Source organism: Ylistrum balloti, unplaced genomic scaffold (genome assembly GCF_031769215.1).
Source record: "Ylistrum balloti isolate Yb309-2 unplaced genomic scaffold, AGI_CSIRO_Ybal_v1 Utg370142, whole genome shotgun sequence".
Taxonomy (NCBI): domain Eukaryota; kingdom Metazoa; phylum Mollusca; class Bivalvia; order Pectinida; family Pectinidae; genus Ylistrum; species Ylistrum balloti.
Window position 1 is genome coordinate 570035 of NW_026782148.1, and position 54661 is coordinate 624695.

Below are 54661 nucleotides of genomic sequence, written 5' to 3' on the forward strand. Positions count from 1 at the left end.
ATTTTGACCAGACTTGATGACAGGTATAAATATATTTATCTATAGTTTTCAGTTTCATTAGCATACAGCATGTGTTACTGAAATTACCTCATTATGGTAAGTATTGCATGTTTTAAAAGTCTGTTTAGCACATGCATTTTCATGTAATATAGCTGGATTTTCAGGACAAAGTTCATTGTGAAATGTTTATAAAAAAAACCCTGAAATTCTACTGAAGTGCTGTGTAATCAACTACACAGAAAAAAGCAACAAATTCATCATAAAAAAATTGGTTTCGTAAATAAATTTTTCTTTGAAATGCTCACTCACTCAATTCTGTAAGGCACTGATTAGAATATACAAGTGTTTTGTTTTTGAGATGCAACATTAAAAAAAAATATTTAGAAAGCATTTTTTACAAGTAAAACAGCACTATTTTCTCCTGGGTTTCAATAAACCACTTTTCACAAATTCAAATTCACTTAGCCATCAGTACTCAGAAATACTGCGATTATTTTATCCGTTCTAGTAATTGATATTTGTATCAGAACTTTGGTATAATGGCCATTGTTATTTCAAGGTACTCTAATTTTTTTCATACCTTTCAATAGATATAATGCTTACTCCTTTTGAACACCATGATGATTCTAAAACATGATGAAAAGTATCAAGTTTTACTGTGGAATGTTCCTTTGTACCGATCACTTATAAATCTGGCTGAAATGAGTGTTATCTTAGGACGAATCTGAATAGAATTTTCACACCAGTTGTTTGATGAAGTCCTTCATATGTACTCTAGGTGTGACGTGTAAGATGCCAGACTGAGGCTGCCTGGGATGTACAGAGGATCATTGTTACTGTGGTTCATCATGTTTGTTAGGGTACCGCCTGGCATCCTCAGGTTCATAAAGTCCCATAGAACTCGGTAACAGAACCGATACTGGTCCTGAAAATAGAATGACATTATTAGATACAGTACAATGAACATTACAGCAATGTTACATTGGAGGCTTATTTCAAATCTTCCCTCACAGCACGGTTATGACTTTCAATCAACAATAAGCAAATAACCTTCACTCAAGAGCATGCCAATGACCTTCACTACAACATGCCCATGACTTTCACCTAACTAGACAGCATACCAATGACCTTCACTACAACATGCCAATGACTTTCACCTAACTCAACAGCATACCAATGACCTTCACTACAACATGCCAATGACTTTCACCTAACTCAACAGCATACCAATGACCTTCACTACAACATGCCAATGACTTTCACCTAACTCAACAGCATACCAATGACCTTCACTACAACATGCCAATGACTTTCACCTAACTCAACAGCATACCAATGACCTTCATCTAAAGCATGCCAATGAATTCATTCTCATGTATCCCTCAACAGCAAGGCCATGGTCTCTCATATGCATGGGAATGTTATTCACTTAAGGTTTTGATAATATAACAAGGAGATTACTGATTACTTATTTTCACCAGAATGTCCAGGGCACAAGATTATACACCATTTGACTCTCTAATAACCTTTATATACTAACTTGAAAATAACCTCAAATCATGATTTAGGAACCAATTACTTACCAACATATCAATAATTTGTTCCCTCCGTCTCTTCATGTGTTTGATGGTGTGGAAGACATCTACATCTCCATCATCCTGCATGGCTTGGCAGATGGCTACAACAGCACAAAACAATCCACTATGGGTGGCACCATCCTTACAGTGCACCAGGATAGGTGTTTGGTCTCCATTCTCCTCTTTCTGCCAATCTGTTACCATGTCAATGAGGTCTAGTAACATTGATTTAGACTTTGGAATAAAGTCTGGATCTTCCCAAGCATTGAACTGAAATTGTCGCACTTTGTGAGGTGGACTGCGAGGTTGTTGCATGCTTTTCACATTGAACTGACGTATCGTGACATTATCTTGCTGGAAGTCTTCAGTATTATCGATGAAGAAAGGTTCAAATTTTTTGGCTCGATGGTCCGGCCAATACTCTGCACAGGTGTCGTCTTCATGTTTATAAGATTCCATCATCACAATTGTATTGATATCAAAATCATACACAAGTTTCCAGAAGTCTGTAATTGTGGTGTGAAGTGGAGTCTGGGTAACTATGAAGTGGTTTCTCTTTCTGTGACTGTCGAGGAACAATGCATTAATGTAATCCGTTCTACCAAATGCAGCTGCCTCTAAAACAGGACGGAAGTCATCAGGAGGAACAACATCTGGGAAGCGATTTTTCACCACATTTAGTGGCAAGAGTGCAGTATGGCACTTCTTTGGTGCAACCTTCCTTGTATATCTTTGCAAACAAATGAACTGGTCTTTCAAAAAAGAATGTTTCGTTTTTGGATTTTTGCGTGTTAGTTCATGGTACCTTGACTTCAAGTCTGGTCCAACCCGTGTATTTCCTGCCAACCTTTCCTCAAATATAGCATCATATATGAACACATACTGTTTAAGTGTCCTCACCATAGCCACCCTGTCCTTGCGCAGTTTTCTTATAAAGGAGAAAACACTAATCCTGCCCTCTGCCTCGTATTGCTCCAGCAAGGCGTCTATGGCTATATAGCTACCGGTTCTACTGACTCCAGTCCCACAGTGAACAAGAAGTGGACTTCTATCATTCCCACGGTAATCCCTTACCTTGTTCCTCATATCCAGCAATGGAATAGGATCACTTGGTACACCGTGATCTGGCCAGGAGCAGAACTCAAACAGATAGATGAATCTATGAGATGAGCTGTGGCGTGTTGTAATTTTTATTGTCCTGATGACATAGTCTGCAAATTCTCGCGTTTCAATTATCTCGAGAACAAATGATCCATAATGTCCTTGTGTTGTATCTGGCCAGTATTGTGTACACTTAACAATGCTGTCTTCCACGGTGTTTGTTATCATAACTACAATTTTGATGTTCTTCTGATAGATCATCCTCCAGAAATCAAGCACCGTCTCATCACTGAATGGACTCTGTGCAGCGATATACTCCTCAGATTTCTTGTAACCATGCATGTAATTTGCATTGATAAAATCTCCATTTGAGTTTTCATCTGCATTCAATACAACCCTTGAGTGATCGTATGGAAGGAGATGTGGAAATCTATTTTTGTTTTCATTTTTCCTCATGATGGCTGCATTCCATGAAGACAACTGCCCATGTGGAAGGTCATGAAACTCCTGACTGAAGGAGACTGGAGGTCCGCCATTGGGACAAGCTGTTGTTTCATTAGACAAGATCTCATTTTCACCTGGAAGAAGTTCCAGTCCAGCTGTGATGTAGCGACTTTCTCGGTTGGAGTAGATAGTGTTCCAGTATGTCATGGGATCATAGTATTCTTGGTCAGGCATTGGAATAAAATCGTATGGTTCTTTTTCGTCATTTTGTTGGCGGTAAACATACCTACTCTGACGGCGCTTGTACCAGAATATCAAACCAACCACAATTGCAGCTATGAGTAGTAACAAGATGATGACAACAACTGCCACTATAACAGGTGTATTGCTTGTATTGGGTGTACTGACCACTGTGACAGGTTGGCTCACTTTTGTTTGAATGGGCTTTGCACTGTTAATACTGGTCTTTGTAACTTCATCTAAGGTGCTGACAATCTCCAGAGATATTACATACATGTGATCTTTAATCAATGGCTTGTTAGTCGCTGGTACTCCATCACCAACAACGAACACTCTTGGGGACGTGATTTCAGCTGCTGGAAAGCGGACCACCAAATAACCAGGGGCTTTAACTTTACTTGTGAGATCCTGCACATACAAACGGTACTCTGTGAGGGGCCCAGTGTTGATGACCACTTGGTTGAGAATGACGGTGATCTGGGTATTGGTAGTATTGACAACAAACGGAGCTGTAGGCAGGGGAGGCTGGCCAATCACAGTTGTCTCGAAGACAGAAGTAGAAATGCCAAATCCTGCAGCAGTTGCAGCAGAAACTTCCACCATGTAGGGTGTACCTGGATGAAGGTCACACAAAAGGTAGGAGGATACTGGAGCATTTAAAATCCTTTCAGGAGAAAAAGTATCATTCTTCTCCTCTCGGTACTTTACCTGAAAGTTGATGAATGGCATTCATTATCAGTATAACATGTATATAGATAAAGACTGTATACCCCCTGTCATCCCCTATGTAAGGGGTACAGGTGAACATCTTCCTCCAGGTACATGTCAGATATACATCTTATTCATGCTGTGGATTCTTCTATATCAATTCTTAATATGAAAAATATTCTAACAGTAAAAATACATTATTAAGCAATTATCAAACTTATTCAATTTTTAAGTTATAAAATCAATGATAATCTGAAAATCTTTCCCATTTGTGATGAAAATAATTGTCAAAAACAATTTGGTTCTTAAAGGACAGTTAAAAGCTAGTAAACATAATTTAGTATAATTCCTTTTCTCATTTTACTGTTTCTTAACAGACCAATTCATCATATCTATTGGAAATGAATATACTTATATGCACTCTTCACTTCATCCTTTCAATTACCACTTGAAACCTTTATACACACATATACTATTATCGCACCCATCAGAGTATTTATAACTTATCTTTTTATGATTAATGTTTCTATGTAGTGACATACCTACCTTCTATTTATTGGTTAACTCACCTTTAGGACTGATGTGTTTACTTTGTACTGATTTGTGTCTCCTTTAGGACTGTTGTGTTTGCTTTGTACTGATTTGTCTCACCTTTAGGACTGATGTGTTTACTTTGTACTGATTTGTCTCACCTTTAGGACTGATGTGTTTACTTTGATGGATTGTGTCTCACCTTTGATGTGTTTACTTTGTACTGATTTGATGTGATGTGTTTACTTTGTACTGATTTGTCTCACCTTTAGGACTGATGTGTTTACTTTGTACTGATTTGTCTCACCTTTAGGACTGATGTGTTTACTTTGTACTGATTTGTGTCACCTTTAGGACTGATGTGTTTACTTTGTACTGATTTGTGTCTCCTTTAGGAGTGATGTGTTTACTTTGTACTGATTTGTGTCTCCTTTAGGACTGATGTGTTTACTTTGTACTGATTTGTGTCTCCTTTAGGACTGATGTGTTTACTTTGTACTGATTTGTGTCACCTTTAGGACTGATGTGTTTACTTTGTACTGATTTGTCTCACCTTTAGGACTGATGTGTTTGCTTTGTACTGATTTGTCTCACCTTTAGGACTGATGTGTTTACTTTGTATGGATTTGTCTCACCTTTAGGACTGATGTGTTTACTTTGTACTGATTTGTGTATCCTTTAGGACTGATGTGTTTACTTTGTACTGATTTGTGTCACCTTTAGGAGTGATGTGTTTACTTTGTACTGATTTGTGTCACCTTTAGGACTGATGTGTTTACTTTGTACTGATTTGTGTCACCTTTAGGATTGATGTATTTGCTTTGTACTGATTTGTCTCTCCTTTAGGACTGTTGTGTTTACTTTGTACTGATTTGTGTCACCTTTAGGAGTGATGTGTTTACTTTGTACTGATTTGTCTCCTTTAGGACTGATGTGGTCTCACCTTTAGGACTGATGTGTGTCTCACCTTTATGTGTTTACTTTGACTGATTTGTGTTTACTTTGTACTGATTTGTGTCACCTTTAGGACTGATGTGTTTACTTTGTACTGATTTGTCTCACCTTTAGGACTGATGTGTTTACTTTGTACTGATTTGTGTCTCCTTTAGGACTGATGTGTTTACTTTGTACTGATTTGTGTATCCTTTAGGACTGATGTGTTTACTTTGTACTGATGTGATTTGTCACCTTTCTGATGTGTTTACCTTTAGGACTGATGTGTTTACTTTGTACTGATTTGTGTCTCCTTTAGGACTGATGTGTTTACTTTGTACTGATTTGTGTCACCTTTAGGACTGATGTGTTTACTTTGTACTGATTTGTGTCTCCTTTAGGACTGATGTGTTTACTTTGTACTGATTTGTGTCACCTTTAGGACTGATGTGTTTACTTTGTACTGATTTGTGTCTCCTTTAGGAGTGATGTGTTTACTTTGTACAGATCTGTGTCACCTTTAGGAGTGATGTGTTTACTTTGTACTGATTTGTGTCTCCTTTAGGACTGATGTGTTTACTTTGTACTGATTTGTGTCTCCTTTAGGACTGATGTGTTTACTTTGTACTGATTTGTCTCACCTTTAGGACTGATGTGTTTACTTTGTACTGATTTGTGTCTCCTTTAGGAGTGATGTGTTTACTTTGTACAGATTTGTGTCTCCTTTAGGACTGATGTGTTTACTTTGTACTGATTTGTCTCACCTTTAGGACTGATGTGTTTACTTTGTACTGATTTGTGTCACCTTTAGGAGTGATGTGTTTACTTTGTACTGATTTGTCTCACCTTTAGGACTGATGTGTTTACTTTGTACTGATTTGTCTCTCCTTTAGGACTGATGTGTTTACTTTGTACTGATTTGACTCACCTTTAGGACTGATGTGTTTACTTTTCACTGATTTGTCTCACCTTTAGGAGTGATGTGTTTACTTTGTACTGATTTGTCTCACCTTTAGGACTGATGTGTTTACTTTGTACTGATTTGTGTCTCACCTTTAGGACTGATGTGTTTATTTTGTACTGAGTTATCTCCATACTTGGGTTGAGGTTTTCACCTTGTACTGAGTTATCTCCCCACTAGGGCTGAGGTGTTCATAGTTTGCTGAGTTATCTCCCCACTAAGGTTGAGGTGTTCACCTTGTACTGAGTTATCTCCCCACTAGGGTTGAGGTGTTCAACTTGTACTGAGTTATCTCCCCACTAGGGTTGCGGTGTTCAACTTGTACTGAGTTATCACCCCACTAGGGTTGAGATGTTCAACTTGTACTGAGATATCTCCCCACTAGGGTTGAGGTGTTTACCTTGTACTGAGTTATCTCCCCACTAGGGTTGAGGTGTTCAACTTGTACTGAGATATCTCCCCACTAAGGTTGAGGTGTTCACCTTGTACTGAGTTATCTCCCCACTAGGGTTGAGGTGTTCACCTTGTACTGAGTTATCTCCCCATTGGAAGTGATGTATTTGTTTACCATATGTTGAGTTATCTCCTCATTATGAACAATTTGTTTACCTTGTACTGAGTTATCTTCCCATTGGGAGTATTTGGTGGACTCCAAGTCACCTCTAGACAGGAAACATTCTTATCATTGATTGCAAGATGACCCAAGGCTGAGGGTTTATCAGGAAGTGTGGTTTTATTGCGTATGGTGCTGTAGTCTCCCCAAAGATTGTCACTTGTTCGAGCCTGTACCTGTAATCAAGAGACATACATCTGGTGTATTTCCTGTAGCAAACAGTTGTATCAGCCAATAGTAATACATTTGGGCCATTGTACAATGCATAACTATTAGAGCAATAAAGCATCCTCAACCACAAGTTGTACATCTGTAGGTCAATTTGTGTCAATATTACTGTTTGTAAATAACTGATTAACATGGTATCCCACATTTGTAGGTCAATTTGTGTCAATATTACTGTTTGTAAATAACTGATTAACATGGTATCCCACATCTGTAGGTCAATTTGTGTCAATATTACTGTTTGTAAATAACTGATTAACATGGTATCCCACATCTGTAGGTCAATTTGTGTCAATATTACTGTTTGTAAATAACTGGTTAACATGGTATCCAACATTTGTAGGTCAATTTGTGTCAATATTACTGTTTGTAAATAACTGGTTAACATGGTATCCAACATCTGTAGGTCAATTTGTGTCAATATTACTGTTTGTAAATAACTGGTTAACATGGTATCCCACATTTGTAGGTCAATTTGTGTCAATATTACTGTTTGTAAATAACTGATTAACATGGTGTCCCACATCTGTAGGTCAATTTGTGTCAATATTACTGTTTGTAAATAACTGATTAACATGGTATCCCACATCTGTAGGTCAATTTGTGTCAATATTACTGTTTGTAAATAACTGATTAACATGGTATCCCACATCTGTAAGTCAATTTGTGTCAATGTTACTGTTTGTAAATAACTGGTTAATATGGTATCCCACATTTTAACTACATTGTTCTGATACAACTAGTCACTTTTCTTGCATAATTATGACAATTTATTACAGTATTGACATTGGTGAATAGTGTACATCATATTCTATTTGAAAAAAAATAGCAAATTGTTTTCCTAAAATGTTTAACCCCAATATCATGAAAATGAGTGAAACTGAAACTTCAGTCATAGGAACCATCAGTTTATTGTCTCTCTAATTCTCTCTAATCTGTCTGTAACTACCACCTGTCTACCACCTGTCTGTAACTACCACCTGTCTGTAACTACCAACTGTCTGTAACTACCACCTGTCTGTAACTACCAACTGTCTGTAACTACCATCTGTCTCTTACTACCATCTGACTGTAACTACCACCTGTCTGTAACAACCAACTGTCTGTAGCTACCACCTGTCTGTAACTACCATCTGTCTCTAAATACCATCTGATTGTAACTACCACCTGTCTGTAACTACCAACTGTCTGTAACTACCACCTGTCTGTAACTACCATCTATCTCTAACTACCATCTGATTGTAACTACCAACTGTCTGTAACTACAACTTGTTTGTAACTACCACCTGTCTGTAACTACCAACTGTCTGTAACTACCATCTGTCTCTAACTACTATCTGATTGTAACTACCAACTGTCTGTAACTACAACCTGTTTGTAACTACCACCTGTCTGTAACTACCACCTGTCTGTAACTACCATCTGTCTCTAACTACCATCTGACTGTAACTACCTACTGTCTATAACTACCACCTATATGTAACTACTTACTGTCTGTAACTACCATTTGTCTATAACTACAACCTGTTTGTAACTACCACCTGTCTATAACTACCAACTGTCTATACCACCACCTGTCTGTAACTGCTTTCTGTCTATAACTACCAAATGTTTATAACCACCATCTGTCTATAAATACCACCTGTCTGTAACTACCACCTGTCTGTAACTACCACCTGTCTATAACTACCAAATGTCTATAACCACCATCTGTCTATAAATACCACCTGTCTGTAACTACCACCTGTCTGTAACTACCACCTGTCTTTAACTACCAACTGTCTGTAACTACCACATGTCTGTAACTACCACCTGTCTGTAACTACCACCTGTCTGTAACTACCAACTGTCTGTAACTACCATCTGTCTCTAACTACCATCTGACTGTAACTACCACCGGTCTGTAACTACCACCTGTCTGTAACTACCAACTGTCTGTAACTATCACCTGTCTGTAACTACCAACTGTCTGTAACTACCACCTGTCTGTAACTACCACCTGTCTGTAACTACCACCTGTCTGTAACTACCAACTGTCTGTAACTACCACCTGTCTGTAACTACCACCTGTCTGTAACTACGAACTGTCTGTAACTACCACCTGTCTGTAACTACCACCTGTCTGTAACTTCCAACTGTCTGTAACTACCACCTGTCTGTAACTACCAACTGTCTGTAACTACCACCTGTCTGTAACTACCAACTGTCTGTAACTACCACCTGTCAGTAACTACCACCTGTCGGTAACTACCAACTGTCTGTAACTACCACCTGTCGGTAACTACCACCTGTCTGTAACTTCCATCTGTCTATAATTCCTGCCATGTCTATAGCTACCGCCAGTCTATACTGACCACCTGTAGCTACCATCTGTATATAATTACCACCACCTGTCTGCCACTACTATCTTTCTATATCAGTTTTGTTCCTTGGATGGTGAAACAGATATCAGTCTGAGCAGTACCTTGAAGTAGTAGGAGGTGGCAGGGTCCAGTCCAGTGATGTTGGTACTTGTAGCCTGCTGAGCAGACTCTCTTATCTTATCCTCAAATGTAGCACGTTTATCGTAGGACACCATATACTCCCTAATAACCCCATTTTTGGTCACCGGGGGGTCATAGGTCAAGATAATGTAGGATGTTCCAGAGGTCAAATTGGTGATTTCAGGTGCTGACGGGGCTATAAATCAATTTGTGATTTTAACAAAAAGTTGTGAAATAAGGTGATGTGAAGTAAAATTAAAACATAAAATGAATCTACAACACAAGAAATCATAGTTAAACCATCCTTTGTATTATCTTAATTTAAATTGCAGTGAGTGAATTTGTCCTGTAATAACATGCAATAAGTCTATTTACATGGAGTTAATCTGTTGAACTGAAAAGTAAAACTTATGATAACAGAACCACTAACACCTGAATTTTGAATGTTCAACTGAGTATTTGTGTCATTACTAGCCTGTCTAGATATGGACAGAAAATCTATTGATGTCACCGCTTAATAAAGAAGATTTTTCCCAACTTGCATAGTTTGTAAGTTGTAGAATCTGATCTGGTGTTGATGAGAGCAAACAATATTTTGCATGAATTTTAATCTTTCTATTTAAGAATACCCATGCATGTTTATAGAAACCTGCTTACTTACCGGCCTCTTGTGTAGTCAGAAATAGTGAGTCAAGTGGTCCCACACCTTCATCATTTACATAGTGGACACTGACATTATAAACAGTAAATGGGGACAAATTTAACAGGTCAAAATTTTCCAGCACAGTTGTATATGTTGTTGCAGTAGCTGCAGAAATGTTTAAATTCTTCACCAAAATTTCATAATTCTTGAATTCTCCATTCCTTTTCAAGCATTCTGGTTCACTCCAGGCTAAGGAACCTGAAGTAGCTGAGGATGAAGTCACACGCAAATCTATCACACGACCTGTTGGAGCTGAAATAAAAGACAGAAAATTATTCAAGTTAAAATAAAAATTTATACAACGTACAATGAAACTTTCTTCTGAATGCCTGGAAAATGTCATGTAATATCGCCCTCAAAATAAAAAGTGATGTTTATTCATACGCAACCTTCATGGAATTCCGTAAAGGCTGTAGTCAGTGAAAGTAAAGTAATTGAGAAATTATTGCTTTTTCCAGAAGAGGGTTTCTTTTTTCTTCTTTTTCTTCTTGGGGTGGGGTTGAAATTTTCATAGAAAATACAAAAAGCTCAAGTCATCAGGTCATGAGGATATTGTTTGTGTAAAGTCAAGCAAAAGGAAACAAACAATAGTTTTCTTTTTAATTTTTTCAGATATCTAACTTTTGTGGTATTTTTCAATCAGAAACAGATGGAATCTTCTGAAAATAACCTTAGCAGTACATATATGAAATGCTTACTTTTTCTTACATTGGACTTCAAAGGTACCATCATGAAAGCTACCCAAATTCCAGTTTATGTTTGTTAACACAGAATGAATTATATGTGATTAGTACATACCTGTAGCAGGTGTGTTGAATTCTCCTGCTTGTTCCATCCTTGAGTTTGACAAATTCCCATGGGAAATTGAAACAAAAACTTTATACTCATATTTTCTCCATGGCAACAGATCCGAAATTCTTAGGCCTGTATTGTTCAATAAGGAACTGAGGGGAAAAACAAAATACATATCAATGCAGAAATATTCTCGCAGAGATTTCAATGAATGGGGGCCAGAAGCCAGTTTATACAAAATAAATTCCTCTTCACCCTGGCCTTCAAATTACTGTGTCAGACAGAATCCAGACATTTCTACAGAAGATGAAGGAATTTAAAGAATTCCCCAATTCATTCCTATGGGAGGAGTAATTTTTAAACACTTTCCCCTTTTTGCCCCCCTCAGTCCTCTGCAGGCCAGGACCCTCCATTTATACCAAATTTGCTCTACTTCCCAAAGGATGCTTTTGACCATTTTTGGTCAAATCTGCTCAGTTTCACAGAATAATTGTAGAAAAAGTGGATTGATGGATGGATGTTGCCTTGATGACAGATGGACACCGCATTAAGCTGTAAGCTCACTTTTCCCTTTAGGTCAGGTGAGCTAAAAAACTATTTCAGCTAATTTGAAAACATTTGTGTAGAGCCATCAAGAAAGCTTACATTGCTTGAAAGTCTAAGTTAAGGTCATCTGCACCACAGCTGCGAACTCTGGACACACGATAAAGCAACGTAAGGTTGTCTAGGGATACACTCAGGTCGTCCTCTAGCGTCCAGTTGACATACAAGGACAGATCAGTTGTGTTTACCATCACACCAAAACTGTTGAGTATTTTCTCTATCAAAATGACAAACAAAATAGAAATGGAGACATGATGTCAATCCAATAAAAGACAAGCCAATCAAAGATAATGCTATCTTGTCTTGAATTGAGTAACAATTCCAAATTCAATTAATTTATGTACATTGAAAAATAATTTTATGTTTTTTTGAAAAGAAATAAATCTCTTGTTTATCAAAGAATATATAATACTGGTCAGGTGAAATCCTGAAAGGATAAAGTCATTATATTAGACATTTAAATGTTTCTCAGCTGCTTTTTCTCTTATAGATGGGAGGCACCTTGACAAATGTATTTGAGGAACAAATGCTGAACTTGGACAAAAATGATACCTTCCATAGATAATGTACTATATACCTGTATGTTAAAGTTAACATTGTTTTACTTCTGAATATCTCAAAAGTAGTACTATTTGATAAATATTTCATAAAAGGTTAGTGTTACATCATACATATTACTGGCCACCAGAGTTTATGTACACCTGTGTATGTAAAAACTATAGCGGTAATTATACCTGATATATATTGTACAGAAATATTTACCTGGTAAAGGTTCAATTGTTGTTATCATTGGTTTAACTGTGGTAGTTGTAAGAACTGAATAAAAAACACATTAATAAAAGCAATGAAGAAAATCAAAGCATTAATAGCTGTCAAATTAATAGTTAGTGGAGATTTTAGACAATCCTACACAATCACACAGCCCAAAAAAACCACTGTAGTTAGTGTATTTATCCAGCAATATCCAGGCCCATGACTGGTAATAAGCCCATCTATGTATTTATCCAGCAATATCCAGGCCCATAACTGGTAATAAGCCCATCAATGTATTTATCCAGCAATATCCAGGCCCATGCCTGGTAATAAGCCCATCTATGTATTTATCCAACAATATCCAGGCCCATGACTGGTAATAAGCCCATCAATGTATTTATCCAGCAATATCCAGGCTCATGACTGGTAATAAGCCCATCAATGTATTTATCCAGCAATATCCAGGCTCATGACTGGTAATAAGCCCATCAATGTATTTATCCAGCAATATCCAGGCCCATGCCTGGTAATAAGCCCATCAATGTATTTATCCAGCAATATCCAGGCCCATGACTGGTAATAAGCCCATCAATGTATTTATCCAGCAATATCCAGGCCCATGCCTGGTAATAAGCCCATCAATGTATTTATCCAGCAATATCCAGGCCCATGACTGGTAATAAGCCCATTAATGTATTTATCCAGCAGTATCCAGGCCCATGCCTTTTGATAAGCCCATCAATGTCTTATATTGTAGATTCAATACAAAATCCAGCAAATGTTATATAATTTTCCTGATTAACTGATAACAAATAACAAACCATAATGACATCCCCTTAATTATGTGACTAAAACTTCGGCAATCTGAACTCGGATTCCAATGAGTTTTCACTTAAACGACAAACTGACTAGAAGAGGCAAAAGTATTAAAAATGTCATGTGATTCAAATACATAAATCACATAAATACATGTACTATATAAATAATTTTGAGAAATAAAATAGATATGTTACTCTGAAGTCAAGACATTATTAACTACAATTTACAAAGTTAAGATCAGTGTGAATATTAGAATCTCTAGCAACAAAGGCTTTACTTACATAGATATACATGAAACTTGCCTATAAAAACCAGTCTAGGGAAAGGTAACCCTGTCTATAGTAACAAACCAAAGGAAAAGTAAATCTTTCTACAAACACCAGTCTAGGGAAGTCTAAACCTGTGAGCATAGACATGCCAATGGAAAAGAAAACATGTCTATAAAGACCAGTTTAGGGGAATGTTAACCTGTCTACAGAGACCACCAATGGGAAAGGTTATACTGTCAATAAAGACCAGATAAGGGGGATGTTAACCTTTCCATTAAGACCATCCAAGAGAAATGCCAAGTGTCTATGAAGACAACTAAAGGGAAAGATAAACATGTCTAAAAAGACAAGGGAAAGATAAGTCTGTTTATAAAGACCTTCAAAGGGAAAGTTAACCTGTCTAAAAAGACCAGTGTAGGGAAAGGTTAACCTGTCTTCTGAGACTACCCATGGGAAAGGTAATACTGTCAATAAAGACAATGGAAAGATAAGTTTGTTTATAAAGACCTCTCAAGGGAAAGTTAACTTGTCTATAAAGACCAGACATGCCAAATGTGAACTTGTCTATAAAGACCAGACCAGGGTGATGACTTAGAGTATCCCTAGGATGTGACATGGAAATCTATTATCTATAAAAGAGTAACACAGGCACTGGCTTGGTTTGTCGATACTCTCATTATACAAACATTTGTACAGGAGTATATTGACAGACAAGGCTAGTGCCCTGAAGTGTAATATAGATCCAGTTTCCAAGTTTCTTTACTGAAATCTGGCCGTGAGTTGAGCAGAAGTGTATAAACAGAATGACATTGAGAGATTATCAACAGTGAACCAGGCTTTTTGAAGAACAGAAATTTTTGTTTGAAGCATTTACATTAAATTAAGCATTGTTTTGACATTTGTAGTCATTGTAAATCACATAGCTTTGATGGCAAACATAATGATGTCTCATCATTATCACTGATATCTTGTGTAATCATACAAAGGCTTGATCATGTAAACATGTTTATCTTAGATCATCATATAATGAACAGGTAAACCAATATACACTTAGTGATTTGTTTACTTTGGTTTTAATTCAGAATTTGTTTACACGGAAAGTGGTATTTACCTTGTGATAATATAACACACACGATCAACTTCTGACATTTACATATTTCACACATCATATATTATAGGAACCACATGAGGTGCCAGTTGTAGATCACCACATGTTGGACCAGGTACCAGTTAATGAGACGCCATCACTAACACAACCGCCACCAACAAAGAACTCTCATTATACTTAGTATGAAATCAAATGTACAATGTACTTGTTATTTTTCATTTTCACTCCATATAAGGTAAATATTATGTAAATATAAAGATTAGAAATGTTTTGAATATATCTAGGATCTTAAATGAGTTTTCATTTCATGATGAGATTTCATGAAGCCTAAAAGTTTTTATCTTTGCAAGCCCTGGCAAGCACAAGTTAAAACTCTGAGTTTGATGAAATTTCATATGAAATGAAAGCAAGTTTAAGGCACTAGCTTTTTATCACATAATTCATTAAAGATACATTTTGATTGGTTAAATAGACAAAATGTGAGGTAAAATTCAAATGGAGGCAGCCATAATATGCACCGTTTTCAATTCACAATATAATGTCATTGTCTGTATTTTGACATCACCAACAATTTTTTACTAGTGCAACCAATGAAAAATGCTCAAGTTACAGTACACTAGTGACATATATTACATAGGCAAATTCATTAGATAGAAGATGGATTATGTGATAAAATGGAAGTAATGAGAGACCTCCATGATTAGCAGTTTATTATATCAAAAGCAACAGGATATTATTTAAAGATTTCCGTACTAAATAGACTTTTATATATCTTACCATTAGCTGGAGAGAATAAACAATGCAACACATTGAAAAACTTTCATTAATTCGATATGACTGTAGTTTAAATTATTTCATTTAAAACATTTACAGACTTTTCTGATAACCATGCACTAATTTATTCATTTGAAAAAATTCAATGATCATGCAATCATGAAGTAAGATTTTCTGTATATTATTTTTTAAGAAACAAAATCACACATAGCAAAATTTTGCTTCAATTCATCATAACATCAAATTCTGAGTTATTAAACACTTACCAATACATTTTACTGAAAAGTAAACAGTTTCAAATCCAGAGATTTTTTCATTAAGAGGTTTTGTCCCATCTTTAGGAATAACATCCACACGAAATTTGTACATGGAATTGGCGTCAAGTCCCGTGAAGTGTTGAACATAGGTGGTTGTGTCATCGTTGGGTATTTCCTGCATCTTGAACCACTCATTGTCCGACACATTGTCACTCTTGGCCCATACTCTAATTGATCATAGCATACAATAAACAGATTCAAAATGATTTAATTAGCTTAACACAAACTTGCTTAAGATTCTGGATTAAATATGAATTACGTCATGATTGCTACATAAACTACATTCAATCAGTTATTCTGCAAATTCTACATTTACACATTACCTCATGGAAAGGAAGAAACGGATAAATTAATTTAAATATTCTAAAGATATTTCAAGAAACAATGTTACAAGGAGTATATATATAAATAAGAATATTACTGCTTTCACAACAACAGAATTTTTTGTTTAATGAAGAACAACAATAAAATGACAAGGAAATGTCTGATTACTGGAAGATTACTCCATTTAATGAATGAACGACTAAATAAGGTATAAAAGACATTAACTTACTGATAGCTGTAGATGGGACCCTGTCCATTGTCCACCCTCCCATCCCATGCCTGCCATGTCACAGTAACATTACCACATTCATTCCCAGTGATGGCTGGAGGGAGCCGAAGTCGAGGCAACTCTGACAGATCATAGATAAAATTGAAATAAATACTCATTAAACTTTGTTAAATGTAATTTATGAATGTTCCAGAACGAGTTTGTGTCTTAATTTTTGTGTTTATTTTAATCAAAACATTAATTAATGAATGACCTAAAATGTTGGTTTACTCAAGCGGAACTTTATTGATGGGTTTTGTAATTCAACCATATCGTTCAGGATGGATGAACAGACGATATTGATGAAAGGTGATGATTGGGACAATAGATGCTTTAATTATTTGCCGTATATAACATGCTATATAAGAAAGTGTTTACTGGTCCAGAGGTCAGAGGCCTGCAGACACAATGGAGGTTATAAGGTCTGAACCATCTGTTCAAATTACAATAACTTTTCCAACATCTGCCTTGGAGGAGAATTTATTGGGGAGAGAGAATACTTCCCCAGAAGTATTTTACACACCTTAGGGTAAGTTATTTCAATGGGTGTATTTGTACCCCCATCTTACACTTGTCAACTGTTGTACAAAACAACATTTACACCGGTTAATAAAGACTTGTGTGGATTTACTGAAATGTGTTGTATATGTACATTTCCATGAGTACGCAGTTTAATAAAAACAGTCAATTTCCATTCATATGAAGATTTTGTTGTTTCCTGTTAAATTAACAAGTGTAACAAGCTTGTCAAGGTGATGATCCATACTTGAAATTATTTATAAATGAAATTTTCAATGCACTTGTGAATAAAACAGAAATAAAAATACTAGTATATGCACAATAGTACACATGACAATTCAATATTATATCCTTAAGGGTTTCTATTAAAACAGAAAATTGATTATACTGTAAATATGTACTCTCAGTCAAGTTCTATATGCATTTTGTTATATAATATTTTGTATTCAAATAAAGAAGAGCACAAATATTATTGTTGAAAATACATTATGGGCTCATTTGCTAATATTATAATGGATTGTCTCCCTTCCCATTGCTCATTTTAACATGACAGGTTTCCAAGTAATTTTCAGTTGCCAAAACTTTCAAATTTCCACTACAAACAGTTAAAAAGTATGTTCAACATAAGGGTTTAAATCCTTCCCCATATGTTGATGTTGTAATGACAAATGTCTATTTATAGACATATTTTTGTATTGTAAAGGTTCACACATACTTAGGTTTTATGTACATAATGTTTCAGTTTATATGTAAATGTATGTATGGTAATTAAGTCAAGTGATCACTGATTGGTCAGTATAATTGGCCCCTGTTGGACTTCAGTGATCCCCATTTGTCAGCCCTGGGGTCAGTTTGCCCCTGCGGGGCAATTGAAAACCTCACTTCAGCAGCATTTTTCAGATACCTCGACGCCATATTGATTTTTTAATTTTTTCTAGAAGTTTTCTTATTTGCAACGTAATTTTCTTATTCACCTGTTTTACAACATGTTTTGACAATTTTCTACTGCTGCGGTTGGATTCGCCTCCACTTGATTTGGAGTCGTTGGTGGCTTTGTAAGCCCGTTTGTTACACTTGCTAGTGGAGTAATGGCATCTCACTGAACTTAAAACATTCTGTACCAACTGCGTTAGTGTGTTTTGATCGCCCAATTGTGTGTTGTCTTGCTCATTTCGAGCTGTCATTCGCCTCTCGGGTAGCACCTGGCCTCCTTGGCCAGTATGACTTAGTTTCGCTCACTTTTGCTTCAAATATGTTATTATGAAATTTTTATATGTATATGTTAATTAAACTAGGTTGAAAATAAACAGCTTCCCTATTCTGAAAAAAGGTGTGTCAAGATTTTACAGCCAATTTGATTGTTTGGTATTCTTTTCTTGACATTTAGAGCAAACAGAGTTCAAGGTATAGATCATTTCTTTTATACTTTAGCAGGACAAAAATTACCTGTCTGACAGCCGGGGCCCGCATACCCCTCTTCACAAAGACCATCGGAACAGTGGCCATTTATCTTGCTACATTGTGCATTGGTTCGACAATGACAATCATATATACAGTTCTTTCCAAACTGATCCACACATTCTGTAAACAGAAACAAGCAGTGATTCAACATAAGTTAAATCTTATCTAATGCAAACCTCCTGTAAAGTACTTACATTTCTTGAATATTTAATTTCATGAACTTACCTCTTCAAATACATGTATATTTGTAAATACTTTATTTTGAAAAACATTTATCTAGAAATTATTTTAAATCTGCAAATGATGAGCTATTAGAGGCATAGACTCTTCGAGACCCAGTTATCAGTAACCAACTCATCATGGAGGCCATCGAGTTATTTTTGTACAAATAATTGCAACAGATTTGTATTCGTTATTGACTCTCCTCACATAGCAATGCAAAAATAAATCTAATTTGATTTATAAGTGATTTACAGCATTTCAGTTCAGTTTAATTTGATTCTTTTCATTCCTTAAGCATCAGCTCATTGGTACAAAATAACATATATGTACAATTGTACATTTAACACACATACTTCATAAGTGTCACGTGTCAGCTGGGCAGACATGTAGATGACCTTTACAATACACAGGTCCAGCACATAGCAATCAAAGCTTTGTGCATTTTCATCTTTTAGCAAACAATCATAGTGCAATGATAAATTTATGCATCCATAATCCATCGCACAACATACAGAAACCGTAATTAGTGTAATCATATTTCAGCCCAATACTTTCAGTACAAGAATCACTAAAATATGTACATTTACAATATATTGCTCAAACTGATTCACATCGTTTTGACAAAATTGTGTGCCACCATCTTCTTTCTCCATGAAACATTTCTGATCAAACTACAAAATATGATCATCAACCCTGCTTTCATCAATGACATTTATTTCGTAGGGAGATTTTTCATCATTGCTTAAAATCAAATCATTAAAGTAGTTATATCAGCAACATGACAGCATTCAGCTGTAAAGAATAGTTATAAGTGTTTGAAAAACTATGTAGCTTGATGAAGTGTTATTATTTACTTCCATATTTTATGTAATCAGTAAAAAAAAGCTGACCAAGCAATTTCTGTTTTTAAGATCTACAATTACTTAAATTTTTTTCCAGCTTTTGTTTTCACTTACCTGTTTGACAAAGTGGTGGGTCCTTGTATCCCCATTCACACTGAAAAGAACTGCAGGACCCATCTACATTGGAACAGCCCCCAGTGTTCGGAAGACAATGACAAACCCCAGTACAGTTTTCACCAAATGTTCCCTCATTACACTCTACAACAAAAAAAAACTTTATTCCATAATCAACTAATGAAAATAAAACAATGAGACCAGGATCATTATGGTCTTAAGATCAATTTTATTTTGAATGTTTTTCAATGAAGGTCACATATCTTTATAATTGGTTTGGTTTAGTCATGTATGCGAAAATATTTTTCAATTACTGATATCTTATCGTTTTTACATGAGTAAATTTAATTCATACGTCTGGATTCTTTACAACTATTTCAGAAAATCACGATTATCTCCTTTACCTAGACAGACCGTCCTAATAAGTAGGTAGCCTATCTCACATCTACTGCACTGGGTTACACCTGGTCCATCACAAGTTGTACAAGCTTTGTTACAATCTACAGAAAAAAAACATTGCTTTGTAATTTTATGTGACATCTAGTGACTGCACGAGTTTATAAATTGTTTAATAACATCCTTGCAATCAAAATCTTTCCCTTATGTAGACGATTACAGTATAAAATCACTGCTTTTATGTTTACTCATTATAAGCCCTTAAATGACAAATATGAAGAGCTTAAACATAAAAGATGATTTTTGACGTTTGGAAAAATCTTGGTTCTTGTTAACTTACTTTTTCATTTTATTTACCGTAAAAGCTCTTTACATCAATGACTGTATCCTGTGTACTGGAAAGTTCTTTGATTTTGTTTTGTTTGTTCCAATGCAGTTTAACATACTTTAATGTACTACTTGCACATATTTTAGCATAATTCAACATAGTCTAACTTTATAATTAACCTCCCAATTTGCCATAGTTACACCTAATTAACCATTTACTCTGTAATTAATGTCTTTCTACAGACTTATACAAGTAAATACTGTCATTATTTGCCCAAGTTTAACCTTCTTTAACTTACAAACTTTTAGTTACAAATTCCGTAGTTATTTCTAAGTAGGTTAAGATACGTTATTTAACACATGTGTGACCAAGGCTTTAACCGTCAGAACACAGTTATCTAACATTTGTGCTGAAGTGTTACATTTAAGTCCACATTTCTGAAAATTCAACAAAACACTATCCACAATCAATAATTATTTAACATGCATTTTTCCACTATATTGTAATGAAATATCCAATTAAATGATTAATCTGTTGAAAAAGCTCTTTGTTATTTACAATTAAATTCTGTTAAGCATTCAACTGAAATATATACATGACAGACTGTTTCTGAGCTTGTCCTACCAATTAAATTCCAACTGAAATATATACATGACAGACTGTTTCTGAGCTTGTCCTACCAATTATATTCCAACTGAAATATATACATGACAGACTGTTTCTGAGCTTGTCCTACCAATTATATTCCAACTGAAATATATACATGACAGACTGTTTCTGAGCTTGTCCTACCAATTATATTCCAACTGAAATATATACATGACAGGCTGTTTCTGAGCTTGTCCTACCAATTATATTCCAACTGAAATATATACATGACAGACTGTTTCTGAGCTTGTCCTACCAATTAAATTCCAACTGAAATATATACATGACAGACTGTTTCTGAGCTTGTCCTACCAATTATATTCCAACTGAAATAAATACATGACAGACTGTTTCTGAGCTTGTCCTACCAATTATATTCCAACTGAAATAAATACATGACAGACTGTTTCTGAGCTTGTCCTACCAATTATATTCAAATTGAAATAAATACATGACAGACTGTTTCTGAGCTTGTCCTACCAATTATATTCCAACTGAAATAAATACATGACAGACTGTTTCTGAGCTTGTCCTACAAATTATATTCCAACTGAAATAAATACATGACAGACTGTTTCTGAGCTTGTCCTACCAATTATATTCCAACTGAAATAAATACATGAGAGTCTATTTCTGAGCTTGTCCTACCAATTATATTCCAACTGAAATAAATACATGACAGACTGTTTCTGAGCTTGTCCTACCAATTATATTCAAACTGAAATAAATACATGAGAGTCTATTTCTGAGCTTGTCCTACCAATTATATTCAAACTGAAATAAATACATGAGAGTCTATTTCTGAGCTTGTCGTACCAGATATAATCATGGTATCAAATCACCAATACTTTAGCTAAGGAATTCATATAATGTATTTCATTACAATTGTACTTGTACATTCATATGTATAAAACTGTATGTAATATTTTTGACTGACTGGGAGATCAGCTGTGTGATTTCTCATAAGTAAGAGTCTGTTAATTAAAGAAATTTAGTGGAAAATCTTGTATAGCACTTATTTCTCTACGGTAGATCTCAAATGATGATTTCTGGATATGAACTGATAGAAATTTTTTTTGTTTTTGTTTTGTATTTTAGTTGTTTTTTTTAAATAATGGATTAATACCACAAAAAAATAGACGAGGTAGATTACATTATTGTTTTTTCACTATATTCATATGGTTTTTGAAATGACAATCTCAAATTTAGAAAACTTTTAACATTATAGATTAATTGTACCAGGTATGCAGTTTTCCTTAAAAGTAATACGTTCATGAAATGAGGATTTCTGGTGGTAACTGATTTACAAATCTGATCACGAAGTCATCAATATAATGTGTTTTGGTACTGTAACTCATTTGCGATGTACAAACTGTAACGTAAACTATTTAATTGGTCGATGAAATTGATTCAAGATATTATGATCATGTTTGACCATGAGTAAATTGCTCCTTTAAAATCATTATCAAGCACTATTATGATGATCATTAATGACATCCGTGACCAGATATGTCACGCAAATGACGCCAGGAACAACAGCCGAGTTGGACTTCATATTGATAATCTTTCACTTGTACATTTCCAAGTCTCACAATCAAGTACATTAAAATGGAAGTGTTGAACAATTAATAAAAGTATCAGTTCAGACACATGTAAATACAGTACCTCTGCATGTTCCTGAGTCGTTATAGTAACCAACTGTTTTACACTGGTCACATGACCCAGCTCCAGCAGCTGAACATCCCTGGGCACATGCATTGTCACAGTCTGAACAAACAAACAAATAAAAATAAAAATAACAGATAAAAAAAAAAACACTGCTGGCAAAATAACATTAAAATGTAACTGCATGTCATGCATATTTATGAAATCGTAAATCAACTATATTTTGTGAGGGATTTTATTTCTGCAAATAATTCATGAAAAGATTTTTTGTGAATAATCAAGTTCAAACTTTACAACTGAAATGTATTAATTTCTTTAATCGCTATTTATAATTAATGAATCAACGTAATCCTTTCAAGTACAAATTTGGGAATTAATCTATGTATTCAAATTTCCAGAATTGATAACTTGAAAAACAGCACTCACGAAACATATATGGTGATTTCTAATACAACACAAAATTCAAGTAAAATAGCTTGATGTTGTTTCAGCTCTCTAGATCTGGAGATGGTTTCACAATTAATTGTCTACAACTTACCTCTTAATTGATTTGTCATAAGCTGCCCTACATATTTTTTGGCAAGCCCATATATAAAATTCAAAATTTCTACTATTATCTAATACTATATTATACTAATATCTTGAATACAGTCTCATACTACCAACTTGAAGGAATTCTTGCAATTATGACTTAAAGCATATGACTAGATATAATTAATTTTAGTTATATCAGGACTGTACTGGAACACTACCAATATATCTGTGGCAGTTTCTTCAAACCAACAAGAAACATCTATGCCTGGTATATGTGATTCTACTCCATTCATATTCATCATTTCAGTAGAATGTACGATAGATATAGAACATGGCATGTGAAATTCCATTTGTTTAAACATATACCAGAGATATGATTTCTTTTTCATATTGTTTAAACAACAGATAAGAAAATCATGTAACTGACGTGACAGTAAGATTCGACTCAAAATGCTGCTATAAACTAAACATATAACAGCAAGACTACAGTGTTTCAGAGGCTACCTGATTTCAACAAGTAAATTTGCTAAATATCTAAATGGAAATACAAGACTGGTTATTCCCAAAGATTTTTTCTCAAACATAGACCAAATTTTTTATAGTATCGGGTAATGACAAAACATGGCAGATCCTCAATGTCTGTTCTTACCAGCACATACAGCTATAGTCTGTGGAGTACTACTGTCCCCTCCTGAGTAGAAAGTACAATACTGGCTGGCTGTGCAAGAGGGATTACATGTCTGGGCACCTGTCAATTAAATAACACATTTTAAATTAGCACATCAAAAACGATTTGTGGTATAAACCTACATGAAACTTTTGTTAAAAAATTAATATTATTGTTTTTTGAAAAAATATTGTGGTACCATACGTACTATATAACAGGATTTTCCATTCGTGAATTTTCACTATTTTTGCCATAAGATTGAATATTTCAACAGGACAATGTAATTTACGTTTTAGCTCTTCAATGAAATAATAGGACATGGCTAAAAGTTGATATCGTGGTTTTCACATGAAATGTTGAAATTAACAGTACATCACACTAGCTGTCGATAATTTTTATGGATGCACTCTGTTGTTGTCGTTTTGTGATGTCATTTAATTGTTTTAAAAACCTTATTAGAATTCAATCATAAAAAAAATTAAAACATTATACCTTTGTTCAGAAAATTTCATTCCTGTAGAAATTGACATTTGAACTGTGCAGCATTAGCAAGAGATACTGACAATACACCATAGTAAATATTCATACAACATACACATACATATCTATTGTAAATTGTATGACCAGGTATTATTGTAAATCAGTAAGGTATTTTATATATGTACATGCATGTACATTGATTACATCAGTTTCACCAGGTAAAAAGACTCAGAAAAAAAAACCAATCAATACCATTTTACTGCAGCACAGACAGGATGTTACATTCTCTACAGCAGTGATTGATGATTCCAGGACTGTATACTCAAGCACTATGGATGCTGTTTGTGATCTGTTCTATTTATTTTATTAGGATCTTTACTGTCAATTTTCCCCCTCTTCATGAGTTGACTAATAACTTCCTATTTATTCGATAAAAATTATGGTCTGTGTATAATTTTTTGTAATATTTTGTGGTCCACAGATAATTACAGACAGGTAGTAATAAGTAACAGAAAAGTGAACTATGTAGACAGAAGGTAGATATAGCCAGTCACAGAGGTGGTAGTCTATAGACAGGTGATAGATATAGCCAGTCACAGAGGTGGTAGTCTATAGACAGGTGATAGATATAGCCAGTCACAGAGGTGGTAGTCTATAGACAGGTGATAGATATAGCCAGTCACAGAGGTAGTAGTCTATAGACAGGTGATAGATATAGCCAGTCACAGAGGTGGTAGTCTATAGACAGGTGATAGATATAGCCAGTCACAGAGGTAGTAGTCTATAGACAGGTGATAGATATAGCCTGTCACAGAGGTGGTAGTTTATAGACAGGTGATAGATATAGCCAGTAACAAAGGTGGTAGTCTATAGACAGGTGATAGATATAGCCAGTCACAGAGGTAGTAGTCTATAGACAGGTGATAGATATAGCCAGTCACAGAGGTGGTAGTCTATAGACAGGTGATAGATATAGCCAGTCACAGAGGTGGTAGTTTATAGACAGGTGATAGATATAGCCAGTCACAGAGATGGTAGTTTATAGACAGGTGATAGATATAGCCTGTCACAGAGGTGGTAGTTTATAGACAGGTGATAGATATAGCCAGTAACAAAGGTGGTAGTTTATAGACAGGTGATAGATATAGCCAGTCACAGAGGTAGTAGTTTATAGACAGGTGATAGATATAGCCAGTCACAAAGGTGGTAGTTTATAGACAGGTAATATATATTGACTGTTATAGACAAGTGGCAGTTATAGGCAGTCACAAAGGTGGTAGTTTATAGACAGGTGATAGATATAGCCAGTCACAGAGGTGGTAGTCTATAGACAGGTGATAGATATAGCCAGTCACAGAGGTGGTAGTCTATAGACAGGTGATAGATATAGCCAGTCACAGAGGTGGTAGTCTATAGACAGGTGATAGATATAGCCAGTCACAGAGGTTGTAGTCTATAGACAGGTGATAGATATAGCCAGTCACAGAGGTGGTAGTCTATAGACAGGTGATAGATATAGCCAGTCACAGAGGTGGTAGTCTATAGACAGGTGATAGATATAGCCAGTCACAGAGGTGGTAGTTAATAGACAGGTGATAGATATAGCCAGTCACAGAGATGGTAGTTTATAGACAGGTGATAGATATAGCCTGTCACAGAGGTGGTAGTTTATAGACAGGTGATAGATATAGCCAGTAACAAAGGTGGTAGTTTATAGACAGGTGATAGATATAGCCAGTCACAGAGGTAGTAGTTTATAGACAGGTGATAGATATAGCCAGTCACAAAGGTGGTAGTTTATAGACAGGTAATATATATTGACTGTTATAGACAAGTGGCAGTTATAGGCAGTCACAAAGGTGGTAGTTTATAGACAGGTGATAGATATAGCCAGTCACAGAGGTGGTAGTCTATAGACAGGTGATAGATATAGCCAGTCACAGAGGTGGTAGTCTATAGACAGGTGATAGATATAGCCAGTCACAGAGGTAGTAGTCTATAGACAGGTGATAGATATAGCCAGTCACAGAGGTTGTAGTCTATAGACAGGTGATAGATATAGCCAGTCACAGAGGTGGTAGTCTATAGACAGGTGATAGATATAGCCAGTCACAGAGGTGGTAGTCTATAGACAGGTGATAGATATAGCCAGTCACAGAGGTGGTAGTCTATAGACAGGTGATAGATATAGCCAGTCACAGAGGTTGTAGTCTATAGACAGGTGATAGATATAGCCAGTCACAGAGGTGGTAGTTTATAGACAGGTGATAGATATAGCCAGTCACAGAGATGGTAGTTTATAGACAGGTGATAGATATAGCCTGTCACAGAGGTGGTAGTTTATAGACAGGTGATAGATATAGCCAGTAACAAAGGTGGTAGTTTATAGACAGGTGATAGATATAGCCAGTCACAGAGGTAGTAGTTTATAGACAGGTGATAGATATAGCCAGTCACAAAGGTGGTAGTTTATAGACAGGTAATATATATTGACTGTTATAGACAAGTGGCAGTTATAGGCAGTCACAAAGGTGGTAGTTTATAGACAGGTGATAGATATAGCCAGTCACAGAGGTGGTAGTTTATAAACAGGTGATAGATATTGACTGTTGTAGACAAGTGGCAGTTATAGGCAGTCACAAAGGTGGTAGTTTATAGACAGGTGATAGTTATAGCCAGTCACAAAGGTGGTAGTTTATAGACAGGTGATAGATATAGCCAGTCACAAAGGTGGTAGTTTATAGACAGGTGATAGTTATAGCCAGTTATAAACATGTGGCATTTATATATAACGATACAGGTGGTAAATATAGACAAGTGGAGTTATAGACAGATAAACACATCTGTTAAAACAGACAGGTGGTATTTTTAGACAGTCACACAAATGGTTAATATAGACAGGTGGAGTTATAGACAGATAAACAGGTAAATATAGGCAGGTGGTAGCTGAGGACAGCCACTGGAAGATATATACAGGAAGATATTTTCAATGTAGACAGGTGGTAGTTGTAGACATTTAAAGACATGTGGTAAATATATATATACAGGACTCATAGTTGCAGACAGTTAAAGATAGGTAATGGGCATAAGACATGTGGTTGTTATAGACAGGTGATAGACACAGAAAGGCAGTAATTATTGCAAGGTGGTAATATCATCCTTGTTGTTATAGACAGGTGGTAGACACAGACAGGAAGTAATTATTGCAAGGTGGTAATATCATCCTTGTTGTTATAGACAGGTGGTAGACACAGAAAGGCAGTAATTATTGTAAGGTGAAAATATCAGCCTGGTTGATATAGACAGGTGGTAGACACAGACAGGAAGTAAGTATTGTAAGGTGGTAATATCATCCTGGTAGTTATAGACAGGTGGTAGACACAGAAAGGCAGTAATTATTGCAAGGTGGTAATATCATCCTGGTAGTTATTGCCAGGTGGTAGACACAGACAGGAAGTGATTATTGTAAGGTGGTAATATCATCCTGGTAGTTATAGACAGGTGGTAGACACAGAGAGGAAGTGATTATTGCAAGGTGGTAATATCATCCTGGTAGTTATAGACAGGTGGTAGACAACTCCAAAATCTGTATAATTTACAACAAGATGATTTATGACATTTTCCATGAGAAAAACATGTCTTGGGGACATCATCTTTTCACTGTGTTAAATGATTACTTAATGTTATATTTTATGTACAGTTATCTCCAATATATTTGATGTCCTCATCAGAGCACTGAGTGAATATTAAAATCCTCATCAAGGCACTGGGAGAAACACTAACTGCTAGTGTTCACACCCAGTAGAACAAGGACCCCCAGTCAAGAGAAACACTTACTGCTTGTGTTCACACCCAGTAGAACCAGGATCCCCACAGCCAGGAACAGTAAAGGTTGCAGCAACATCCACCAAACTAAAAGTCTTCTCTATGGGATTTCAAGTCTGTCAAGAAAAAAATTAAAGTGTTCATATTGAAATATAGTTGGGTTAAGAAAACATATCAATATAAATGAACTTATTTGATTCTATGGATATGTTATATAGAATTTCTATGACTCACATTTGAAAGTAAATGAAACCCAAAGGTCTGTATTGCTCACCTGACTAGTTTAGCTATTCAGCCATTTAATTAAGAATTTCAAGTATGACAAACAGCTTCTGATATAATTTCCCTATTGGGTTCTGCAATTGTGGTCAAACACAGGTCATATTCACTATTCATAAGAATTTCATCAGATCAAACTTGAATAATACCTTTGAGTGGAAGAGGGACTTTTAAGAAATTACAATTTCCCAATTAGGCCCACCCCTTCTTGGGCTCACCCTTCCCCCAACCCTATTCCCCTTCAGCCTCAAACTTTGTTCCTCTTCACCTGAGAATACTTCTGACCAAATTTGGGCAATATCTACCGTAATCATTCCTAATGGAGAATTAGGATTTTAAAGAATTTGCTCTATTTCTCAAACAACAGATTATGTCCCTGTAAGTAATGGTAATATTGACAAAAGAGATAATTTCTCTTTAAAGGATTTTTTTAAAAAGTTGTTCCTTTAACGGATCAATTAAAACATAACTGATTATGTCCCTTTAACTTATGTTGATATTAACAAAAGATATCCCATAGAGAAAAGAAAAGATAGAAATATTTATTGATGATGTTCCTTTAATGCAAAATTAAGTGTGAATAGCATAATAACATCAACTACACCTGAGTGAGGTTGTGATCAGCTGAGGTATTGATTGAGCAGGCTTTTGTCTGTCAGGAGTCAATAACATGTATAGAATGACAGAGATATTTCATATTCAGATTCAACTACAGCTTTATGGTAACAAACTAATTAAAGACTATGAATGGGATGTTCTGTCAATGTGGTAAATTGAAGCAATGCAGGCAATATTACCATACTTGTTCTGCAATATAAGCTTTGGAGACCAACATACCAATTCTGACTCAAAGTCACAGGGGATATACTTATTGTATCCAGGACAACTAAAGTTACTTTTTCTGATTTCTGTTTGTAATTCTATTGAACAGAAATTATTATAGATATATGTGGGCTTATTACAAAGCAAAACATTATATACAATACATTGTATAAAAGTGACTTTAATATATATGATTTCCCATATTTTAATGTAACTGATATTGACTGGTGCCATATAATAAAATGCTAATGGGAATTTCAGGTGTAAAGCAGTCATGCAACACTGAATGCATGTATTGATTGTTGTCACACGTATACCGGGTATATTTGATAACCAAGTCATGATTATCATAGAAATCTTAAGTCTTTGTCTTAAATACAACATGTACATATGCCTGAACAGGAGAGTTCAAATTGTTACCTGAAAGATATTTCATCAATATCATTGTATTCTCAAATCAGTCAACCAAAACAGTTCAGAAAAATACAATTCAAAAGCTGAAAGATATGTCACAAATCCCTACAAGGCGCCTTACACTGTTAGTTTGATATTGGAATTGGAATTGGAAAGTCAGTTTCTCTTGTTTGAAAATTTTAAAAAATATGATATATTCTGATCTATTAGAACATTTGAAATCAGAAGTAACATTTTAAACACTATTCAAAAATGACCAAAGGAAAATTTCACAGGCTATCTCCCCTGACAGTGTAGAGGTTTTGGGCAAAATGTTTATTGGTATGTATAACAGTTAGCCTGGATATTTTACACATATTTACACAGTTCATCAGATTTTGACTTAACAAATATTTTATTAGGTGGTACAGTGAATTAAGAAATGTCTAAGGACGAGGAAGAATATTTCAGAATAGCATGTTTAAGATTTTTATATCAAATGTTTAAAGGCTATGAACCGACCAATTACAATTAACTTCTCATTGTACATATACCTTTATTGCATGAGATTATAATTTTGTTATTTCTTTCTTTATATGCTGATAGTATGTTAATTATTTGATTCTATTAACACTGCCAACTTAATTGTTTTTATCACTAGAATGATCAATGGATGGAGGCCAAATGATTTTATCTAAACAAAGACACAATACTGGATCAATAACATGATCCAGTTACTCAGTCAAGTTAATTAATCTAAACATGTAGCTCAGCTAGACTGCATGTGCACGTCTATTGCTTACAGTGTCCAGGAAATAACCAAAGTTGTTATTATGAGTTTCCAATTTCCCATTTAAAGGATACAGCTGATAAACCAGTGACAAATTTAAGTTTTATCATTGAGTCATCCCCTAAAAAGTTATCCAACTTAAAATTGAAAATTATGAGGGAAAAATCTGCATGCTGGAGTTTATCTTCTACTACTAGATTTCAGGAGGATAGTGATATGAAAGTATAAAAGAAAAAGAAAGAAAGAAAGAAAACTGTAAAAAGGACAATGGCTGCTTGTAAACTTAGATTCAGAAAGTAACACACCTCCTTTTTTTCTAAATTTTTGAGTATAAAACTTCAGGAATATTAAACATACAAAATGGTTTTCATTTTCTTTCCAGTGGAAATATAACTGGATCATTGAGAAAGATTGCACTTACAATAATTAACATTTACATAGCTACAAGATTTTTCATCTTTAATTCACATTAGACTTTTGAAAAATTGATTTTCATATCAACACCATTTGTACATACTTGTAAGGGATTTTGAGATTTCCTTATCTAAATGTGTATTTACCCTTTTCATGTCTGAGATTTCACTACTGAACAAAATGAGAAAAAAATATATCCTTTTAGTTACGAAGACATTAAAGCACAATCTCCTAACTATGTGTTGAATGGATATTCTTAAGAACTACCAATTATAATGCAATTCTACCCTACTAAACTCTGTAAGCCTAAAGTTAAATTTTGAATCCTTGATAATTATCTTATTAACTGGAAATAAGTACATAAATTACTGCATTCATATCCAAGAAGGAAAGATAATTTCTTCTCTCCAAAACTACTTATATCTGTAATACAATTAGCCCTGATGGAGTCATGCATATATTACCTCTGACTCAAATGAAATTAGGGGCTGTATTTATTACACAGAAATAAAATGCATGCCAACAGTTGGTAATTCTAAACTGGAAAATACTCAGGTAGGCTTAATGTTTCCCAGAACACAACCATTAAACTGTCAAATGAAATTGGCAAACACAGATTTAAAAAAATCAACATATCAGTTTTCATAAAGCTGTAATGCACTTTCCGAAAAACTTTATCTAGGATTTTTTTCTAAGACACATGACAAACCACCAAACTGACACCAATGTAATAACAAATGCCCACTCAGATGTGTATCTGAACATGAGGCACTCTGAAACATCCAGGCTTTTCAAAAACAAAGGTAAACATGCTTCCATTCAATATGTGCAAACAAACATATTTGTCAAGGGTGTAATGTTTCTTGAACTCAAGTGTCTAACCCCATGATTTATTAGACACATTGAAAGGTTTAACCATTATGTAACAGTGATCATATGTTACACTGGTAGAGGCACATAAAACACTCATGCAGAGATTCAAAATTTACATAGCCAATAAATTCATACAGAGGGACTGACGTGACAAATTATCTGATTTATGATGTATCTGTTTACAAGCATTTTATTACATTACTCGACGCCATATTTAAATTTACGGAATAATGATCAGGTTCCAGTTCCTCAAAAGTTAGTTCTAGATAACCAGAGGTTAGTGAAAAAAATTAATTGATGTCACTGAACAAAAAGGAATGATTAATTCAAAACCAACTTTCAAAATATATATCAATCTAACGTGTTTCAACAAATCTACAATGCGATAAAAAATTTTCCCACCTTGGTTTGATTCATATTTGAAATATTTCACCTACCACTGGTTATCTGTTACCAGGCGTTGAACAACTGGGGCCAGGACAACAAACAAAATCACAACAATAATAGCCGAGATACAATCAACAGATATTGGAGTTTTACCTCCAAGTTTATAAATGCTTTTCCTCATCAACTTGTAAGAAAATGCATCAGATATGTGCTGAGCTACAATTAATTTTGATTTTATTATGTAATTAAAAAAACAGCAACTGATGCTAGGGTCAGTCCACTAAAAAGATAATAACATACCCAGGTAAAATTACTTTATTACATAAAAAAAAATGATATCTATTTTCACTTTTAAATTTTTATAAGGAAATGACATAAAAAGACAGAAAAAAATTTTATCTTACATATCAATTGCACAAAACATTAATATCCCATGTGCATGTCACAAATGATTCATGCATGTGAAACTGACTGTTGACAGCTGGATAAAAATTGATTCCTAAACAGCTAAACGGTACACAGAGATCCCCTATTTAAATTTCAATTAAATATATTCAGATTGCTGACTTAAAATAACATTGAACTATTTAGTACTTGACATCACAGTGAGATCCTGTTGTGATGCTGAACCACACTACTTATTTGAATGCTGTGAATTGATTGTTACAACTGGAGGCTAGAAAAGTAATTAACATCTAGATCTACTCCTTCAAAGAGAAACTATTGTCAGAAAATCTAGTTACACAAATTAGCATTATAATTAACAAACTGAACATGTAACTAAAGTACTATTTTTAACGACTTTTCTTAAAAATTCTTACACCATGATATATAACTGTAATATAAATTTGAAATGCAATTTGTATTGCAAGTTAGTCAATGACTGATTCATGAATGGTAAGTACGTCTAAATACAGATCAGTCTTAATTAAAAACAATAAATATCCTAACAAATCAATCATCCATTGGTGCACTGGTTCTATTTATAGTTTTATTTCAAGTTCTGGTTGAAGTATTTAAAACTAAGATTTTAGATAAGATTGAGGTATATATGTTATTTAACAGAACACCAAACCATTCAGATTTGTAGTCTACAGGATAATATATGGAGATGTTTGATTAAAATTAGTGAGTCCACACATTATGTATACAAATGAAATGCAAAATGTTTTAAATACCTTTTAAGTTTATATAACTTAATGATCATAATGTACCATAATTCTACTCTTTGATATAGATACTCAAAATCAGTTTAGCAAAGAAATGATGGGACAATATAATCCTGAAAGTTTGTCTTTCTTTGACCCCCTCCAACCCATCATCCTATGCATCCCGACCCATCAATGCCATCTCCCACATCTCGCTAAAAAAAAAGGAAAATCATAATAGCAATAAAAGAAGAAAAAAAAACACATTTAGGTTTGGTAATTAGAGGGGAAACAAACAGAAAGTATTAAGGAATTTACAGGTTATAAGTAGCACAGCAGAAAATTTAAAAGTAACAGGGTGATTTTTTTTCATTTTTTCCTACTAAATTTTATTGTGTCATCACCTTAAATGCAAGACACAGGAAAATGTATGTAAATCAATACCAGCCCTTTTTCTAGTTCTTACACCATTACTTCTTACAAAAATCAAAATTTCATACAAGTATCGACTGATTTAATGGCATAATTCATCAAGGATACCTTTATATAAATGGACATTAAAGAAATCAAAGCTATGAGGATAGATATTCAATGTTCACTGTCAATGTATTCCTCAGTAGATTAAATAAACATATATCATATATCATACAAAAAAACATGTAAATGAAGCTCGTTATATACATGTTTGAATAGCAAACCATGTAGGAGGCCTTCTCAAGCATTTTATATGCCTCGTTGTGCAGCTTATGGTGTATATCATAAAAATCTGTACATGTATGACTTTATATTATAAATATCCCTGTCAATAATGTTCCGACTTTAACGGCAGGAGAGGGAGGAATGGGGATAGAATTTAAATCATTTTTTACAAATTCTACATATCTGCTTATTGATCTGATGATGGTCTTTTTGCCTTCCAGCAGATCAGCCAATATGTAAATACAATTTTATATGAATTGTACACATTAAAGGTTCAGGCAAACATGTGAAGGTGGTACTGAGCTAAATGATAATCATACATGTATCATAACAATACAGCTTAGAAGAGCCACAGTGATATGTGTCGGTGCCTGTACAACAATTTTACACAAAATGTCCATATAAACATATATAACAGATATCAGCACATTGTTCATAGTATAGTATCTCCTGGCTTCTATGGTTGTAATGTAGATCGCATAATGAGTTTAATTACTATCATCAAAACATATGAGATGAAATAACATGAGTACTTACTGTACTGTCAGTGTAAGATTATTATGAATATGATATCGCATTCCTGTTTTACCTCGTATAGCTCTAGTAAATAGAATAATGTAACGTTGATCAGGTCACTTATATGGTAAATGACTCTGCTCCATAGTAAACACACACATGTATACACAGTATATATAGCACGTTTACCTGCCGTAACAAGTCTTTCGTATCGGCGGAAATGATCGGTGAATAAACTTTCTAATCTGACGCCACGCCTGATTTGGACACATGTCATCAGTTCGTTATTGATACAAATTATTCAATATAACCAAAGAAATGGTATAATTTTATTCATAAGTCATACATTCTGAGTAACAGAGTCTTAACAAAATCATTAAAACAATCTAGATAATAGAAGAAAACATCGATAACATGCAAATTAATCGATCAACGTGACACATGGCTTTAGCGACTTCCACTTTCACGCCCATTTGTTTACCTACGTTGTCATAGAAACACTGCGCCGTTTTCAGCATCTGCTTCTCTATTTTGGAAATATTTTGTTTTCAGCCCATCTGTACATCTAACGCGAACGTCAGTTGCAACATATCTTGACACGGCAGCTCATTTTTTGCCGTACTTTCACAAATAAACAACCAACTCGCTATCACAGACTGATGGTGTATGACGGTTGACCAATTTGCGCATGTGCAAAATGAAAGTCGATCTGATCGTGTCACATTCATTCCGCTGAAAAATGTCACCAGGCGCTGTACCCCGAAATATCATCCTGTGTCTTGGAGTTCTGTCTTGTATACTTAGTAAGTACGCCGTACAGACGAATGATAGTGAAACCAGGTAACAGCCTGGCCATTTCATTACTCTCTAATCATGAAACACGAATGTATCTTGATTGATTTTTTTCAAGATTGTGATCAAAATTTTGACAAAGCTGATAAAAAAACATGACGAGAATACCTATGCCTATTATCATAAGGACAACCATGATTGGAAGATAGCATTATTTGGGTTGCATCAATTACATCAAAGCTTTCGACATCAATTATAAATGCTGCAAACCGTTTGACAGAGGGAAGGTAACGTTACATATATGATAAATGTAGGTCATTGTATATATTTTAATCTCTTTGATATAAAAAATTTGGCACCAGATCTAAAACTTTTTATTTTCATGTTTCAAACGTTTATTGACAAAGATGTATACAAATATGTCCTCAATTCAAAAAATCATAGCAAGCTTGATTTTAAGAATTCATGACACCTGACTAGAGGTTACAAAAAGATTTGGTCTATAATGGAGAATAATTCTTCATTTAACCAGATGCACTTAATGGGTGCAACATATGCCTATCATTGTATTTAATTATTTTAAGTAGTCAAAACCATATGTGCGGAAAATTAATATTGATATCAATATGGTTTGGAATTTGAACATTATAGGAAAAAAACAGGAAATAATAATAATAATAAAAAAAAAACAGTAAATCAACTTAACAGTTATGGTTCAAATATCATAAAGATAAAAAAGATATTTGACCAAAACCAATCTGGCTCATCCACCCGGTGAAGTATGATAAAGTTAAGCCCATGGTAAAGTGAACAGCAGTTCATTTTACTTATGGTGAAACCCCCCCCCCCCCGACCCTTTTTGACAGAGTTATGCTCCTTTCAACTTAGAAAATTTCCTGGGAATATTGTTTTCTTGGTTGGCAGTCTGTAACCCTTCTTGGCAGTGATATGTCCCTTTGAACTTGGAAAATTTCTCAGGAATATTGCTTTGCGCAGTTTTCCCTTTATGCTTCAAGTTATAGAAATGAAATTTGGTATTATAACTTTATGGTTGATCATGCACATCCAGTTCAATTTCTGGGTGACCGTGACACTTTATGCAGGCGACACATACAGTTCTGAAGAACTCTTGTTATTCACTGAATTTTTCATCAGTTTACTTAATTATGTTCCTCATTACAAAATAAAAACCAAAATAAAACAGGGTGGGGAAATTTAGGTTGGAGCAGGAGGGAGGGGGGATTCACTTCACCATTGCCATGGTAAAGTGAAGCATATCAACACAAAAATAACAAAAAATAGGTCTTGGGTGGGGAAATTTAGGGTGGGGCAGGGGGCAGGTGGGTTCACTTCACCATTATGGTATTTTAACCCCAGGTGTAGCATGGTATTGTGAAGCATGGGGAAATGAACTGGTGTCATGTCATATTTGTATCCCCCATCAGAAAAGGATCCGGATCACTTTTCCCTCATCAGAAAAGGACCCGGAGATCACTTTTCCCCCATAAGAAAAGGATCCCCCCTATAGTATTTTGATCCCCCTTGTGAATTTTATTTTAAACTTTATAGCTTTATAAAAATGAGATATGATAGGTAACTGTGTCTGGGACTTGGTCACTGATACCTGGGTTACCTGTACAGGTGTGATTACATAACACCTGTGGAGTCAAGGCTGAAGAGGTCAAGCTCCAGATTACCCTGTACAGGTAGTGATTGACAGGGACTGCATACATAATTCCGGGGTCAAAATACCATAATGGTGAATTGCTACACCAGCAATAGACATTTTGATGCAAAGATGTCAGATCATCTGCCTCAGTCCATCAAAATGTCTAACACCTGGTGTAGGAGTCTGAAGCCTTAGGTTAGGTGTTAACAAGGTGCTTGTTTATGGTACAGTACATGTACAGTATGAACTTTGGATATAGGGTCGGGAACAAATTTGTTCAAGTTAACAAGTGACCTTGATTCGCTTTCAAGGTTGCAGGGTTCAGTTGCATTTAAAACTCTAAACAACTTCTCAATTATCAAAATAGGTACAGGGTTATGATATTCAGCCTTTAGCATATCCAAGTGTTCAGCATTGATCAAGTTTCAAGGCCACAGGGGTCATATGTGTAAAATCTTAAAACAACATCTTCTAGGTATACCTAAAGTCACAAAGTAATGATATTTGACATATACAGTTGTGGAATGCTTGTTAAGGCACTAGATATGCCGTTCAATTTAATTACCTTGACATACTTTCAAGGTCATTAAGGTCACATATGTCAAAATCTTCAAACAACCACTTACAGATAATTATAACAAAGGGACAAACCCTGGTTTCATAATTTCATAAGCAAAATAGTGGCATTTTAAAGAATATGAGTATGATGTTTGAAATGAACATAAAAGTTATCAGAAAAAAACTCTTTCAATATTGCCTGCTCTTAATCTCCCTAATCGAAGATTGAAAGTGGATTTTGTAATGTCTCTCATTATCTTGACATTCTGTTGTCCAGCCACACAGTCTGTTCACAACACTATTTCTGGACAATAACTTGAGATCCTTTGGACCAAACAAAGTCAATCTTCACAAACTTCTTGCTTTTGAGGTCAAAAGGTCTACAAGTGTCCAGGTCACTGTTACTATAGAAAGTCAGTTCGTTCTGATCATCATTTCCAGATGATAACTTTAGTCTAGGAACTTTAGTTCCTCAGGACCAAAGAATCTCAACTTCACACAATGGTTTCTCATCAAGAATGCTTGCTTTATTTAGTTTTGGCTACCGTCTCCTCCTTTTCCCTGAATCAACCATCTCAAATTTCATGCACTGCTTTCTCGATGACAGTGCTTTCTTGGGATTGCTTTTAGGGTCAAAAGGTCAGACATCAAGGTCATTATTACTGTAACTACAAAACTGATTTTTCCTCAATAACTCAAGTTCCTTTGGATCAAATAATCTAAAACTTCACACATTGCTTCCTGACCAACACAGTTTGCTTCAGAGATCTTGTTGATATGATAGGTCAAAAGAAAAGGTCACTATTTACTATGAATTAAACATTTGTTGTTTCTACTCAATCTTTTGAATTTCCTCAGACTGATCAAACTCAATTCCACACACAATACCTTAGAGATACCTTGGTAAAAGCTACTTGAGAGCAGTAGAGCATTATACAGGTACATGGTACATTGTTTAAACTAAGACTTTATTGGGAACATTATATTTTTATGATCATGTCATGAATTAATTTCAGGTCCTGTTCAGCTGCAGCAGATTCGCCTTGTGGGTGGATCAACACAATACGAAGGTCGAGTTGAGATCTTCTTAAGGAATGAATGGGGAACAGTTTGCTTAGACAACTTTGAGGATATTGAAGCAGTGATCATTTGTCGACAACTCGGTTTTGGGTGAGGATTTTATGTGGTATTGATAACATATTAAATAGACTCATTGTAATGTTTTTGTGAAAAATTTGCCTTCTGATCTCCACCCAAGTTATAAATGACAATTACTTGATTTGAAGACTTAAATACAACCATGCAACCATTCTGGGCCAGGATTATAATGTTGTAACAATTGTACACAAATTTAAACCATATTTTTGCCCCTTAACATTCTTTTAAACCATAAAGCAATTGCGGATGCTGATTAAAGCTGCCAGACCTGTAAATTTTAGGAAACAAGACATATATCCTTAGAATGTCACCAAGGAATACAACTTTATGTGAGGGAAGCTGTTTTTCTCTTAGATACTTGCGTAGAGGTGCATAGCTCAAAGTTGGAAACATTTACAATTTATTCTTAGCCAACTTTGCTTAGATGCCCAGGTTAGTGATGAACAGGTCTTACACTACATGTATATGTATTTTATCAAAAAATTGTAACATTCTTTCCAAATATTTATAAAACAAGACATGATATTTAGCTAATGTAAACTCGATTTCTGAATATGAAATATTCTTTCGATTTAAAAAAGATGTTTTAATTGCATGATTAATCAATTACCAAGTATGCTAATTTCTTTAATTATAAATCAGTGACTGACTGAGGCATTCATGCAGCACACAGATTATGTGTGTGGTTTTTTTCAGCATATTTACACATGTTTCTAGATAATCAAAATGTAAGGATGAATTTGAATTATTTGTTCTATTACATCTACTACAAACAGTTTAGGGATAGCAGTGACTGATGGAAGGTTTGGGCCAGGATCTGGTCCGATTTGGTTGGACAATCTTGCATGTGATGGCACAGAACAATCTCTAGATGTGTGTGTAGCAAATAACATCGGAGTTCATAACTGTAACCATTCTGATGACGCTGGAGTGATTTGTGATAACCCTTCTGTAGTGACACAAACCCCAACTACAACTAGAGCCCCTGCCACGGCTCAGCCTTCCAATTGTAAGCAAACCATGATTATTGGGAGTTCTAGGATTTCATATTTTAAAATAAACTATGTATGCATGTTATGTTTCAAGAGAGGAGAGAGTTTAAGGCAATATCTAGGGAAAAATTCAGCAGATATTGAGGGACTTTTTCCATTTTAACTAATAACGAGGGGAAAAATATTGAACATGCTGATTCTTGTTCCATGGGAATTATTTAAAAAAAGGAAGAAATTTTTTAGTACTACGCCAGTGAATAACTGCTAGTACTCGGGGGTAAGATGTTACTATACCAATTATTGTATCAATTTCAGCTACAATTTTTAAACTTGTGAAAACCTATTAAATACATATTAGCATGCTCATACAAAATTTAACAATATCTACATGGGATATGGCATTTTTTAAAAATGTAACTTTTTAATAACCACTCATATTTCATTGTAGTGTCAGACAAGACATTAGCAGAAGTTTATCATTTTTGGCTCTGTTTGTCAATCAGTTAAGATATGCTCTTAACCTTTTAGAATGGTTTTATTTGTACATTAAAGACCATGATTAGATGTTATATAGCTTTTGTCTTTACAGGTTTCCTTTCTCTTTTTTTACCGACTCCTTCATTTTACAAAGCAATCTAATTTAATGGAAATAGACTTATTTTACAGAAATATATAAACCGAAAAAATGACATAAATTTGTGTCTGTTCTGATGGCTGAATCAGATTTAGAATTACCGGTACATGCACTGGCTCTTTAGAAAATTTACAGATCAGTAATGTGTTAATCAGGACCATAGATTTCAAAATGTCCCTCCTGACTATGGTTTTTAATTGTAAGGAAGAACTGGAAAGTACAATGTCTATTTTAATAAAAGTGTTATTGATTGTGAAAGGAACTTGACTAGAAATGCTTGTAGTTATTTTCCCTAACAGATCGTGAATTACCCTAATTCTTTTTCATCTTAAATAATTAAGGTTTTTCCCTTCATGAGATACCTGTATGTCTGTCAGATACAAAATTTGTATTGCTTCATTTATACAGGTACTGCTGATAACACCAGTCCAGCTTTAAGGATTATTGGTCCAAGTGACAAAATTGGGGTTGGCTTTGTGGAGGTCTTCTACAACGGTACGTGGGGGGCAGTTTGTGATGACCACTGGGACATACTGGACGCCAGAGTAGTGTGTGGAATTCTGTGCTTCAAGTAAGTCACAAAGAGGACCGTTATAACTGGAATGTAGTCAGTCATTTCAGCTGTGACAATTAGTTTGCCGAAATTCACTGACATTTGAATAGTTAAAAAAAGAAGAAAAAAAACTGCTGAAACCAAATTTAGTTTGTGACATGACATGTCGATTTAGTTAGTTTCTGGCATCATATTACAATTCACTGTTGGATGGCTGCATGGTGCAGTGTTGATGTATCAATCTTTTCTCCAATCAGACATAAGAAGTTATCCCCTTAACGACATTCTGAGTTTCCCTTAAAACTGCTCTGTGCACTTCCATCCAGACTCATAAGAGTGATCAGTATATATTTATCTAGCTTCTTTCATATTTGTTATAGTATAAATACAATTTACGTGTCCCAGGTAAGTATATATAGAGTTGTTTGGTTGGGTTTCAACTGACAAACAAACTTCTAAATTGTGATTTTTGGGTTAATAAGTACTTTGATTGATCAATGAATTTTCCATACATCATAATGACAAGGAGTTGAATTTTCCATACATCATAATGACAAGGAGTTGAATTTTCCATACATCATAATGACAAGGAGTTGAATTTTCCATACATCATAATGACAAGAAGTTGAATTTTCCATACATCATAATGACAAGGAGTTGAATTTTCCATACATCATAATGACAAGAAGTTGAATTTTCCATACATCATAATGACAAGAAGTTGAATTTTCCATACATCATAATGACAAGGAGTTGAATTTTCCATACATCATAATGACAAGAAGTTGAATTTTCCATACATCATAATGACAAGGAGTTGAATTTTCCATACATCATAATGACAAGGAGTTGAATTTTCCATACATCATAATGACAAGAAGTTGAATTTTCCATACATCATAATGACAAGAAAATGAATTTACCATACATCATAATGACAAGAAGTTGAATTTTCCATACATCATAATGACAAGAAGTTGAATTTTCCATACATCATAATGACAAGAAGTTGAATTTTCCATACATCATAATGACAAGGAGTTGAATTTTCCATACATCATAATGACAAGAAAATGAATTTTCCATACATCATAATGACAAGAAGTTGAATTTTCCATACATCATAATGACAAGAATTTGAATTTTCCATACATCATAATGACAAGAAGTTGAATTTTCCATACATCATAATGACAAGCAGTTGAATTTTCCATACATCATAATGACAAGAAGTTGAATTTTCCATACATCATAATGACAAGAAGTTGAATTTTCCATACATCATAATGACAAGAAGTTGAATTTTCCATACATCATAATGACAAGAAAATGAATTTACCATACATCATAATGACAAGAAGTTGAATTTTCCATACATCATAATGACAAGAAGTTGAATTTTCCATACATCATAATGACAAGAAGTTGAATTTTCCATACATCATAATGACAAGGAGTTGAATTTTCCATACATCATAATGACAAGAAAATGAATTTTCCATACATCATAATGACAAGAAGTTGAATTTTCCATACATCATAATGACAAGAAAATGAATTTTCCATACATCATAATGACAAGAAGTTGAATTTTCCATACATCATAATGACAAGAAGTTGAATTTTCCATACATTATAATGACAAGAAAATGAATTTTCCATACATCATAATGACAAGAAGTTGAATTTTCCATACATCATAATGACAAGAAGTTGAATTTTCCATACATCATAATGACAAGAAGTTGAATTTTCCATACATCATAATGACAAGGAGTTGAATTTTCCATACATCATAATGACAAGAAAATGAATTTTCCATACATCATAATGACAAGAAGTTGAATTTTCCATACATCATAATGACAAGGATTTGAATTTTCCATACATCATAATGACAAGAAGTTGAATTTTCCATACATCATAATGACAAGAAGTTGAATTTTCCATACATCATAATGACAAGGAGTTGAATTTTCCATACATCATAATGACAAGGAGTTGAATTTTCCATACATCATAATGACAAGGAGTTGAATTTTCCATACATCATAATGACAAGGAGTTGAATTTTCCATACATCATTAACAGATGATTTGTGATGACCTTTTGACCTTTCCATTGGAGTTTAAATTTTGGATGGTTAATGGGGTATTTTTTTTATATTTTCTAGTAAAAAAATTCAAATAAAATTTGCCTTTTATTGAAATATTTTAAACATTTAAACATCTATTATTTTGAAAACCTTTGTACTCAAGGTGTTCATGAAATCACTGTCTCCTTCATTTGCAGTCAGTCGCTGGCTTTAGCTGGTACATCTCAAGCAATTGACTACACAAAGAGCAATGTCAGCTCAACCTTTTTGTTGGACGATGTGAATTGTGATGGAAGTGAGACAAATCTTTTCTCCTGTAACCATAGAGGTGTGGGTGTACACAATTGTCTGAGTGGAGAGTACGCCAGTGTCACATGTGTGCCTATTAACCACACTGGGTCAGAAGGTATCTCATTTTTCTAATGTATACCGTTGTTGTTTCATTTTGTCAAATATTTCATTAATTTTACATTGAAATAGGTCTCTGAGGAAAAGGAGAATTTGTACTCCAATAGAGGCTGTTTCTGTTATAGGGTACATAACATAGTTTGTACTGAAAGAAAATATTCTTGTATATGGTATAGTGCAGAATGATATTGGTTCATAGAATTCAAAACATTGATTTTAAAATCCCTTTAGATGTGAAGATGTGGATTTTGACCAATTTAATAAATAATGAATATTAGGGGACTAAAATATTTGATACTTGTCTTTAATATCAGTGATCTTTTCATTTGGCTTCCTGCAATATTTGGATTATCTGTGTGGTTGAGGTTTTATTTTGAAAGGTTGATTTACTCAAGTACTCTGAGACTGTACTGATAGACATTTAACATTTTACAGCCATCAATTACGAAGTAAATTTGAAAACTACATGATTATAGGTGGAAGTATTTTTATATTTCAGCCCCTCAACCACTATTGAGCTGTATTGATGAGAAGTTTACAGCCAGTTTCAGCAGGGACTATGACCCATACCTGGGCTATCAACACCTGACCATTTACAACCCAAGTGACCCCTGTAATGTCCAGTATGAGAATAACACGGCATACATCATTATGAAGATACCCTTCACAGACTGTGGTTCAATTCTTACGGTATATTTACATCTATCTCTGTTTAATTGAACTTGATTTAATTTCCTTACATGTTCTTAATGGTTATTTAGAAATATTGGATAATTATTGTTAGATGAAGATAAAACTTACGATATTCAAGGAATAATGTAGCTCTGAAATTGCTAATGACTATTCTATACATGTAAACTTCCTTTTAGAATTCAGGATTCTTGTTTATTTTACAGAATAATGAGACTCACATATTCTACACCAACACAATTCACTACAACTTCACCACTAGACTTGGCTCCATTACCAGAAAAAACAGCTATTTAGTCGAAGTCCAATGTGAATTTCCACGAAACCAGTCAAATGGTAATGGAGGATATTCCCCTGTTACTCAGCTGGTTACCCAGAGTGCACCTGGCAGGTTTTCTGTAGGTATGGCAATGTATGGCGATGACAACTTCAACGAACCTTTAACAGTGAACCCAGAATTGACCCTGAATCAACCACTAAGCGTCTCCTTGATACTGAATACCACTCTATCGCGTCTAAAGCTTGTGATGAGAACCTGCTTTGCAACTCCCTCAGGTTCCTGGACTGACCAAATTAATCACTTTCTATTTGAGAATAGGTAAGTAAAAAAAATAATTGCAATGAAAAGATGAAATTTAGTCCTCTACTCCTGATTGAACTGTGCTGATTCCCGATATAATTATAGACTGATACCTACCTCATATCAACTTAATGAAATTATGCATAAACTGAAAACAATGTCGTTATATAAGTTAAAATTGGGTATTTCGTGATGTTTCTTCTAATAATTGAAAAACAATTTTAAATTTAGCTTTATCAAACTGCATACATTGGGGGCTAGACAATAGAATTAAAATAAGATGGAAAATATCTTAAACTTAGCAAAACAGATCACCTTAAATTTTCATCTTAAATTTTCAAACTTTATTTTATGACAATTGCAAAAAAAGTTAATCAAACTTAAATAAATCACTTTGGTTGGCCTGGATGGAAGCTGGCAAGGGGTCTTACTGTGGGAGGAGTACCCAGAGAAAACCACATGGTCAGGCAGGTGACGCCATACCTTTTCACCTGTGTTCTGGGAATTGAACCCTGGAAGTTTAGGCGAAAGGCAGACTATGACCACTGCACAACTGACCACCCGTCACCTGCCAATCTTCCTACTGACCATATCTGACCATTTTGAGACAATTATATCACAATATATATATATATATATTTAAGCAGATATGACTTTATACCTTTTGTATAAACAACGAAGACTTTTGAAATAAATTTGTCACTACAGGGTACTTTAAAAACAAATTTGTCACTACAGGGTACTTTAAAAACAAATTTGTCACTACAGGGTACTTTAAAAACAAATTTGTCACTACAGGGTACTTTAAAAACAAATTTGTCACAATAGGGTACTTTAAAAACATATTGTCACTACAGGGTACTTTATAAACAGATCAGAGTTGGTCACTTTAGGATCTTGTATCTTCTCACTACTCTTTGTCATGGTACAGAAACTGAAAAATTTCCCCCTAGTTAATCCATGGATGTGAATTGTAATTTGTTTTCCAACTTTGGATTTGTTGTAGTTGTTCAAATGACACAACAGTTGCTTTTGTTCCTTGGAATGATACAGCAGCGGGTTTCCGGTTCCGTGTGTTCCGATTTATTGGCTTTGAAAACGTTTACCTTCACTGTACCAGTACAGTGTGTGAAAGAGATGAGAAGAATGATGTCTGTGATGGGAGTTGTGGGAGCACAACACCAACACCTGCCACTGGTCGTCGGCGACGATCGGCCTGGCAAGGTGAACGAAGTAAGAGAAGCATTGAGGACCCGACCATGATATATGTTACCAGTGGAAAGATGCATGTGAAGAATGTGGAGAAAGATTCAGTCATTGAGAGATTAACACAAGAAGGTAAGTGACATTCAACCATACTTGATATTTTTATTAGCATTCACTTCATTTGAAGGCTTTTTATGCTACTTTTGATCAACATCTAAATAAAACTTTTGTCCATGAATGGTCTTGCAGGACATTTGTGATTTATCTTGTTCACAAAGAATATAGTGAATATTTGCTGTTGTTTCATCTCTTTGTGATAGGGGTAATCTGTTTGCAGGTAAACATGTTTAATTGAAACTCAAAAGTAACAGAGTGTCAGATGGGTTTTACTAGGGTGAGATATCCTTGTTATATAAAAGGTTAGACAGGATGGTGATTTAATGCCCACTCAGGATAATAGAATGACATCAGAGCATCAAACATATCATGTTGACAATCCAACAATGCCAAACAGTGATATAATAACAATATTACACGTATTGAACAAGGTTATCAAGTTGGCAATCACTTGGCAAGTCTTACCTTTATCATCTTAAGAATCTTTCCCAGTGTGTAAGTTTAACCTATCTCACCATCAAGTGATGAAAAATTCTATTAGTCAGAAATTTGAAAGCTAATTTTTCTATTTCTAACTAAAAAACCTATATGTGATTAACTTGTTTCCATATAGTGCCTTCCACTACAGCGAAAATTTACACTACACCCAAACCCACCAGAGTGACTCCAGTCCCAACCACTAACCCCATTACTCAGCAGCCTAGTTCCTCAGTGAAGGTTTGGATCACCTCTGACCTTCCGACAACCACTCAAGGTCAAGTCAAGGTTACACCCACAAAGGCACCCACCACAAAGAGTTCAAGTGACGGAGACCAGGGAGAGCAGAAGCATCTTTCAAAATCGGAGGAGGCTTTACTCTCGGATCAAGGAATATCACAGGAGTTACAGGACATGGTACCTTCATCAGCTTCCCAAATGGTGTATTCTGTGGTACTTGCTGTGGTCACAGCAGCACTAATGACCAGAAATTGGTTTGTGTGAAGACACTTTTAACAATGATTGAAAGAAAAGTTTTTTAGGGGGGTTTTGAATACTATTTTTTAAGTGTAGTACATACACTTAATGATTCCGTCCAAGTATAAAACATTGACAGAGAGTGTAAGATAATGAATTATGTGAGGTAGATGTAAGTCCCAAATTTCAGTGTTAGCTGATTTTACAGTAATTTTATCTTGTACTTACATGATGTGAGTATTCATGTGTACATGTATATAGTAATTTTATCTTGTACTTACATGATGTGAGTAATCATGTGTACATGTTTATAGTATATACTTTGTGTTTAACAGCATGTCCACACTTTGCTGTGTATATACATTGTGTTTAACAGCATGTCCACACTTTGCTGTGTATTTACTTTGTGTTTTATATACAACAAGAACGCACAAGAACAGTTAAATGTTTATTACACTAAAGAAAATAGACAAGCTACGGTTTGGCGTAACAGGGGCTACTCACTCTATTCATAATCACTATTAACTACTAGAAAATTATAACTTAAAACAAGACTCTGAGCTGTTTCGGAGCTAGATTAAGAGTCCCTACAGAGAAGTTAATTTTACCAGAGAATAGACTCTGCAAGTGGCCCTAGAAAAACAGCATTATAAATAGAATATTCACCACCAGCTAGACCCTCAACGATATGAGAGAAGCTGAAAATGTTAGCTAGACCCTCAACGATATGAGAGAAGCTGAAACAAATTGGGAATATATATTGGGGGTAAAATTTCAACGATATGAGAGAAGCTGAAAATGTTAGCTAGACCCTCAACGATATGAGAGAAGCTGAAACAAATTGGGAATATTCTATTATTATGCATTGGGGTTAAAATTCCCCCAAGAATTCAGTGCCAAAATGAACGCATGTTTAACAGAGTGATAACACCCAGGTAAAAACAAATATTAATAAGAAACTGATAAATGCAGAAGATCCTTAAGTTACTAAGAGTAGCCCATACATAAAAATATGTTATCTTATAACTGTTGCACATGAAACAAAAACAAAAAATACATGAGTATAAAATAAAACCAATGGTGTAGCCACACACAAATTTCACAAACAAATGCCTCCACCAAAAACTCAAACTATATGCTGCGGGGTATAATAGGGCATCCTGTGTGGTCAATTAACAGCATCAACCAGAACTCATCAGCATACATAAATAAACAAAATTATAATGCCTGCAGGGCAAGGAAAATCACTAACACTAATACATAATGAAAATCTTGTGAAAATTGCTATGTCAGCTAGCAAGGAGAACTTATTGTATATAAACTATAATTTAATAACAATATTAAATTATCATTTAACAGCATGTCCACACTTTGCTGTGTGGTATATACATTGACAACAGATACTGACTTCAATTGAAAAGTCTTCTTTGTGATTTTTAAGTTATCTTACCGTCATGAACTAAACAAATGCATGTGATCCACAAAATACAAAATGAGTTCATGAGTTATGCCCCCTGTTACATAATATTCGTTGTTTAAAGCATGTTTGTTAATTTATTAGGATACCTTGTTGTATTCATTTCATTTGGAGGATGATTTGTGTTTTCTTTTCAGTTTTTTTTGAAGACATGAAATTATATAGCTATCAAACATTACCTTTTTAAGGATATATATTTGTTATGTAATGTCCTTGTTTTTCAACCATTTGAGGAAAAGTCTTAATTGAAATGATATTTTTGGCAAAAGTCTGTGTTATATGTATGCTGTATACATCAGATAGTTTTTATAAAGAATTGTGTAAAAAAAAAAGAAACGTATATACAACTTTTATTAATGTGATTTCCTGCTGGAGCTGGAGCCTGCAGCCTTGCCTGACACTTAGTGGAATACACAAAATTACCATTGTCATATTTATAGCTCATTCAGGGAATTTAGACACATTTTTTTACCTAATTAGTGTTGTTATATTAGATGTATTTTAGTGTTTTAGATTGTGAATCCACTGAGAAACTCTGTGTGTGAATATATTTGTATCTTACCAGAAGTGCCTGGAATTATTTAAGTCTTAATTCATCAAGTGATTGACAGACTTCCATCTTGATGAGGACATGAAAACAAACAATAAAGCATGGAGTTATGTAAATAGTGGACAATATTAGGAAAATTCTGGATATCTAGAAATTTATCCCAATGTAACACGCGGAACAAACATCTGTGAAGGAAAAAAACTAGAGACTGTTCTATCATCCGAAGGATGAAAAAGTAACACTGTCAGACACTACAATTTTCAATGGGGTTAAAAACTGAAAATTTGAGCCAGTAAATGTCTTACTTGATTACACATGGAAAGGCTAATTTATTTGATTGTATGATTAGTGATCACAGCTGCTGCAACACTCTGTGACAATTTCTTTTTTTTACCATAAAGTAGCATAGGCAACAGACTCGCATATTAACATACTGGTATTTGAGTGATTTTTACACTTGCCTTCATTTTCTGGGATTAAATGAAAACTGATATAAAACTTCATATACAGAACATCCTGAAAATAAACTACAAGTTTTTTGACATAGAAACTGAATAATGTTTACACTGACACACATAGAGAGCTCAGCATTATATGATGTCCATAACATATAGCCTTACGTGCTAGTTTTTATTCTTTATTTCAGAATTTTATAGACTTTGTTTTAATGGTGCTTCTTCTTCTGTGATAAGTCGGTATAGATTGATACAAATTTTTTTATTGTCAATTCCTATTAGATGTTTGTTATGCGTTGACATATATATCTTTTACATATACATGGATGTATACAATGAATGATGTTATTGTGTTAAATCTTACAGTTAGCATTGGATTTATTATTGTGTAGTCAGCCTCTATATAATTGTTTAATCTATTGATTTTATTCATATTTTAATCATCGCCTTGATTATTTATTTGCTGTTCAGTTCTCTATCTTAAGTATGAAATATGTTTTAAATTACATGTTGGTTTCAAATATGAAATAATGTATTAGCAAATTATTCTGGAGTTATCTGAATCCGACCCGATTTGGACACTTTTAATCCTTCACATCAGGATGTTTATTCACTTTTCATCAGAGGATTCAGTTTTGCAATTTTTCAAATTTTGTCCCATTATTCTAGAGCTATTTTGGTATGTTCTTAATTCTTAAACACCTGTTTACCAGATGTGCTTTTTAATTTTTCATAGATTTGAAAAAAATCCCTGATAATCCTTAAAGTTTTCAGTGGCAGGTGGCTTTAATTATCAGATCATGTAAGTATTAGTCAGTTATTGTTAAGGTATCAGAATGTGTTCTTAATTCCTATTTATCAGTCTAGTGTTATGTCATTAGGTCACCTGAGTTTTGCTCATAGTGACCTCATGCAATTTTGTTTAGTTTGTCATTATGTGTTGTGCATCGTGCATTAACTTTTCACATTTTTGACATCTGAAGAACTGCTTGGCCAGTTCCAGCCAAGCTGGGTCACGTGCATCAGTACCTGAAGGGGAATCAAATTTTCAATATTTGTGGTTCCCATCCCTTGACATGTGCTGGGTGTGAGGCAAAAACCTTGGAAAAAAAATTTTTTTCATGAAAACTTCTCTTCTAGGGTACCTTATTGAAACAAATCCTTAATATTGCTGTAATGTGATAGAGGTCCTCTACCAAAATTGCAAAATCTTTTGCCCCTGGAAATATTGTTTATCCTCCTGGAGTGGGGCAAATGTTGAGTGTCTCCATAATTAAAAAAAAAAAAAGCAATAGAGTGAAAATTTGTTTGGAAACTGTTTTTGTATAGGTGTATGCTTTGAAAGTTGAAGGGATTAATATTAAGATTACTCTTACAAAGTTTCAAGGTCACAAATGTAAGGTCATTGGCACTTAGAATTATAAATATGTCCAATTTCTCCGAAACTTTCAGTTTTTGTATAGACATATGCATTTGAAATATAAAGGTACTACTCTGAAAATTATTTTTGGCAAAGTTTCAAGGTCACTTTGTCTTCAGATTGGTCCTTAAACTAGCCCCTTCCCCTAATGTTCTTTATTTAAGTTTTGAGAAGACTTATTTGGGAAACACTTGTAGCTTACTATTTTAGAAATAATGATTCTTTTAAATATGAAGAAGGGAGTTTATTTGTGGATAAAAATGGTAAGTGGAGACATTGCTTCTATTTAGTATTTTGCGCTCATTTTCTCCTATAATTACACATATTTTGTCAAGTTTATTTATCTTTAATGTTTGTGCTTAAATATGTATATATTTCTTTCTTAAAGAACATTTAAAGAAATTACACTGAATTTCATTCTTCTGTTTTTGCCAGGGGTTTTAAATATCAAAAACAAATTTAAAGTTGATTTTAACATTTAGAATTAAAATGACATGTTATCTATGTTATTCAAAAGTTGATGTTGACATTGTCAGTTTAAAGCAAAAATTATCTGTTTTAACTTCTTTTTTTTTCATTTTAAATCCGAAAAAAAATTTGAAATTTTTGTTGTACATTGTAGAAATACTGAGGGTAAGACACGTATTTTAATACTGAAAAGTTGATACCTTACTGATTTGTCAGTGAGAATGGTTTTATACTCTCTTAATCCGTCCATATGTCATAAGACCAAGATGCAGGATATAAATGATACAATTACTATCTACCAAAAAAACACATTGAACTGTATTTAGGAACTCTAGTCTAGTCTCCTAATGGCTCTACAAAGCTTTTCAGGTGACAATTAGTTAATATTTTGTTTGCTCCTGTACACTGCATTGTATACAAATCCTACCATGTATATAGGTCACCTACTGGCTCTATTATTAAATATGATGAAACAAAATTAGAATGAATAAATCTGTGATATTTTGTTTTGAAAACTATTGTTTTTTATGTTTTATCATTGATATACCAACAGAATTTGTGCCCACTCTATGATAGGGAATTCTTGATTATGTTATAAATAAATAAAAGGTATTCTGTCTTGATTTAGGAATAACAGTTACATTCCACAGAGAGGAAAGCCACAAGTGCAAAGCTCAAGTTAAAAATTGGCCAGGACCAATATGTTACAATAAAATGGGAGTTTCCTCACATTTGATGCGAATATATCTTAACAAATTCTGCCATAGTTGTTGTTCCTTGGCACCATGAGGCACTATGGGAGAAATTAACATTTCTACAGCAAACACTGAGATTTGATGATGAAAACTGCATGTAAATATCAAAACTTGTTGTTTTCACTTCTTGAAATATCAATGTTGTGTGGAGACTACAATGGATCTTATCATGAACAAGTATCGATATTGTTGGGACAACAATGATTCTTATCATGAACAAGTATTGATATTGTCTTGGCTACAATGGTTCTTATCATGAACAAGTATTGATATTGTTGAGACTACAATGGATCTTATCATGAACAAGTGTTGATATTGTTGAGACTACAATGGATCTTATCATAAACAAGTATTGATATTGTTGAGACTACAATGGATCTTATCATGAACAAGTATTGATATTGTTGAGACTACAATGGATCTTATCATGAACAAGTATTGATATTGTCTGGGCTACAATGGATCTTATCATGAACAAGTATTGATATTGTTGAGACTACAATGGATCTTATCATGAACAAGTATTGATATTGTGGAGGCTACAATGGATCTTATCATGAACAAGTTTTGATATTGTCTGGGCTACAATGATTCTTATCATGAACAAGTACCGGAATTGATATTGTTGAGACTACAATGGTTCTTATCATGAACAAGTATTGATATTGTGGAGGCTACAATGGATCTTATCATGAACAAGTTTTGATATTGTCTGGGCTACAATGATTCTTATCATGAACAAGTATTGATATTGTTGAGACTACAATGGATCTTATCATGAACAAGTATTGATATTGTTGAGACTACAATGGATCTTATCATGAACAAGTATTGATATTGTGGAGGCTACAATGGATCTTATCATGAACAAGTTTTGATATTGTCTGGGCTACAATGATTCTTATCATGAACAAGTACCGGAATTGATATTGTTGAGACTACAATGGTTCTTATCATGAACAAGTATTGATATTGTCTGGGCTACAATGGATCTTATCATGAACAAGTATTGATATTGTCTGGGCTACAATGGTTCTTATCATGAACAAGTATTGATATTGTCTGGGCTACAATGGTTCTTATCATGAACAAGTATTGATATTGTCTGGGCTACAATGGATCTTATCATGAACAAGTATTGATATTGTCTGGGCTACAATGGTTCTTATCATGAACAAGTATTGATATTGTCTGGGCTACAATGGTTCTTATCATGAACAAGTATTGATATTGTCTGGGCTACAATGATTCTTATCATGAACAAGTATTGATATTGTCTGGGCTACAATGGTTCTTATCATGAACAAGTATTGATATTGTCTGGGCTACAATGATTCTTATCATGAACAAGTATTGATATTGTCTGGGCTACAATGATTCTTATCATGAACAAGTATTGATATTGTCTGGGCTACAATGATTCTTATCATGAACAAGTACCGGAATTGATATTGTTGAGACTACAATGGATCTTATCATGAACAAGTATTGATATTGTCTGGGCTACAATGGATCTTATCATGAACAAGTATTGATATTGTCTGGGCTACAATGGTTCTTATCATGAACAAGTATTGATATTGTCTGGGCTACAATGGTTCTTATCATGAACAAGTATTGATATTGTCTGGGCTACAATGATTCTTATCATGAACATGTATTGATATTGTTGGGAATGAACAAGTATTGATATTGTCTTGGCTACAATGGTTCTTATCATGAACAAGTATTGATATTGTCTGGGTTCTTATCTACAAGTATTGATATTGTCTGGGCTACAATGGATCTTATCATGAACAAGTATTGATATTGTTGGGACAACAATGATTCTTATCATGAACAAGTATTGATATTGTCTGGGCTACAATGATTCTTATCATGAACAAGTACCGGAATTGATATTGTTGAGACTACAATGGTTCTTATCATGAACAAGTATTGATATTGTTGGGAAAACAATGATTCTTATCATGAACAAGTATTGATATTGTCTGGGCTACAATGGATCTTATCATGAACAAGTATTGATATTGTCTGGGCTACAATGGTTCTTATCATGAACAAGTATTGATATTGTTGGGACTACAATGGTTCTTATCATGAACAAGTATTGATATTGTTGGGACAACAATGATTCTTATCATGAACAAGTATTGATATTGTTGGGAAAACAATGATTCTTATCATGAACAAGTATTGATATTGTTGGGAAAACAATGATTCTTATCATGAACAAGTATTGATATTGTTGGGAAAACAATGATTCTTATCATGAACAAGTATTGATATTGTTGGGAAAACAATGGTTCTTATCATGAACAAGTATTGATATTGTTGGGAAAACAATGGTTCTTATCATGAACAAGTATTGATATTGTTGGGAAAACAATGGTTCTTATCATGAACAAGTATTGATATTGTCTGGGCTACAATGATTCTTATCATGAACATGTACCGGAATTGATATTGTTGAGACTACAATGGATCTTATCATGAACAAGTATTGATATTGTCTTGGCTACAATGGTTCTTATCATGAACAAGTATTGATATTGTCTGGGC

The 54661-nt window shown here is 34.3% G+C and overlaps 2 protein-coding genes across 2 annotated transcripts; one reads left to right on the forward strand and one right to left on the reverse strand.

Annotated features, from left to right (window-relative positions):
• Positions 1 to 763: 763 nt before the first annotated feature.
• Positions 764 to 24262, reverse strand: LOC132550746 (receptor-type tyrosine-protein phosphatase kappa-like). The gene is made up of 16 exons (XM_060214838.1): positions 24232 to 24262; positions 23925 to 24023; positions 22742 to 22843; positions 20109 to 20204; positions 19705 to 19848; positions 18512 to 18646; positions 16508 to 16628; positions 15904 to 16121; positions 12677 to 12730; positions 11957 to 12131; positions 11318 to 11463; positions 10478 to 10771; positions 9798 to 10012; positions 7105 to 7284; positions 1584 to 4070; positions 764 to 925 (listed from the first exon to the last, which is right to left on the reverse strand). Exons 1-16 carry the CDS (start codon positions 24260 to 24262, stop codon positions 764 to 766), a joined length of 4659 nt encoding a protein of 1552 aa, XP_060070821.1.
• An 11024-nt stretch (positions 24263 to 35286) lies between these two features.
• On the forward strand, positions 35287 to 47301 carry LOC132550731 (deleted in malignant brain tumors 1 protein-like). Its single transcript, XM_060214824.1, has 9 exons — positions 35287 to 35371; positions 38604 to 38757; positions 39522 to 39754; positions 40780 to 40942; positions 43217 to 43425; positions 43927 to 44117; positions 44324 to 44715; positions 45704 to 46035; positions 46634 to 47301. The coding sequence occupies exons 1-9, from the start codon at positions 35308 to 35310 to the stop codon at positions 46999 to 47001; spliced, it is 2106 nt and encodes a 701-aa protein (XP_060070807.1). The 5' UTR covers positions 35287 to 35307; the 3' UTR covers positions 47002 to 47301.
• The last annotated feature ends 7360 nt before the right edge of the window (positions 47302 to 54661 follow it).

Excerpts from the sequence above, each read along its gene's own strand:
- LOC132550731 (XM_060214824.1), top strand. The coding sequence starts at position 35,308 with ATGTCACCAGGCGCTGTACCCCGAAATATCATCCTGTGTCTTGGAGTT. Across the intron at positions 35,372-38,603 it reads AGTTCTGTCTTGTATACTTA|GTCCTGTTCAGCTGCAGCAG; the intron begins GTAAGTACGCCG and ends AATTAATTTCAG. Across the intron at positions 44,118-44,323 it reads ACTGTGGTTCAATTCTTACG|AATAATGAGACTCACATATT; the intron begins GTATATTTACAT and ends TTTATTTTACAG.
- LOC132550746 (XM_060214838.1), bottom strand. The coding sequence starts at position 24,262 with ATGTCCTATTATTTCATTGAAGAGCTAAAAC. Across the intron at positions 22,844-23,924 it reads GACTATAGCTGTATGTGCTG|ACTGTGACAATGCATGTGCC; the intron begins GTAAGAACAGAC and ends TTGTTTGTTCAG. Across the intron at positions 20,205-22,741 it reads CGACTCAGGAACATGCAGAG|ATTGTAACAAAGCTTGTACA; the intron begins GTACTGTATTTA and ends TTTTTTCTGTAG.